The sequence below is a fragment of the Lolium perenne genome, chromosome 4, assembly GCF_019359855.2.
Source record: "Lolium perenne isolate Kyuss_39 chromosome 4, Kyuss_2.0, whole genome shotgun sequence".
NCBI lineage: Eukaryota > Viridiplantae > Streptophyta > Magnoliopsida > Poales > Poaceae > Lolium > Lolium perenne.
This window is the reverse complement of record NC_067247.2, coordinates 171,884,883-171,956,360: the sequence shown is the minus strand read 5'-3', so window position 1 is coordinate 171,956,360 and position 71,478 is coordinate 171,884,883. Positions and strand designations below refer to the sequence as shown.

The 71,478-nt window shown below is 43.9% G+C and overlaps 4 protein-coding genes and 1 long non-coding RNA gene across 16 annotated transcripts; 2 read left to right on the top strand and 3 right to left on the bottom strand.

Moving 5' to 3' along the window:
• Positions 1–21,372: 21,372 nt before the first annotated feature.
• Positions 21,373–23,618, bottom strand: LOC127294686 (aquaporin SIP1-2). The gene is made up of 3 exons (XM_051324555.2): positions 23,211–23,618; positions 22,835–23,107; positions 21,373–21,700 (listed from the first exon to the last, which is right to left on the bottom strand). Exons 1-3 carry the CDS (start codon positions 23,514–23,516, stop codon positions 21,545–21,547), a joined length of 735 nt encoding a protein of 244 aa, XP_051180515.1. The 5' UTR covers positions 23,517–23,618; the 3' UTR covers positions 21,373–21,544.
• An 11,750-nt stretch (positions 23,619–35,368) lies between these two features.
• LOC127347428 (inactive TPR repeat-containing thioredoxin TTL3-like) lies at positions 35,369–36,970 on the bottom strand. Its single transcript, XM_051373618.1, has one exon. The coding sequence runs from the start codon at positions 36,968–36,970 to the stop codon at positions 35,369–35,371; it is 1,602 nt and encodes a 533-aa protein (XP_051229578.1).
• A 161-nt stretch (positions 36,971–37,131) lies between these two features.
• On the top strand, positions 37,132–41,502 carry LOC127294688 (uncharacterized). Of its 4 annotated transcripts, XR_007846912.2 has the most exons (8): positions 37,134–37,621; positions 38,791–39,174; positions 39,695–39,842; positions 40,035–40,155; positions 40,223–40,288; positions 40,396–40,470; positions 41,099–41,234; positions 41,314–41,502. XR_007846912.2 is itself a non-coding variant. In XM_051324557.2 (7 exons), exons 2-6 carry the CDS (start codon positions 39,091–39,093, stop codon positions 40,460–40,462), a joined length of 471 nt encoding a protein of 156 aa, XP_051180517.1. In that variant the 5' UTR covers positions 37,132–37,621; positions 38,791–39,090; the 3' UTR covers positions 40,463–40,470; positions 41,099–41,502. The 4 variants fall into 4 exon arrangements, 2 of the variants coding, with proteins under 2 accessions (XP_051180517.1, XP_051180516.1); XM_051324557.2 differs by having other exon boundaries at positions 37,132–37,621; positions 40,238–40,288; positions 41,099–41,502; XM_051324556.2 differs by having other exon boundaries at positions 41,099–41,502.
• Positions 41,503–45,560: 4,058 nt separating this feature from the next.
• On the top strand, positions 45,561–50,304 carry LOC127294691 (uncharacterized). 9 transcript variants are annotated; one of them, XR_007846920.1, is made up of 8 exons: positions 45,561–45,921; positions 45,996–46,105; positions 46,177–46,657; positions 47,693–47,715; positions 47,795–47,885; positions 48,251–48,935; positions 49,172–49,496; positions 49,938–50,304. It is a non-coding gene; the product is annotated as an uncharacterized lncRNA (long non-coding RNA). The 9 variants fall into 9 exon arrangements; XR_007846922.1 differs by having other exon boundaries at positions 48,246–48,935; XR_007846915.1 differs by having other exon boundaries at positions 47,795–48,935.
• Positions 50,305–51,809: 1,505 nt separating this feature from the next.
• Positions 51,810–53,444, bottom strand: LOC127294690 (uncharacterized). Its single transcript, XM_051324558.2, has one exon. The coding sequence runs from the start codon at positions 53,301–53,303 to the stop codon at positions 52,371–52,373; it is 933 nt and encodes a 310-aa protein (XP_051180518.1). The 5' UTR covers positions 53,304–53,444; the 3' UTR covers positions 51,810–52,370.
• Positions 53,445–71,478: the final 18,034 nt, after the last annotated feature.

The window sequence follows — 71,478 nt, the reverse complement described above, 5'->3', positions numbered from 1 at the left end:
GCTTGTATAACTTTGATCAATGTGAAAGCTTTGGATCGTCGAATTGGTTCATAACTTTGATCACTGTGAAAGCTTTGGATCGTCGAATTATTTCAAAGCTAATACAAGCGAAGTATTTCAGGAATTATTCTTCCTTCCAAGCGAGGAAGGAAGAATACAAGCGAAGTATTCCTTCGTGTACAAGCTAATACTTCACACCCGAGGAAGGAAGAATAATTCTGAAATACTTAACCATGGCTGTTTATTCTTTCCCTTAACCATGGCTGTTTATTCTGGGCCACCCCTGAACGAACCCAGCAAATTTTCAGGTTCCAAGATCGTGCTTGCCAAGTGCGCGAATTTCTCAGTTTTTGCACGACAACATTAACCCTTGTTTACAAGACTTTGTTTCCTCGAAATGAGGTTCCCAAAACTCTTCCTGAATTGCTGGAGATATTCAGAGATGCTCCCCGCATTCATAATTTTGTGCGAGCTCAATTGACTGCTGGAGCAAGGTTCGCCATGATTATGATAAATATTTGTCATCCAAAATTAGACCTGACGAAGATTGTTGCTGATTGCCTGGCCAAGAAATCGCGGTGAAAAAATGATATTGACACAATCAATGAGATGGTGACTCCTGTGGCCGAGTCGATGATAGATGAGCTACTTCGGATGGACTCAGAATTCTTCGTCAAGGGGTCCTATGCTGAACATAAAACAACCAGAGGCTTGTCCATAGATAGTATTTTAGGCTTTGACTGATTTGTACCATATTGCAAAACCTTGTGTTTCTATCTTTTTTGATTTCTTTTTTATTTCTGAAGAAATTTGTTGTATATTGCAAAGTGCTCTATATTGTTGGAGCCCCCGAGCCTTCTGGCTAGAGTTTGTACTGTTTTTTCCATCTCGAAGATTTTTTCTTCTGTTGTAATAAGACATCTTTGTTTTTTCATTGATGGGTTGCAAGCCCTCGAGTATCTTAGTGTCGAAGTTCTATATTTTTGTTGCGAGGTTCTTGGACCAAAGCAATAAGATTTTTGACGTGTACACTATATTTATAATTGTTAGCTTCCGATTTTTATATTTGGCGAGGTATTAGTGTACCAAGGCGAAATATTTCGGTAAGTCTAGTTTGTCTATATTGTACGTATTTTGAGACTTCAAGGCGTTGAGCCCCCGAGCGTGTCGAAGAATAAGATGTATATCTCCACTATCTTTATTATATTGCAGCACCGCGAGCCCGCCTCATTAAAAACCTTTCCGGCCCCACTCGGTGCCCCGAAAAGGAAAAGAGTGCATCTGAAAACTCGCGGGCGTTTCAGTACATTGTATTTTTACAGAAAAGGACTATATATCAGCTCTAGGCGTAGAACCGCCTGAGCTGCGCCACGTTCCAGGGGTTTTTCTCGGGACCCACTGTCTTCTTGTCCTTGATCCTGTATGCGCCTCCGTCGATGACTTCCGTGACAACGTAAGGCCCCAACCATGGTGATTCGAGCTTCTCGGTACTTTTTTGATTTAACCGCAAGACCAAATCCCCAACTTGAAAAGATCTTGGCCTTAACCGTCGACTGTGGTAGTTTTTGAGGTCTTGCTGGTATTTGGTGACTCGTGAAAGTACTTCATCTCGAGCTTCGTCGAGTGCGTCCATATCATCCTCCCGAGCTTTTTGTGATGTTTCTTCGTCATACTCTGTTACTCTTGGAGAATCATGCTCTATTTCAATTGGTAGTACTGCTTCGGCTCCGTGGACGAGAAAAAACGGAGTTTCTTGTGTCGCCGTATTTGGTGTTGTTCGGATGCTCCACAAAACACTTGGCAATTCCTCTGGCCAAGTATGTCGAGCTTTTTCAAGCGGTCCTAGCAGGCGCTTTTTGAGGCCGTTGCAGATGATTCCATTGGCTTTCTCGACTTGTCCGTTAGTTTGCGGGTGCCCAACTGACGCAAAGTGCAATTTAATGCCTACTTCTGCACAGTATTCCTTGAATTCCTTGGATGTGAAGTTTGAACCATTATCTGTGACAATGCTATGAGGCACTCCAAACCGAAAAACCAGGCCTTTCACAAACTTTATTGCCGATACTGCATCTGGTGAATTTATTGGCTTCGCTTCTACCCACTTGGTGAATTTGTCAACAGCGACCAGCAAGTACTCATACCCTCCTGGCGAAGCTTTGTGCAACTTGCCCACCATATCAAGTCCCCATTGGGCAAAGGGCCACGACAATGGTATTGGTGTTAATTCCGCCGCTGGAGAGTGAGGTTTTGCGGCAAATCTTTGACACGCGTCGCAAGTTCTTACTATTTCCTTAGCATCCTCGATTGTTGTCAACCAATAGAATCCTGCCCGAAAAACTTTGGCTGCAATAGCTCGACTACTTGCGTGGTGGCCACATGTTCCTTCGTGTACATCCTTCAGAATTATTCTTCCTTCCTCGGGTGTAACACACCTTTGCATAACGCCTGAAATACTTCGCTTGTATTAGCTTTGGATCGTCGAATTATTTCAAAGCTAATACAAGCTAATACAAGCGAAGTATTCCTTCGTGTACATCCTTCAGAATTACTCTTCCTTCCTCGGGTCTTGCCATCATGCTATCATTGACTACGTCACATTGGTTCATAACTTGTTGAGCCACCAATTGTGAGTCGCCAAAGATTTTTAGTCGAGTTGCACCGCAAGCTTTTGCCATCTTCATCCCGTGTATGAGGGCTTCATATTCTGCTTCATTGTTGGATGCGTTAGGGAACGTCATCCGAAGGACGTATTTCAATTTGTCGCCTTCAGGTGATATAAGTACTACTCCTGTGCCAGCTCCTTCTGCTCTCTTGGACCCATCGAAGTTCATGGTCCAAGTTCTCGACAAATCTGGGGGTCCCGTGTTTTGTAGCTCCATCCACTCTGCAATGAAATCTGGCAGAACTTGCGACTTGATTGCCTTTCTTTTTTCATACGTGATGTCCCGAGGGGAAAGTTCTATTCCCCAAAGGGAGACACGCCCTGTAGCTTATGGATTGTTCAGTATATTTGAAAGAGGTGCTTCGTTGACTACTATTATCGGATGTGCCGAAAAATAGTGGCGCAACTTCCTTGCCGTTGCAATTACTCCATATGCTAGTTTCTGGTACTGCGGGTACCGCTGTTTGGAAGGCGATAAAACTTCACTGATGAAATATACTGGCCTTTGCACTCCATGGAGTTTTCCTTCTTCTTCTCTTTCAACGACTAGCACCGTGCTAACCACTTGGGGCGTGGCTGCAATATACAGTAGGAGAGGTTCCTTTTCCTTCGGCGCCACCAAGATTGGTGGTGTCGAGATTGTGCGCTTCAAATCCTCGAAAGCTCTGTCGGCCTCTTCGTTCCACTGGAATTTCTCTCCTTGCTTTATCAGAGCGTAAAATGGTAACGCTTTTTCTCCCAGCCTGGCGACGAATCTGCTCAAAGCTGCGACTCGCCCAGTTAGCTGCTGTATTTCTATCAACTTTGTTGGCTTCCTCATTGTTACGATAGCCTGTATTTTGTCGGGATTTGCTTCAATCCCTCTTGCTGAAACTAGAAACCCCAGAAGTTCTCCTGCTGGAACGCCAAAAGAACACTTCGTCCGGTTCAGCTTGAGGCAGAATTTGTCGAGGTTGTCAAAGGTTTCCTTGAGATCCTCGATCAGCGTTGCCCCCTTTTTTGACGTTATGACGACATCGTCGATGTATACTTGCACGTTTTTCCCAATCTGTGTCGCCAAACACTTCTGCATCATCCTCTGATATGTTGCTCCCGCGTTTTTCAGACCAAAGGGCAATGTTCTGTAGCAAAACACGCCATAAGGTGTGATGAACGCTGTCTTTACTTCATCTTCTTCTTTCAATCTGATCTGGTTGTAACCAGAATATGCGTCCAGGAAGGAAAGACGTTCACATCCAGCCGTGGAGTAAATAATTTGTTGATCGATCCTCGGGAGGGGAAAGTGATCCTTTGGACAATGTTTATTGAGACACGTAAAGTCGACGCACATGCGCAGGACCTTAGTGTTTTTCTTCGGCACCAACACAGGATTTGCCACCCATGTGGCTTCTGTGTGCAACTCCTTGATAAAACCAGCTTCTCGTAGTCGATCGATTTCTGACAGCATGGCCTTGCGGTTTGGTTCCGAAAAACACCGCAAGGGCTGTTTGATTGGTCTCGCTAGTGGATCCAAGTTTAGGTGGTGCTCGGCAAGTTCCCTGGGTACTCCTGGCATGTCAGCTGGACACCATGCGAAGATTTTCCAGTTCTCACAGAGGAACTCGACGAGCGCGCTTTCCTATGCGAGGTCCATGTCGTTTGCGATGGACGTCGTCTTTTTCGGGTCTATCGGGTGAATCTGCACCTCCTTAGAATTTTTCTCGGTATTGAAAGTTGATTCTTTATTTGGCCTTCCAACGTCTAGCAGCACGTCGTAGTTAGTCATACTCCTTGACGCCAAATACTCAGCTTGCATCCCGAAAGTTTCTGATATCCGATGAAAATCCTTATCGCACTTATCGGCTAAGGCGAAGCTTCCTTTGACTGTGATTGGTCCCTTCGGTCCAGGCATCCTCCACAACAGGTATGTATAGTATGGTACCGCCATAAATCTAGCATATGCTGGTCGTCCCAACAGAGCGTGGTACTGCGATGGAAAATCCACAACTTCAAACTCCAGCTTCTCGATTCTATAATTTTCTCGGGTTCCAAACTGAACGTCGAGATTGATCTTCCCCAATGGATAACTTGGTTTTTCCGGTGTGATACCATGGAACCTCGTGTCTGTTGGCTTCAAGTTTGCTAGGGATATGTTCATTTTCCTCAATGTATCTGCATACATAAGGTTTAAGCTGCTTCCACCATCTATGAACACTCGAGAGACATCAAATCCCGCAATAACTGTTGGTAAGATAAGTGCTGACTGCCCTGGTCGAGGAACTTGCTGCGGATGATCTGCTATGGTGAAGCCAATATCTTGCCCTGACCAATTAAGATACTCGACCGTTGGTGGAGGCATTTTTCTGCCATGAACACCTGTCGTGAGATTACTTTCTGAGCTCTATTGGATGGCATTCCCTTCTGAATCATCGATACCGCTCCATTAGAGTTAGGATCAACGTAAGGTGGTGGTGGAGGTGCTGCCGCTATTCTGAGCTGATGTCGATTATCTTCTGTAATCGCGGGAGGAGGTGGCAAGTGAATCTCACTCCTGGGTTCTCGAGGATTTCTCTGTGCTGCCCGAGCGTTAGCGTGTTCTGCCCACCTTAACATTGCCTGGAAATTGCGACAATCTTTCTGCAGATGTCCTGACTGTCTTTTTCCGTTGCTGTCAAGGAAAAAGTGCATCTGACACGGCCCATTCATCATCTCTTCAGGAGACACGAAAGGCCTCGGGAACCTAGGCCCGCTATTTTGCCTGTTGTTTCGAGAATCGTCTCTATTATCGCCTCGCTGCTCATTGCTTCTTTGATAATCATCTCTGTTGTTTCCTCCTGTGTTTGCCCGAAAACTTGCCGAAATCTGTCCTGGAGCATCATAGTTCGGGTACTGCCGAGGAAATCGTCGCCTCGGTTGATAATTTCGACCACGGTCCTCCTCTGGTGACCTGTGTCGTTTGTTGTGGACAGCATCTTCTCCATCTGCCCATCTGTTTGCTATTTCCATTAACGCGGATACTGTCTTTGGGTTGGTCCTTCCCAAGTCCTCGACAAAATCTCCACGCCTGATTCCTGCGACAAACGCATCTATCGCTCTTTCGTCAGATATATTTTCTGCCGAGTTTTTGATGATGTTCCACCTTTGGATATATTTTCTCATTGGCTCGTCTGGCTTTTGTCGACATGCTCTCAACTCCTCTAACGACGCAGGTTTTTTGCACGTGGACCTGAAGTTCTTGACGAACATGTCCTCGAAGCTTTCCCAACTGTCGATAGATCCTGGAGGGAGTTTCTTTATCCAAGACCGTGCGGCCCCACTTAAATGCACCTGGATGCTTTGCATAGCTGTTGCTCTGGTTCCTCCTGTGAGTTTCACCGTCTCGAGATAATCAACTAGCCAATCTTCTGGATCTTAAAGGCCGTCGAATTTTTTGAAATTATCAGGCAACTTGAATCCCGAAGGTACTCGAGTTTTTCGCACTCTCCTCGTGAAGCACGGCAAACCGCACATATCCTCGTCGTTTAACTCTGGGGACTGTCGATGTTCTCTTCTGCTTTGTCGCGCTCTGTCGACCCTTGCTTGTGCTGCCGTATCTCTTGCTCCACTTGGTCCTTCAGGAGCTGCTGCTGCTGCCGCAGGTCGTGGACTATTTTGCCTTGCTGTTCCTTCGGGAGGTGTTGATACAAACGCCGTCCCCATGGCACCAACTCCTGCTATCGCCATATTGTAAAGTGTTTCCCTTGGATCTCCTGGAGGTGGTTTAGATGCGAGGATAAAAGCATGTGTCACCATATACCCAGCCTCTGGTGTCTTAGGGATGATGTTTCCTCTTGTATCTATCGACATAAAGGACATGTCGAGGTTTTGGACCAGGTGTTCTCTTTCTGCTTCGGGTATGTGTTGTAACCTTGATCTTGCTCTGTTCCGAGCTTCCCTGTGGCTATCACCCGAAGTTCTAGATTGTCGACTCAACTCTGCCCTTCTCCTGCTAGATGCAGAAGCTGCCTCCTTTCTTCTATTTAACTCAGCTGCCTATTTTTCCAATTCTCTTGCAGCTCGTGCGAGCCTATATTGATATGCTTGTAATTCCTCTGGCGTGGCTGTGGTGGCCATTGGTTCTGAGCCGTCCATAGCTCTCGCGGCTCTATCCCATGCTGCTTGCGGGAGTCGAACTCTGTGTCGCGGCTGTGGCCCGACGTATTTATTGCCCAAACCTCGTCGCAGATCGGAGGGATCGACGTATGGATTTCCCAGATCGTCGAAAGCCTCGGATGTTTCCTCTTGGTCATTGCTTGACTCTCCAATGACATAAATCTGATGATATTTTGTATTCAGATCTATGTTGGGTTTGGTGACACCATCGTTGAGATTGGTGAAGACCTTGCCCACTATAGTAGATTTGTCGATGAAGTTGTAACTGTCGACACTGCTTGAGCCATCGCTTATATATGAGTCCGCAGATGACTCAAACGACATGTCGCTGAAGATCTTGGCGAGTTTCTCTCTTGCCCTGATGCTGATGTAACGTGACGACGAAGTTTCTTCTTCTCCTGATTCGGTTGACGATGTATAGCTTGAAAAATCGGAATCGACCGCCGATGATCCCGACGAAATCGGAATTTCGACGCGATACGATCCTTCTTTCTCGACGCGAAAGTGAAACCTTCCGAACATCATCTCCATAGGCTCCGCCAGATACGCATATGCATCCAAACGGGGGGGTGGGTGAGGAACAAAATCGACAGAACCAGCAGCGATCTGTTTACCTCGATCCATTGCGTTGCTTGCGGTTGATGATGTCGAAGATCTTGAACGTGCCATCGAGATCAGATCCTTACGCCTCTAGTTCCCACAGACGGCGCCAATTGACAAGGTATCAACTTGTCAATGCCTATGGATTGAAGGCTAGGGTTTAGTTGGAAGTAGAGGGCAAGTAGATCTCGAAGGTTTCAGCCGAAAAGTACTCGACGATTATGAAAACTAGGGTTTGTAAACAATGATTCGATGATCTCTGCGTCCCTCGACTCCCCCTTATATAGGAGGCGGAGCCGAGGGATTCGTGTTGTACAAGTTACAAAGTCCGGGAAGGTTTCTAACTCATCCCGTAAGATTACAAATAAGACTTTCTATTACAACTCTAGCTTTCCTTAATAATATCTTGGGCTTCCGAATCTTCTTATTCTTCGGGTAATGGGCCTTCAGTAAACCCCGGGTACTATCTTCGGCAGGCCCATTTGGGATGCCTATGTCAGATAGTCTATGGGATTGTTTACTTTCCTGTTTCCATTTGGATGATGCTACCACTATTCTGGTTGGCATAACCATGGGTATAGGTTTGATTGATCCCTGGTCCTTTCCACTTCTTCCAGGTTTCACTTGGTCTCTGACCAAATGATGATCAAAACAGGGTTACCCCACCCTTTGTGTGCTTGTGATCATGCATGTGCAGTTTATGAACAAAACCATCTGGTTTGTTCATGATGATATGTATACCTCACTCCAGCTCCTAGAAATAGGGTTGGTGTAGAGGGTTTGCTTCTGGATGGATTGATGTGCTTGCCCTGCTCCTCCTTGCAAACCTTGATTCCTGATTTGTTTCTGGGTTTTGTGGAATGGTTGAACAGCAGTGGCTGTTCTTCTGTTCTTGTTGTTCTTACTCTGTGAGGCTGCTGTCGATGGAATGAGCTAGGGTTTGCTTCAGGAAACCCTTTATACTTGCCCTCTCCATTACCTTCATGGTCGACAGCCTTGTTGTACTCCTCCCCTGGTCCCTGAGTGTGTGTAAAGCATGCAGCAACCTTGGTGTGATGTTGAGCATGCACACCAGCCTTGTGTGCTGCCTGGTTGTGTGTGTGTGCAAGTCCAGCTTGGTACTTGTGCTGTGGAGAGATCAGCTCGGTAGCTTGATCATATCCACCCTATTCCAATTTTCTTCTAACCTGCCAAGTGGCTTTGCCACTTGGCTTAATGTTTTATTTGTTGTGTGTGTGTGCAGGGATCAAGAAGATGCTCAAGGTGAACTCAAGATCATCTTGATCAAAGAATTCATGAAGATCACAATGTAGTTTAGGTTATTTGAATAACTTGTAATTTTTCCTTTTTCAATTTCTATTTCATCAATTCTTGTAATGTGTTGTAAATTCCTTTATATATTCTGGATATTGTAATGACAATGTAATATGTGTGTGATTATCAATAAAGCTCAAGTTTTCCTTAATGAGCTTAATGTAATTGTTGTATTACTTATATTCTTGCTTAATGATAATTGTTTGTTAAATTATCTCAAGTTTGAATTATTTGATAATCATTTGATGTTTGAATTTGAAATTCAAATTCAAATTTGGTTTGAATTCATTCAAACAGTTAACTTGTAATTCAGTCATGCAACTTAAGATTTCAATGTAATATCACTTCTCTCTTCTCAAAACCCTAATTTAGATAAGTAGGAACAAGTTCATCGCACTCTCGAAACCCTAACCCTGTAAGGTGTCGAGAGAGAAACCTGTCCCCCTTCGATGCAGTTTTGTTTTAAAAGCGCGAAATTTCCCCGGAATTTACAATGCAATGCACATCCCTTTCTAAAATCTACCCCTCGATCGCCTCTAAACCTGGGACATTACAACTCACCAATCATCTTAAATTCATAAAATTTCTCCATGACATAGTTCACTGCCTGCATCCGACACCGCAAACTTGGCCTCGATCGCATCCCACATATCCTTGCCCATAGAGATTGACAAATACGAGTCAACAATGTTCTCGCCGAGAGTTGATAATAGCACCCCTCAAAAGGGTATCAACATCCTAGAAAAGCTTTCTCCTCAATGGGAGTAAGCTCTCCTCCATGCTTAACTTTTGTAGTGTCAAAGCATCTCATGGTTGTAAGCCAGAGAGTCGCTCTCGCACACAACCTCTTCTAATTCATGCCCTCAAACCGAGGTAGCTAATCAAGGAATGATGCCTCTAAGATTTTTGAATTGATGGAAATCACTAATAAACATCCCCCCTTGCCCGGTCCATTTTTTTGGATGGCACAAGCCATAATCACCTGCAAAAGTTATTATCCGGTGGATGGCAGCCAACAAAGCCATCGGCTATTTTTTCACCATGGTAGACACCATGCCGGAACATTCGGACGCCATGGTAGGATGCATGTAAGATCTGTGCTCCGTCCTGTTGTGCTAGAGGAACTCATGCATGCTAACGATGTTTTAACTAGGTCCCTCTTTGTATAATAGTCAAGTGCACAATGTTCACCGGTCAAGTTTGTATCGCTGATTGGTGTGTCCCACAATGAGGAGATGTTTCCTTGCAAATTATTTATATGCACCGCCCACCACACACACATAACCACCACTCACCATTATCTGAATGGTACGAGCATATCTCACGTGATGAACATAATGCCGATCCATGTTGGAGTTGAGTGCGGCGGCGACATCATATGTTATCCTCCATCTTTGAGCTTCTTTGGTGGCCTATTACACTTTGTTTTTCGATCTTGATCGGAGATATTTGGGATTTTCTTCTTAGGACGAGAAAGTGCCCATGTGGATCCATAACAAGGACTAGAACGACATAGATGAGACGTGGAGGCAGTGCGACTGCGGTCAATTCCCACGTCATCTCATAGCTTACAAGGGTGTGGACACCGGCCAGAAGTTCATGGGGTGCCACTAAATCCCCTAACCCAATAAATCTCACTCACCAGAGCTTTCTCTTGTGTTGTTGGCAATGTGGAGGTTTTCCCTACCCAAAGAAATCAAGGTGTCCGACCAGGAATTTCAGCAAAGCCATAAGAAGCAAGGTAAGAAGGTCGAGACAAGGTAAACGTGACTAAGTCTACGTGCTTGGCTGTGGCCAATGTTCTAGTGCCGCTCAAGGAAAATCTAGAGGCCATGGCTAAAATTTGTGATTTTATTTTCTATTTTTGCTGTTCATTTTATACCAAATAATTAAGCTTGTACTTAAGATGTGTGCAATGTGTTTCTTCTCTTGTGTTGTTCGTCTATTTTTTACCAAATAGTCAAGGTGTTAATTTCCTATTGTGTTTTTTGTTTATTTTGTACCAAATAATTAAGCTTGTATAAAGATACATGGCGTGTTAATTTTCTTTTGTGTCGTTTGTTTATTTTGTACCAAACAATTAAGCTTGTATATAGACGTGTGAGGTGTTAGTTTCCTTTTACGCAGAGCTTAATTTCCATGATTGGTAATTAATCAGGGATTTGTATCATCATGTTTTACTGGGAGCATGGGTCTCAAAGACAATAGATCGTCTGACCTTTGAGCAACCGGGGCCCGCAGAGCATGAATTTATCACTGGCACATAAAATAAACATTGTCCCATAACTATATAATTCAGGGAACACACTTGCATCACATCCCGACTACCAATATTGCCACACTCTTCTCTTCCCCTCGGAACCATAGATCTCAGGTACCCCTCTATCACTTACTTTTCTATGGCTTTCCTCTATCTTACTAGTATAGAAATGCCCAAGCGGTCCTCGGGCGGTCCTGATGCTAGATTTTGTCAAGCCGTGTCAGAGTCCTCCACCACTGATGTACATATGTCCATGTTCATTGTCCATCATGTTTTGTTTTGTTTTGCTTCCTTTCTACTTTCATGTTTAAAGCGTGTTTCATTTCGTTTTGTTTCGCTTTATTTCTACTTTCGACTCTACGAGGGCGCGCGACGGCCACCTCCCAAGACCACTTGGCATCCTTTCCCTCCATTGGCTCTGCGAGGGCACGCGACGGCCGCATCCTCATCGTACTCCTTCGGCAGGAATGACTCCAGCTTCACCGCTGGAGGGGCGTCATCATTGTCGTTGTTGTCATCGTTGTCCTACTCGTCGTTGATGGACATGGTGAGGTCGTCGTATTCCTCGTCCGGCTAGAAGTCTCTGGCTTCTGTCATCACGCGACGCGCCTCGTGCTCCCACTCGAAGAAGGCGTGCCAGAAATCGCGCCAGTGATCGGCGCAACCGTAGCGGAGCACCAACGGGAGGCGGTCTTCCTGGCATCTTCGACATGTAGGAGAAGACGGTGGCGTCAGAGAAGGCAACGGCGACAACAACAATTTGGCTTTGGCGGTTGCTTTTGGCACTGGCGCAGGGACGAGGTTGTGAGGGAGAGGCCGACGTAGGGCCGGTTTAAGAATCCATGCGCCATCAATGCCAGTGTTGGTTCCAGCGCCTTCTGTATCAATGGCGGCGCAGGAGCCCAAGCGGCAAGCATTGATGGAGGGTGTTGGCGCATCGCCGGCCAGCCTTCTGCCACACACACTCAAAAGCATGCCGGTCCATGCACAATGCGGGACAGTCATTGCCCACGGAGAAGGCCAGGCGGCGTCGAGCATTAGCATTGATGGCACTGGCTGCTACGCCACCGGTCAGCCTTCTACTAGTGGGAAGAAAGGTGTCAGTTCACAAGCGCTCAGCGGATCAAAACTTATTATGGCGCGTGGCTCGCACGTGCAGGTGGCTTGCCTGTGGCGCACCACATTTGACGCACCACTATTATATGGGTGTGACCCGACCAATACAGCCACACTTAGAAGTGGCGCACCAAATTATGGGAGTGCGCCACGGGTAAGGGTAATAGCAGTTGCGCATTGATACGTCTCCGACGTATCGATAATTTCTTATGTTCCATGCCACATTATTGATGATATCTACATGTTTTATGCATACTTTATGTCGTTTTTATGCGTTTTCCGGAACTAACCTATTGACGAGATGCCGAAGGGCCAGTTCCTGTTTTCTGCTGTTTTTGATTTCAGAAATCCTAGTAAGGAAATATTCTCGGAATTGGACGAAATCAACGCCCAGCATCTTAGAATCCCCGGAAGCATCCAGAACACCCGAGAGCCGCCAGAGGGGGGCCACAGGAGCCCCAGATGACAGGGTGGTGCGGCCAGAGCCTGGGCCGCGCCCCTATTGTGTCATCGCCTCGTCGCCCCTCCGACTCCGCCTCTTCGCCTATAAAAAGGTCCCTGACCTAAAACATCGAGACGGAAAAGCCACGGTACGAGAAACCATCCAGAGCCGCCGCCATCGCGAAGCCAAGATCTGGGGGACAGGAGTCTCTGTTCCGGCACGCCGCCGGGACGGGGAAGTGCCCCCGGAAGGCTTCTCCATCGACACCGCTGCCATCTCCACCGCCATCTGTATCACCGCTGCTGTCTCCCATGAGGAGGGAGTAGTTCTCCATCGAGGCTCGGGGCTGTACCGGTAGCTATGTGGTTAATCTCTCTCCTATGTACTTCAATACAATGATCTCATGAGCTGCCTTACATGATTGAGATTCATATGAGTTTTGTATCACTACTATTCTATGTGCTACTCTAGTGATGTTATTAAAGTACTCTATTCCTCCTGCACGGTGTAATGGTGACAGTGTGTGCATCGTGTAGTACTTGGCGTAGGTTATGATTGTGATCTCTTGTAGATTATGAAGTTAACTATTGCTATGATAGTATTGATGTGATCTATTCCTCCTTTCGTAGCGTGAAGGTGACAGTGTGCATGCTATGTTAGTACTTGGTTTGGTTGTGTTGATCTGTCATGCACTCTAAGGTTATTTAAATGTGAACATCGAATATTGTGGAGCTTGTTAACTCCGGCATTGAGGGTTCGTGTAATCCTACACAGTTAGTGGTGTTCATCATCCAACAAGAGAGTGTAGAGTCTAGCATCTATCTATTTATTCTGTTATGTGATCAATGTTGAGAGTGTCCACTAGTGAAAGTATGATCCCTAGGCCTTGTTCCTAAATACTGCTATCGCTGCTTGTTTACTGTTCTACTGCATCTGTACTGTCCGCAATATTACCACCATCAACCACACGCCAGTCCTGGGCAGCAAAGCACTATTCTGGTGCCGTTACTACTGCTCATACTTATTCATACCACCTGTATTTCACTATCTCTTCGCCGAACTAGTGCACCTATTAGGTGTGTTGGGGACACAAGAGACTTCTTGCTTTGTGGTTGCAGGGTTGCATGAGAGGGATATCTTTGACCTCTTCCTCCCTGAGTTCGATAAACCTTGGGTGATCCACTTAAGGGAAACTTGCTGCTGTTCTACAAACCTCTGCTCTTGGAGGCCCAACACTGTCTACAAGAATAGAAGCTCCCGTAGACATCAAGCACTTTTCTAGCGCTGCTGCCGGGGAGGAAAGGTAAAAGGCACTCATACTCCGGTTCCAGGTAACAGTACTTTTCTGGCGCCATTGTGTTTGTGCTCGAAGCTATTTCCTTTAGATCCTGCAATTGCATCTTTTTGTTTCTTGTTTACACTAGTAAGGCATAATGGACAGCAATGAGCTTCTTATTCTATTTCCTGATTTAAGACATGGATGGTTTGATCCGAAAATTAAAAAACCCATAGAACATATTAGCATGAACACATTGAACACCATTGTTGCTAATGATATGGAAAATTCTAAGCTTGGGGAAGCTGGTTTTGATGAGCATGATCTTTTTAGTCCACCAAGCATGGAGGAGAAAATTTTCTTTGATGATACTTTGCCTCCTATTTATGATGATTATAATGATAGTAGTCTTTTGGTACCACCTGTTATGGAGGATAAATTTGATTATGATTACAATATGCCTCCTATATTTGATAATAGCTACTTTGTTGAATTTGCTCCCACTACAACTACTAAAATTGATTATGCTTATGTGGAGAGTAATAATTTTGTGCATGAGACTCATGATAAGAATGCTTTATGTGATAGTTATATTGTTGAGTTTGCTCATGATGCTACTGAAAGTTATTATGAGAGAGGAAAATATGGTTGTAGAAATTTTCATGTTACTAAAACACCTCTCTATGTGCTGAAAATTTTGAAGCTACACTTGTTTTATCTTTCTATGCTTGTTGCATTATGCTTCTTGAACTTGTTTATTTACAAGATTCCTTTTCATAGGAAGCATGTTAGGCTTAAATGTGTTTTGAATTTTCCTCTTGATGCTCTCTTTTTGCTTCAAATACTATTTCTTGCATGTGCATCATTAAAACTGCTGAGCCCATCTTAATGGCTATAAAGAAAGAACTTCTTGGGAGATAACCCATGTGTTTATTTTGCTACAGTACTTTTGTTTTATATTTGTGTCTTGGAAGTTGTTACTACTGTAGCAACCTCTCCTTATCTTAGTTTTGTTGCATTGTTGTGCCAAGTAAAGTCTTTGATAGTAAGGTTCATACTAGATTTGGATTACTGCGCAGAAACAGATTTCTTGCTGTCACGAATCTGGGCCTAATTCTCTGTAGGTAACTCAGAAAATTATGCCAATTTACGTGAGTGATCCTCAGATATGTACGCAACTTTCATTCAATTTGAGCATTTTCATTTGAGCAAGTCTGGTGCCTCAATAAAATTCGTCTTTACAGACTGTTCTGTTTTGACAGATTCTGCCTTTTATTTCGCATTGCCTCTTTCGCTATGTGGGATGGATTTCTTTGTTCCATTGACTTCCAGTAGCTTTAGGCAATGTCCAGAAGTGTTAAGAATGATTGTGTCACCTCTGAACATGTGAGTTTTTGATTATGCACTAACCCTCTAATGAGTTTGTTTCGAGTTTGGTGTGAAGGAAGTTTTCAAGGGTCAAGAGAGGAGGATGATACAATATGATCAAGAAGAGTGAAAGCTCTAAGCTTGGGGATGCCCCGGTGGTTCATCCCTGCATATTTCAAGAAGACTCAAGCATCTAAGCTTGGGGATGCCCAAGGCATCCCCTTCTTCATCGACAAAATTATCAGGTTCCTTCTCTTGAAACTATATTTTTATTCGGTCACATCTTATGTACTTTACTTGGAGCGTCTGTATGTTTTTGTTTTTGTTTTTGTTTGAATAAATGCTTGTGTGGGAGAGAGACACGCTCCGTTGGTTCATATGAACACATGTGTTCTTAGCTTTTAATTTTCATGGCGAATGTTGAAACTGCTTTGTTAATCGTTATATGGTTGGAAACGGAAAATGCTACATGTAGTAATTGGTATGATGTCTTGAATAATTTGATACTTGGCAATTGTTGTGCTCATGTTTAAGCTCTTGCATCATATACTTTGCACCTATTAATGAAGAAATACATAGAGCTTGCTAAAATTTGGTTTGCATAATTGGCCTCTCTAAGGTCTAGATAATTTCTAGTAAAGAGTTTGAACAACAGGGAAGACGGTGTAGAGTCTTATAATGTTTACAATATGTCTTTTATGTGAGTTTTGCTGCACCGCTTCATCCTTGTGTTTGTTTCAAATAACCTTGCTAGCCTAAGCCTTGTATCGAGAGGGAATACTTCTCATGCATCCAAAATCCTTGAGCCAACTACTATGCCATTTGTGTCCACCATACCTACCTACTACATGGTATTTCTCCGCCATTCCAAAGTAAATTGCTTGAGTGCTACCTTTAAATTTCTATCCTCTACCTTTGCAATATATAGCTCATGGGACAAATAGCCTAAAAACTATTGTGGTATTGAATATCTACTTATGCACTTTATCTCTTATTAAGTTGCTTGTTGTGCGATAACCATGTTCCTGGGGACGCCATCAACTACTCTTTGTTGAATATCATGTGAGTTGCTATGCATGTCCGTCTTGTCTGAAGTAAGGGAGATTTACCGCTAGAATGGTTAGAGCATGCATAATGTTAGAGAAGAACATTGGGCCGCTAACTAAAGCCATGATCCATGGTGGAAGTTTCAGTTTTGGACAAATATCCTCAATCTCATATGAGAAAATTAATAATTGTTGAATGCTTATGCATTAAAGAGGAGTCCATTATCTGTTGTCTATGTTGTCCCGGTATGGATGTCTAAGTTGAGAATAATCAATAGCGAGAAATCCGATGCGAGCTTTCTCCTTAGACCTTTGTACAGGCGGCATAGAGGTACCCCTTTGTGACACTTGGTTAAAACATGTGCATTGCAATGATAATCCAGGTAATCCGAGCTAATTAGGACAAGGTGCGGGCACTATTAGTATACTATGCATGAGGCTTGCAACTTGTAGGATATAATTTACATAACACATATGCTTTATTACTACCGTTGACAAAATTGTTTCTTGTTTTCAAAATCAAAGCTCTAGCACAAATATAGCAATCGATGCTTCCCTCGTTGAAGGGCCATTCTTTTATCTTTATGTTGAGTCAGTTCACCTATTTCTCTCCATCTCAAGAAGCAAACACTTGTGTGAACTGTGCATTGATTCCTACATACTTGCTTATTGCACTTGTTATATTACTTTGCATTGATAACTATCCATGAGATATACATGTTACAAGTTGAAAGCAACTGCTGAAACTTCATCTTCCTTTGTGTTGCTTCAATGCCTCTACTATGAATTATTGCTTTATGAGTTAACTCTTATGCAAGACTTATTGATGCTTGTCTTGAAGTACTATTCATGAAAAGTCTTTGCTATATGATTCAGTTGTTTACTCTTATCATTTACATTGTTTTGATCGCTGCATTCATTACATATGCTTACAATAGTATGATCAAGGTTATGATGGCATGTCACTCCATAAACTATCTTTGTTATCGTTTACCTGCTCGGGACGAGCAGAAACTAAGCTTGGGGATGCTGATACGTCTCCGACGTATCGATAATTTCTTATGTTCCATGCCACATTATTGATGATATCTACATGTTTTATGCATACTTTATGTCGTTTTTATGCGTTTTCCGGAACTAACCTATTGACGAGATGCCGAAGGGCCAGCCTCTCGTCACTGTTTTTGGTTTCAGAAATCCTAGTAAGGAAATATTCTCGGAATTGGACGAAATCAACGCCCAGCATCTTAGAATCCCCGGAAGCATCCAGAACACCCGAGAGCCGCCAAAGGGGGGCCACAGGGGCCCAGATGACAGGGTGGCGCGGCCAGGGCCTGGGCCGTGCCCCCTATCGTGTCATCGCCTCGTCGCCCCTCCGACTCCGCCTCTTCGCCTATAAAAAGGTCCCTGACCTAAAACATCGAGACGGAAAAGCCACGGTACGAGAAACCATCCAGAGCCGCCGCCATCGCGAAGCCAAGATCTGGGGGACAGGAGTCTCTGTTCCGGCACGCCGCCGGGACGGGGAAGTGCCCCCGGAAGGCTTCTCCATCGACACCGCTGCCATCTCCATCGCCATCTTCATCACCGCTGCTGTCTCCCATGAGGAGGGACTAGTTCTCCATCGAGGCTCGGGGCTGTACCGGTAGCTATGTGGTTAATCTCTCTCCTATGTACTTCAATACAATGATCTCATGAGCTGCCTTACATGATTGAGATTCATATGAGTTTTGTATCACTACTATTCTATGTGCTACTCTAGTGATGTTATTAAAGTACTCTATTCCTCCTGCACGGTGTAATGGTGACAGTGTGTGCATCGTGTAGTACTTGGCGTAGGTTATGATTGTGATCTCTTGTAGATTATGAAGTTAACTATTGCTATGATAGTATTGATGTGATCTATTCCTCCTTTCGTAGCGTGAAGGTGACAGTGTGCATGCTATGTTAGTACTTGGTTTGGTTGTGTTGATCTGTCATGCACTCTAAGGTTATTTAAATATGAACATCGAATATTGTGGAGCTTGTTAACTCCGGCATTGAGGGTTCGTGTAATCCTACACAGTTAGTGGTGTTCATCATCCAACAAGAGAGTGTAGAGTCTAGCATCTATCTATTTATTCTGTTATGTGATCAATGTTGAGAGTGTCCACTAGTGAAAGTATGATCCCTAGGCCTTGTTCCTAAATACTGCTATCGCTGCTTGTTTACTGTTCTACTGCATCTGTACTGTCCGCAATATTACCACCATCAACCACACGCTAGTCCTGGGCAGCAAAGCACTATTCTGGTGCCGTTACTACTGCTCATACTTATTCATACCACCTGTATTTCACTATCTCTTCGCCGAACTAGTGCACCTATTAGGTGTGTTGGGGACACAAGAGACTTCTTGCTTTGTGGTTGCAGGGTTGCATGAGAGGGAGATCTTTGACCTCTTCCTCCCTGAGTTCGATAAACCTTGGGTGATCCACTTAAGGGAAACTTGCTGCTGTTCTACAAACCTCTGCTCTTGGAGGCCCAACACTGTCTACAATAATAGAAGCTCCCGTAGACATCACGCATCAAAAAAATTGATGCGATACGGCTAAGCCATCCATCTATAGCGATTTTCCTAGCAGTGAGGAGGCAGGAATCTAGTTGGATAGGAGAACCGTAGTTAGTTGAGAAGTTGTAACATGGTGGAAAATATTTTTGTATTTACACGCATAGGCGTTGGTGTTTCCAACACAGTCTATTTTGCTTTGAAATTCGGATAAAACGAGAAAAGAGAGAGCACGCACTATTTTTCTACTACCTAACACGTCTAGCAGGAATCTTGAGAAATGTATCAACAGTACAAAATACACCCACACCTTTTTTTATTGAAACGGAGGCAAAAGCTTTGCCTCATTCTGTTAATTAAGAATAAGTTTTTGGACAATATAGTCCTTACAAAATGGTATAAAACCGTGAAACAAAGGGATTACTCTCCCGGAAAAATATCCCTAAGGTGTTTTGCGCCCGCGGAAGCCCACAAGTGGGCTTTACTCTTAAAATTTTGTAGGATAACCACATGTGGGGCATGCTTGTTGCGAAAAACCCTCGCATTCCTCTCATTCCAAATTTCCCAAAGGACAAGCAAGGAGATGGAGACCACGGCTTTGCGGCTAGGAACGGAATTAGTGGTCATGTAGTCCCACCAAGTCTTGATAGATAGATCCACCCAAAGGTCTGGTTTTATAATGGGAAGGCCGAACCAATCCCTCACGGAGCACCAAAGCCGGGATGACTAACCGACTCAATCACTTGCTTGCATAGAGGACACAACCCGTAGTTTGGCCACCCCCTCTTTTGAAGCCGGTCTGCGGTCCAGATCCTATTTTGAGTGAGAAGCCATGCGAAGAATTTGACCTTAGGAGGAGCCCAACCCTTCCACACCTACTTGTGCAGGGAGGAGAAAGTGGAGCCCAAAATTGCAATTGATAGGCCGACTTGGCCGAGTATTGGCCATTAGCCGTGAGCTTCCAAGAAATATCATCGACGACCTCCTCATGTGGATGCACTCCTTGAAGTTTTACCCATAAACCCACAAATTGTGATAGATGGTCCGTAGTGAAGCTCTCATCAAGGTTGATCATACTCACCCAAGCATTGTCTTCCAACGCTTTGTTGACATTCCAAGATTTCCTTTTCGAAAAAGCGAATATGAGCGGTGCTATGTCCTTAGGCTTCCCCCCGTCGAGCCAAGGGGCTTCCCAAAAGGGAGTCTTGCGACCGTTACCGACGGCAATGGTTGGCGCGACGTAGAAGATTTCCATGTCCTCCTTGGAACATGGGTTTTTGGAGCCCGCCCAAATTTTAGAGCTATCTTTCCACTCAAGCCAAGGCCAACGAAGATGAGGGGCCATGGAAAATTTATCCAAGTTCATGACACCAAGCCCTTCTTGGGACGACACATTGTTTCCCAATTCACTTTGCATTTGGCGCCGGTAGTTGTATCCTTAGCTGACCAAAGGAAAGCCCTCTCAATTTTGTTGATGAACCTTGTAGTACCCGGTGGTAGGACAAGAGGTGTGAGGTAGTAGGTAGCTTGCGAAGTGATCACGAATCTAACAAGCTCTGTGCGGCCGGCCATGGTGATGTACTTGCCTCCCCAAGTAGGAAGCCTCCCGAAGCATTTTTCTTCAAGATGTTGGAAGTCAACCCTCTTAAGTTGCCAAACCGGTAGCGGTAGGCCAAGGTATTTCAAGGGAAATGAGGTTTTAATAGCCAGGATGCCCTCAAGAATATCGTCAAGGTTGACCCCATTACACCGGATAGGGACGACGAAGCTCTTTAGGAAATTAGTGCAAAGACCGGTGACCTCCCCAGAGCTCTCAAGATTTTCGCCAAGTTGATGATGTCCTCACGGATGGGTGCAACAAAGACCCCCGCGTCATCCGCATAAAGGGAGGTGCGCAAAATGTTTCCACGCCCACGAAGCTTGTGGAGAATGCCATGGCGGGTAGCGCCGTCAAGAATCTTGGCCAAAGGGTCAATGGCAAGCACAAAGAGAAGCGGAGAGAGTGGATCTCCTTGGCGAAGCCCCCGCCCATGCACGATGGGATTTCCGGCGATGCCATTGAGGAGCACCCGGGATGAAGACGTGGTGAGCAACGCGGTAATCCAATTGAGAATTTTGTTCATCTTTGACGTGGTAATCCCGAGCAACGTGGTGAGCAAGCCCACACCTATGCGCGTGTACAAAATCCTCTCTCTATTTGGTATTGTAGTTCCGTTAGTTTTTTCGTTGTGGAACAGTTACTGGAGTTTCCTTGGTGGCCTGATGAAGACATTGATAATTTTGTTCATCTTTGACTATGTCTGGATTTGTTTTCATTTTTTTGAAACTTTTATATGTGAATTTTAATAAAAATTCTAAGCAACAAAATCACTGGTGCTCAGGAGCTAAAGTCACTTTCCACTGGGTAACTCCCTTCCAAGAGGCGTTGGCATTTGGCATGTTAACTTCAGACTATGAACCTGACGAAAGATAGTCTTCGGGGAGTCAAAGCAAACCATGCTCGGAAACGGTGTTACTCCGTTGATAGATATTGCATTTGTATCTGGCTCGTGCCGTCCTGTGGTATATTATTTTTTGAATGGTTGAATAAAACGATAATGGTAAACAAAAAATAGACAGTGAACATGAACGATAGATAGATTACCACTGTAAGTTAAACATTGGTGTACGGTTGAGGTAACTAAGCTCATTCATAAATTATTGTTTTGTTCTTCTGGCAAATTGGCTTCTTCAGAATTAACATTTGTAGCCAGTTGCTGAGTTAAAGTTTTTTGCTTCAGTTCATCATGCTTTCTTTGCCTTGGGCTTAGGGGGCGGTGGCAGGAACACGGCCTTGAAGGTCCACGCAGCAAGAATGGCACCAATAAAGGGGCCTATCCAGTAGACATACAGCTGCTCCCAGGTGTTGTGTCGATCGTTAACATACGCCCAGCCAAAAGCCTGTACATGATATTTCAACGAAATCAGTCATCGCGAAACCATGTAAAGAATCATAGGACACAAGTTTTCCATGCTATCCAAATCGGATTATATTAGATGGGAAATAGTCATATACAGTAGCATGACTACAATTTTAGCACTACTTGGCATGAATAGTCAATTATGTAAGATCTGACATTTTACCAAGTTTTGGATGTGTATAAAGTAACTTTTCCCATAAGAACTAATTGAAAGTAGCTAAAGGCAACACCAAACTTCACAGTTGAGATTTCGAAGCCCAATGTGTGTCGTCACCAGTTACTCCAAGATGATGCCTTCTTTAGGATCGACCAAGTCTTGTCGCCCACTCACCAACTCTTAAGGCCCACAAGAGTGGATGGTACGTTGATTTGAAGAGTTCTGGCGAACATGTTGTTCTTGGGAGGTGACAACGTTGGTCAGGATGTGGCCTTGTTGTTCTGTTTGGGCGAGGCTTATCCATTGGGTTGTGAGTGAAGTGTGTGTAGTGGTTAATCTTGAATTGACGTTATAAACCAAAAGACATCATTCTAACAATTTGGCTACTACTTCTATGAAAATAATACACCTTTCTATGATGACTTCTAAAAAAAAGTCAAAAGGGAACCGAAAGGAAGAAGTAATACTTGCATCAGAAAGCGGCTTGCCTAACAGCCGTAGTACTTACGAGTGCCAAATCAACCGTCAAGTACTTCGAGATTCATGCTAGCTTCTCCCATTAAATTGGGCTTGTTTTATATTAGTGTGGTATATTTCTGATAACAAAACGTAGGATCATGGTTAATTTTTTTTCAAAACCTATGATTCGTGATCATTTGATTGGAATTTAACTGAAATGATCTAAATGTGGTGTGGAATCTATGGGTAATGTCTCTAAAATAACTAGATTTTGTTACTATTTCGTTTTATTGTCGAAGATATATGCCCTATCGATATGAAACAGTCTAAATATACCGAGGCGGCCCAGCGTGAATCATAAAGCATTAAGTGACACTGAACAGTGGATATGACGCCGAGAATTTCCCCATTTGCATCACCAAAGTTCAGTTGTGTCGGGGGTTGCAGTTCAATGGAAATGAAACGAAAAAAGGAGAGTGAGTGAGTGAAGTAGTGTACGTTGGCAGGGTTCATTGAAGGTCCGGTGTATGCGGCACCGGTGAGGATGAGGCAGACGCTGCAGAGGGAGAGCATGGCTGTCTTGACGATGGGGTTGCGGGGTCCCTTGACGACGACCCAGAGGACGGTGTAGGTGATGACGAAGGTGAGCACCCCTTCCGCGACGGCGCCGGTGTGGGGATCCACCTTGAGCGAGGGCACCCCGAGCATGTGCTTGTACTGCTCCGGCATGAGCTCCGAAATGGCCAGCGCTCCGCCCACGGCGCCGGCAGCCTAGCAACGAACACAGATTTGTTATGCCCGCTGGTTGTTGGTCGTCCTACTGATTGGATTTGACCTGCCGAGAAAGAAGGTAGTACTAAAATCGAAGATATACCTGTGCTGGTAGGCGGAGCGCGATGGAGAAAAGGGAGGGGCTGGTGAGACCGGCGGCGTAGAAGGCGGCGACGTCGGTGGGGTTGAAGCAGGCGCCGCCGAGGGCTTCGCAGAGGAGGTTGAAGGCGAAGAGGAGGAGGGCGAGGATGGAGACGGTGACGAAGATGGCATACTGGATCCCCTCGTGCAGGCTGAGGTAGGTGGTGACGGCGGCCGTGGAGGCGCCGATCGTGGAGGCGCAGAAGACCCACAGGAAGGTCACCACGGCGTCCGCCGCCGCCGCGCGCACCGCCGCACCCATCGCCATGGCAGCGTTTTTGATTCCTTCCGTGTGCTGCCAAAGTCTTGGTTGATTTTGGCTCCCACAGAGAGGAGAAAAGAAGCGGAGATTGGACTAGAAGAAACGCCGCCGTCCGTCACTGTCGCGTAACAACCCCGACGAGTGTGCTATCCTTATATAGATCTTGAACGTTGAATTCAAAACGAGATATGGATTGATCCTTTTGGAATCATTTTGTCAGACGTCATGGCAAGTGGCTTCACGCAGGAATGGGCTGATCATCTTTTATCTTGGGGCGATCACAAAATCAAGTGGTCAGTGTAAGTCGACGGAAAATGTTACTCACATATGACGCTATTTTGCAATAGCTATATCGAAGCGATTGAGGCTAATTCACATCAGTACTTAAAACCTTGCAATAGCTATATCGAAGTGATTGAGGCTAATTCACATCAGTACTCAAAACTGAATATATGTGCTTTACTTTCCTTTTTATTCTACTAAGAAGACTAGTCTGATATTTTCATAAATAGGTTGCTCTACTAGTTTTGTCCCTCAATTTAGATAGAACATAGTTTGTTCAATTTATAAAAAAAAAACTGGACCGCATGATTTCCTGATTTATGTAAGGAAAACCTTAACTACGACCAAGCCACCTAGCTAGCATATATCCAGAGCATCCCGCACCATGTAGCCCAAATAAAACCACCCCCAGAGTGTGGGTCTCTTTGCTATCTTTTTTCTTTTGAGGTTTTGTCAATGGAAGAATTGGGTAGAGGAGCTAGAAAGGACCTTTTTCAGGTATCCAGTTTGGCCACTTGTATGTACCAACATCTCGAGAAACTTGTGCCGTGCAATGGACATCCGGTGCACGTAGCCACAATCGATCTAACATTTATATTCGGAAATAGCGCTCTGGTGCCTATTGTGTGTAGGGACATGGTCTAAAACGCATGCAAGAATATTTTTGTTCATCCTCCCACCACCTAGCTCTATCTGTCATCTCATCCCACACCTTTTCATTGGATTCTTAAGTTTTCATATATCTTAACATTTTTTTTTCAAATGTCTGCTTTATATTTTAAGTGCATATTTGTGTTCCAAATGACGAGGACTTAGAAAAAACCAGTTTTTAATATATTCTAACAAGTTTTAAAAATTAAATTCTTAAAGATGATGAAACACTGAAAGGATATGGATGTCGCCTAGAGAGGAGCGAATAAGCGATTTAAAACTTTTATGAGGTGACTTAAAAATACGGAATAAAACTGTCGTCTAATTTGTCAAGCACAAAAACCTATATCAATTGGGGTTTACCTAGGTGCACCAACAACTTATGCTAAGCAAAACAAGCAACTAGAAGATAGCAAGATATATAAATTCAAGCATGAAAACTGTCATAAAGTTAAGTACATAAGTAAAGGTCTCGGGTATAGGAATAACCGAGGGACGCGAAGATGATGATGTATCCCGAAGTTCACTTCCCAAAGGAAGCTAGTCTCCGTTGAAGCGGTGTGGAAGCACAAGCACAATGTCCTTCCAAGCGCCACGATGGCTCACCGTAATCTCCTCACACTCTTTCACAATGCAAGATACCACGATCCACTAGGGGAACCTTGAGGCCTTGTTTGGCAGAGAGGGTTTGAAGAGTTTCGCTATGTCTAATCCCGGCCCGATTTAAATCCACTCGAAGCCATGATCGGCCCATTCAGTACGACGGTTTTGGACGGGATCAACCCAGCGAACCCTCCTGAGACACGACAGGTAGACGTCGAACGAAAACGCTTCTCCCCCACCCCCTCGCGTTTCTGGCCGTTGGCCTGCGAAGTGGATTGGGTGAAGGGGTGATTTTACCAAAAACCGGTGGATTAATACACAGAAAAACTCATTAAATCCCTTGTGCCGAACAGGCCCTGAAGGTGGTCATCAAACACATCCAAACTTGGGGCTATCTCCACAACTTAATTGGAGGCTCTCAATTAATCAACATGAAGGTCTCAATGCCACAAAAGGCCACATGCCGTCTAGGGTTCATGGACCCAAGAGAAACAAGCTTCGGGTACAGGCACCCGAAGTAATCAACTCACGAACTTTCACCTCCACATATCACCGTAGAGAACTCAAATTGATGCACCAAATGCAATGGGAAGAACACACGAGATACTCGAATCCTTAACTCTCGAATTCCACCAAAGCTACAAAAGCTATATATTGGGGAAATAAAAGATGAAGAACAAAGAGGAGAACACATATTATCTCCAAGATCTGGATCAAAAGGATTCCCTCACAAAGACGAGATTTTGATTGGTCAAAATGTGGACCTACATCTCCTATATCTTTTCTCTCAAATAGATGCAAGAATCATTGGAGGAGGAGAGAGATAGAAAGCTCGCAAAATGTAGTGAAGAGCAAAGTGGGGAAAGAAGAGCTAAAGGGGAGAGAAAGAACAAGGCCTTAAATACTACCTCCAAAATGTACCCATTGGGCTGCTAGGCTTGGGCCGGTAATAACACCAAGGGGAAGTGTAGTACCGCCCGCGCAGTGCAGGGGCCAATAGCCACCACAGGCAGCGAGTTAGCCCGGTGCTACTGGCGTAGTGACGATCTTGGTTGTGCGGCCACCAGAGAGCGTCACAAGCATGTGGCATGGTGACCGACAGCGACCCGGCACCGCAACGGTAGTATTGACCCAGGAAAATGTTGATACTTTTTTCTCAAACAAAATATAGGGCAAACAATAAATACCAGAAAAGAAATAACTTGAGTTAGGAAAATCTAATTTAGTTCAAACCAATCTTAAAGAATAAGTGTGGGAGATTTTTCCAGGTATGAAGAGCTAGAACCTCTAAATACAAAGAACATGCGGAAACTCCAAAATTGAAAACGCAACAAATTTTCTGTACGAGATCCATTTTCGATGAATTGAAGCTTGCCATGAGAATGACCACAAGCTCTATAACATCACATGGATAAGATCCAAATAACAAAAATAAATATAATGCCAAGCATGCAAGGGCTTGAGATATCTCCAAACGATATGATCAAGTTACTCACTTGAGAGCCCTCTTATTGTGACCATTTATCCTACAAACCGGTCTCCAAACTAACACCACAAGACCGGTAAGAAAGAAACCTATCAAGAATAAACCTTATCCTTGCGCATTCCACTTGAGCTAGACGGTGAAGATCTTGACCATTTCAATATGGAACACCTTTCTTGATTAAGCTTGCTTGATGATGTCTTGAATTGATCCCTATACTCCAATATGGGAGAGCTTCTTCTTCGACGCATCTTCACATATGATCACCATATGGAAAACAAGCTTCAAGCTTATGATATCTTATATATAGATGTCAACTTGATGAACCTCAAATTATTTCTTACATCTTCATATAAATGATGTCTTCAAGTTAAATGTGAACGATCACAAAATATTCTTCCTCTTCTACAAGACATGCTTCCAATATGATAAAATCTCTCATTGCCATTCTCCGGACCACACTGTAAGGATACATTGCCCCTAAGTGTGTTTTTGGTAATTAATGAAAATCCTATATGTACTAATTTTTCATTATGTTCATATGAAGAAGTTCCATAGGTATGTCTTGAAGTCCATATGTTGGATTCAAGTGTGGATGCCATGAATATAATGTTATACCTTTGGTATTGTCATCAAGATCGTCGATTAGAAGAGAAGAATATGATATGATCAAGGAGAAGAAATGAAGATGAAGTTCTTGTGTGGAACTCAAGTTAGCCATGCTCTAGCTTATGTGTTAAGCAATGAATGACCACGATATTATGATAGAGCTTGAAGAGATACGAGGTTGACCAAGACTAAGAGTGAAGATTGAATACAAGTTGGTTAACACATGAAGCATAAAGACTATGCTTCATGAGCTAACCCACTATATATTTGCCTTTGTGTTGTCTATGTGGGTTAGGTATCTTGCCATGGGCATGCATCAACAGTATGATCTCATATAGCCCATGAGAGGATGTCATCAAGTTTGGATGACATGAAGATTGAGAAGAGCAAGTTCAAGATGAACATATCTAAGATCACCTTGAAATACGGCATCCAACTATAGCTAGTGTGTATCTTCATAGGTGTTTGACTTGTTGGGGATTTGATCATCACATCTATGGGCTTCCCAATTGCATACAACACTCGTGAGAAATAGCGTGATATTATATCCATGGATCTTCTGAATGTGTTGTGGTTGAAGGAAGATAGCAAGATGCTCTTCCAAAAAAGGTATGGATGCTATCTACCAACAATCCACTCCTCCTCAGCCTTCTGACTAGTGCAAAGAATGGGGAGTTTGGTCATCCAGAGCATTTGGAAAGCCTCTACATCGTTCAAGTGTAGATTTAGGTCAAATTAGCTAGGCTCTCTTGATCACGGGCCAACATAGGCATGTACGTGAGACCAGGAAAAGAAGCACGCCTAACAGATCTCTTGTGAAGCAACATGATCCCGACCTGAATGACAACTACTAGTGTGGTTGTGTAATGTCCCAGGTTTAGAGACGATCGAGGGGTAGATTTTAGAAAGGGATGTGCATTGCATGGTAAATTCTGGGGAAATTTCGCGCTTTTAAACAAAAACTGCATCAAAGGGGGACAAGTTTCTCTCTCGACACCTTACAGGGTTAGGGTTTCGAGAGTGCGACAAACTTGCATCTCACTTAACTAGTTTAGGGTTTTGAGAAGAGAGGGGAGAATTTGCATCAAACTTAAGTTGCATGATTGAATTCTAAATTAAGTTGTATGATTGAATTCAAACCAAATTTGAATTTGAATTTCAAATTCAAACATCAAATGGATATCTCATTATTCACACTTGAGCTAATTCAATAAACAATTATAAGTAATCAAGAAAATAAATAGAACAACAATTATAGAAAGCTCATTAAGGAAAATTGAGCTTTATTGATATTCACACAAGATACAATGTCAATTACAATATCCAGAATTGAGATATAAATTTACAACACATTACAAGAATTGGAGAAATAGAAAATTAAAAGAAAAAGAAAAGAAAATTACAAAGTATGAATCTGTTCTAAATAATACAATGTGAATATCAACTAATCCTGAGCTTGATGATCACCATGTCTATTTGATCAACTTTTGATCCCTGCACATAATCACAAAGAAAGCAAGTTATGCCAAGTGGCATAGCCACTTGGCAGGTTAGAAACTAAATGAAAAGGGTGTGGATATGATCAAAGCTGCCGAGCTGATCTTCTCACAGCTCAAGTCCCAAGTCTCTGGTACACACATACACACAGGTAGCACACACAGCATGTGTGCATGCACAACAGCACCACACACACAGTGAGTCACCAAAGTGAACTGGTGGAGCTGTCGATCAGGGAAGCAAGGCAGGCTAGGTATAAAACCTTTTCACCAAGCCAAAACCCTAGCAGCTCCATCGGCAGAGTCTCCAGGGTAAGAACACAAGAATAGCAAGAACAGCTCGAACAGCCACTGCTGTTCAACACATTTCCACCACCACATCACATAACCAAGAGGCATCAAGTTCACCAGGAGGAGCCGGGCAAGTAAATCAACCACAAGAACAACACAGAAGCAATCCTCTACACCAACAAACCATCTAGGAGCTGGAGTGAGGTATAAACATAATCAACCTGAGCAAAACCCTGTTTTGCTCATAAATAAGCATACACTTGCATCACAGAAGCAAAGTGGGTATGAAACCCTGTTTGTATCATCATTTGGCTATCAGTCATATGATGCAAGCAAAACCAGGGTAAAACTATTAGGAATGGATCCAAGGGAACACTGATCAAGCCAACAGAATTAAAAAGGACTTAACCAGAGAAATCCAGCAAGGAACTAATTCCTATTTAGCTACCCAGATTCACCTAGCAACACACAGCTAGCAAAGCCATCAGAATAATGGATAGATATCTGTCCAGTATGATTTCAACATCAAATAACCTGGCAGCCTATGAAGGACTACCAGGATTAGTGCACAGAAGCATCCCTGAGGTAGGAGCAACCATTGCTAAGCAGACAGAGCCTGCTAGGGTCACAACAGCTACCTATCCACATAGGAGGTTCACCAAAGCATCACATCATTATCCAGTAGGATTCAGTATGAGCTAGGGTACCCAACCAGTGGTTGGCATCCCTCTAGCTACATCAAATTCATCCATATGATCATTACTGATAAACAGTTCACATCATTTATCCATCTAGTAAAGCAAGGAATTACAGATAAATGAAACAGTTAAGTAACTAAAGCACCAACATCTTGCCAGTGAACCAATGGCTCACTGCAAGCATCAGATGATGCTTGAGCAAGCATTAACACACACTAGCACAGGTATAAGTGTCACACAGACACCAGGTGAAGCACCAGTAAGGCACAGGCAACAAACAAGTGATGATCATTTGATCATCAGGGCCTGCTAAAGCATGCCAAGGCAGGCTAGAATCAACCACCAGTATCACACATGAATTCTATAAATTAAACAGCCATAGATCATCAACAATTAGATCACAGACTAGCACATAAACCATTTTTATGATTGTATCCAGAAGCATATCATCAAGGAATTGATGTATATGAACAACAATTAAGCAAGGCCAAACCTACTATAAGCCAGGACTCAATAATCATCACATAAATAGCACTGTCTCTTGCTAAACAGCAAGAACCACTCACAGTAATGAACCAGAGGAGCTAGGGCTTGTTACAGCATAAGCAAGCAAGCAACAGCAATGGCTAGTGATGCTCAGATGAACATCTGGCCGGATAATAACATGTATAACCAAGGGTGAGCAGAGACATGAATCAAAGGAAGCACACGCCACAACACGATTCACACAAGCACATAGACTAGAACAAGCATGGCAGTAGCAGTAGCGCAGCAGCATGCCTAGCCCAGCACAACGCAGCAGCTAGCATAGCCCAGGGCTGGCAAAGCACAAGGCCACAGAAGCGTAGCAGCAGCACATCGTCGAAGCAAGCATCTCCACAGGGAGAAGTCGGCCAGTGGCCGAGCTAGACGAAGAAGAGGAGAAGAGAAGAAGGTAGAACAGGTAACAGAGGAGGAAAGAGGAGGAGAAACTTACATGCGAAGCAGATGAGCACGACCGCGGCGGCACGGCGGCATACGTCGGGCGACGGCGGCGCCAGGCCAGGCCAAGCCTGGTCGCCACATCACCGCAACGCCGGCATCTCCACGGCATCACCACGGCGCCAGGGACGCCGATGAACGGCGGACCTTCACGGATCCGTGCAGCCGAGGCGCAGGCGCGTTGGAGGAGAGTCGAGGTGGACACGAGCGTCAGATCGACGCGGACCACCATGTCCGCCGTCGAGAGGCGGTCCAGATCCGCACCAGTTCGTCGCCGATGATGGCCGAAGGCGGCCGGAGCAAGGCGGCGACGGCGGAGGCGATTTTGGTGTCGCGGGAGCCCGAAAGGGGATTAGGGTTACGGGGAGGAGGAAGACGACGCGACTGGGTCGGTTGGACCGAGCCCAGTGGGCTGGTCCAACCTAACCAGCTCGGCCACCTGACAGGTGGGCCCAAGGGGCAAATCAGTCTTTTCCCAATTTCATTAAAAACCAGAAACTTTGAAATTAAATAAAAAACTGATAAGAGCTCTAAAAAAATAATTAAAAATATGAAAATAGATCAGCATAAAAGTCTCTATCATAATAAAATACAAAGGGGAATTTTTGAAGACAATTAAGAATAAGTCTTCATTTGATGATTTAAATAATCATTTAAATCACACATATAATTTTCAATAATAAAAATAAGTCCATTAATGCCTTTGGACTTTAAAAACACCTTGACAACATTTCAAGGTTGTATTTTACTTTAAATCAAGTATCTCCAAATTATTCTTAGTATTAACCTCTTACATGAAATAATAACGACATCGGAAGGGGGGAACAAACCCTAAAACTGGAATCATGCATAACTGCTTCTTTAACCATTGCCCTTATCGGACAATGATGCTATTTTTCAGAGACAGAGGACAAGGGTCAGTCCACACCTTCCAACTGCAAAACTTTGCAGTGTTGTGCAAGTTCATCACTTGCTCATGTCATTTGAGTATTTCTATCAAATTACTTGCAAAGTATTATGGTTATCACTACTGCATAAAAATCAAAACCACTACTTTCATAACTATGAATATGACTATGTGGTGGGCAATGGAACCATGGATTGTGTTGATATGGTGGAGGTTCCATTGCAAGGGTTTATATCCATCTAGGATTAAACAACAAATGTCGCTAGTGATTCTTGTGTCGTAATACCCGTGTTAACCATAAGATCCGGAGTGGGACGGAGTAGTCAAAAGTGTTTCCACCTCTCGTTCATCAACGGATGCGCTTTACCGTAGTACACTTGTAATCCAAGGGGGCAAGCTGGTGAGGCTGGGGAGTCCTAAGTCCCCACGGCATAGTCCGTAGTACACTTGTCGCCCGAAGGAGCAAGCTGGTGAGGCTGGGGAGTCCTAAGTCCCCACGGTATTGCGGTCTATGATGGGTTGCAGCTACCGGCGAAGGAGTTTGGTTCGATCCCGACCATCGTCGTGGTCGGGGTCCACCCTGAAATATATGGGAATAATGGGACCGGCGAGGACCCAGGGTCGGGGCATGCAACAAAGGGTGGGTGTTCGAGGTAGCGGAGGAACATGATTGGCTAGACCTTATACCGGGCCTCACACCGAAGGAAGTGTGGACGGGAAAGCTGCCCGGTTGGCACCAAGGTTAAGATCTCTTATGGGTAAAGCAACACACCTCTGCAGAGTGTAAAGAATCGTGACTGTCACTCCTCGTTCGGGATGAGGAACTGCGAACGCGGCCGGAAAGGAGCTCCATGAAGTTCTAGTAAACCGGTGAAGGCTGACGGACATAGCTCTTTGAAATAAAAGCAATCTCTTGAAGAAATGTTTATCAAAACTTGCATTGGTATTAGACTTTCTGGTCTAGTATCGTAGCTAGTGCATTAAACACCTCTTATCTATAATGAACTTGTTGAGTACGCTCGTACTCATACCACTCTTAAATCCCATGCTTAGATTGTCTGAATCGTCTGGAGGAGGACTACGACAACAATGAAGGAGCCGAGATCATCGGCTACGATGAACCAGACCTCTCAGGAGGTGTTGAAGGCGTAGACTACCTCATTATCTACGGATCCGGGGAGGCTTCCGGAGGAGATCAAGCCTAGAGATACCCAGTAGTAGTAGTAACCGAGCAGCCCGAACTATTAGTATTTAGCTGCTCGAGGAAATAAATGTATAACTTGATGAGACTCTTATATTGTAAGTTAAGTTGGGTTCGCCTCGAACCCAGGAGTATTCCTCTTAGGACCCAAGAGGAGCTCCAAGATGACATGTGTATGATAGTTGTAATAATAAATGAATGAGTTATGGACCTGCTATGTTCTGTTGTACTACTCTGAGGGATGTAATATTTGCGGAATGGTACTTCGTGAATGTTATATCAACGACTGGCATACTACAACATGCAGTGGTATGCAGGGTCACCACAGGTTGCCTGATGTATTAGAGCTATCATGTCGACCTAATGAATCGGATCTACCATCAATATTGTCTAAATCACCACGGCACATGCTAAGTCCAAAGAGAAGGGGAGAGGGAGGAGACTTGTTTAACTCTAGTATGGCGGACGAGGGAGTACGAAGCCGGGACCAGAGAGGGAGGGTAGATCCATGTCTCGGCCACCATATGCCATCGTAGTCTGGAGTTCGAGTTGGAGAAATCATCCGGGAGGGAAGATATGCGTCCCAGCCGCCTGTCGCCGCCATGGGTGTGATACGTTGCAAATGTATCTATAATTTTTGATGCTCATGCTTGTTTTACACCAATTCCTCTATGTTTTATGTGCACTTTGCATTATTTTATACCAGTGCCAGTTTTTGTTTATTATGTCTGTTTATTGCAGAAAATGTCCAAAATTGAAAGTGCTCGGAAAATTCTGAAAAATCATAGAAATTCTAATATACCAGAAGACTCCGGGAGCCAGAAGGGGAGACGGAGATGTGCCACGGGGCAGCCATACAAGGCCCGGGCGCGGGCCCAGGCCTGGCCGCGCCTGGGGGTTGTATGGGCACCCCTAGTGCACGAGTGGCATGATCTTAGATCTAGGCTCTATAATTGTTGCTTAGATTGTATCTACAAATTGCATGCACATGTCTTTGTCCGGAACTCGAGGGCCCAAAGTGATCTCGAATTGGGATAACCGGAAGGGATGGCTTTGATATGAGGATCACATGTTTTCACCAAGTGTTAATTCTTTGCACCGGTGCTCTATTAAAAGGAGCAGCTTAATTACCAGTAGTTTCCCTTGAGGCCCCGCTGCAAACGGGTTGGTAGGACAAAAGATGTTATGCAAGTTTCTCATTGCGAGCACGTATGACTATATATGGAAAACATGCATACGATATTAATAGACTGAATATTTTGTCTTAATGCTAAATTCAATTATGTTAGTTGCCTAGTTGTAATTTGTTCACCCAACACTTGTTATTTAGAGAGTTACCACTACTACAGATAGCCGGGAACCCCGGTCCTTTATTTCATCATCATTGTTTTTCAATCAACTGCGCACTGGAATATTTTCCAGTGCCATCGCCTCTGTGTTACTGCTACTGCTGTGTTACTATTTCTCTCATATTACTGCTGCATCACATTTCTCTGTCAACACGCCATCAAAGTAGTACCAACTATTTTCTGGCGCCGCATCATATTACCACTGCTTTCACATCACCCTGTTGCTAGTGCTTTTCCAGGTGCAGCTGAATTGACAACTCCGCTGTCAAGGCTTATAAGTATTCTTTGACTCCCCTTGTGTCGAATCAATAAATTTGGGTTTTACTTCCCTCGAAGACTGTTGCGATCCCCTATACTTGTGGGTCATCAGGGTGCTGAAAGAGAAAATATGGAATTTTTGTGAGGGTTCGAAGTAGAGAGGTGAACCACAGAAAAAAAAGGTAAAGGTATACGCATGGCATGAAACTTGGCGGGCATTATTTTCCGACCCTTGGCGGCCGCAGATACCGCACGCTTGCTAATACCGCTTTTGCATAGCCGCGCCACGGCTCAACAGAAACTGATGATTCAGCTGTTGTTGTTGGACCTCCTTGAGTGATGCTTTGCGCATCGTTATGTGCGAGAGAGATCTTACACCACCAATCAATGTGTTTAGAGGTCATACAGCCATGCAAGGGTACCAAACGGGTCGAGAACCAACATGTGGTTGGATGGTTAGGAGGGCAGTGACACCACAGCTCACCAGAGTTCAAACACCACGTTTAACACTTTGGTGTCTTATGCCATATACTTTCAGTGGGAGGCGACTTTCGCGTCGACACGATGCGCGGGTGGTGACTTTGTCAATCTCAAGACCGTTAGATCATCAGTTTCATCGACTCGGTCTCTCAAAGGTGCTTATAGGGGTAGGGACGGTAGGGTGTACGTGCGTGCGTTCATAAAAGTGAGTGTATGCGCGTGTGGTGACTTTGTCAATCTCAAGACCTACCGCTAGATCATCAGTTTCATCGACTCGGTCTCTCAAAAGTGCTCATAGAGGTAGGGACGTAGGGTGTACGTGCATAAGAGCGAGTGTATGTGCGTATTTATGACAGTTTGTATTATGTTTGAAAAAAAAACTGGGTCCGTGAGCTCGGGCCTCAACGTGTTTGTTCTTTGGCTCTCGACTCTCCTTTGCTGTCCATTGTCACGTTAAATCAAGAAATAAACAAACGCACGTCAAAAAAAAAACGGATACCACGTGACTAAAATTAAATAATTAGCGTGTTAATTTGTACATTTTAATCCTATAAGATATGATCAGCGAATCAGGCGGCCGCACGTCGCTGTGTTACGCCGCCGAGCTGTGTTCGCGCGTGGGCGAGCGCTGCAGCGACATCTTCGTCGCCGGGCGTCTCCCGCAGCAGCGCCTCGTAGTCCTGCACCGACGCCTCCCACCATCCCAGGCGATCGTTGCACGCCGCCCTGCGCAGGCGAGCCTTGCCGTAGGAGGGGCGCGCGCCGAGAGCGGCGTCACAGTCGCGGAGCGCGGCCGCCCACTCCCCGAGCTTACACCGGCACGCCGCACGGTTGCACAGCAGCGTCGCGTTCCCGGGGTGCTCGCGCAGCCCTTCCTCGTACGCCGCGCACGCCTCGCGGAGCTTGCCGGCCTTGAACAGCGCGTTACCCCTGCTCCGCGCCGATGCCACCGCCTGCGCCTGCCGCGCCGCGCCGGCGGCCTCCCTGCTTCCCGGGCTCACCCGCACCGCCTCGTCGGATGCCGCCATCGCCGCCTCCAGCCTTCCCATGGCCGTGTCAACGAGAGCGCGCGTGGACAGCAGGTAGCCACAGCTGCCGGCGCCGAATATCTCCACGTGACGGTCCGTCTCCTCCTCCATGCACACGCCGTTCTTGCCGAGGACGGCGTCCGCTTCCTCTGGCCTTTGCAGGGACAGGAAGGCCTCGGCCTGATAGCAAACCAGCTTGGGAGACGCGTCTGCGCCGGCAGAAACGGCGGCCTGGACGTCCCTGAGGAGGCTCTTCCAGCTGCCGCGCCGCCGCGACTCGTCGCACTTGGCGACGAGCGCCTGCACGGCGTGCGCCCGCGACATGTCCTCCGGGCTCGCGTCGTGTGCCGCCAGCCTGTACTGCTTCGCGGCGCGGTCGCCGTGGCCCGTCCGGAGGTAGAGGGTGCCGAGCCGGTGGTGCGCGCGGCCGAAGGAGGGGTCCACCCTGAGTGCCTCCCGGCAGTCGGCGATGGCGTCCAGGATGCGGCCCTGCGCCATCAGCGCCGCCGCCTTGTTGCTCCAGTACGCCGGCTTGCTGGGGTCGACGGCGATGGCCCTCTCGTAGTAGTCCACGGCGTCCACGTAGTTGCCGGCCATGTACTCGTCGTTGCCCTTCTTCTTGAGCTCCTCCGGGTCCTCGCGCACCGACAGCGCGCGGCACAGCACCGCCTCTCTCTGCTTCGGCTTCGGTTTGGGCCTCGCCTTCGGACTGTCCTTGTTTTTGGAGGTGGTTTGCAGCTTGATCTCGTCCGCGGTCATGGGCAGGAAGTCAAGCACGTCATTGCGATTGGGTGTGGCGGCTCCCGGCGCCCGGAGGTTGCCCAGGCTGCCGTAGAGCATGACGTTCCCCGACGACGCGCGCACCAGCGCCGGAGATGATGCACCGCCATTGTTGTTGCTGGGGTGATTGCTCTGCCGGTGCTGGCGATGTTGATGGTGGAGATGATTGCTCTGCTGCTGCCGGTGGTTGTTACAGAGAGGATGAGAGCCGGCGGCTGCCTTGGGCTTTGGGGGCACGGCGTCGACGGTGGTGATGGCCGGGGCGGAAGAGGAGCGGAGAGAGTTGCTGCCCCGACGACGGAAGAGGTGGCCAAGGCCGCAGCCGGAGCTCTTGCCGCCTGCGTCGTCGTCGTCCAGCCCCATACGGGATGCGACACGCCGCCGGCGGGAGCTAGCTAGCTAATACATGCTGCATGCCGGTGCCATTGTCTACCATCCATAATTGTTTCTGGCGAGAGGCAAGGAGCAAAACGCGGAGGTTGCACATTTGTTTCCACCTCTCCCTATTTTTAGACTCGACGAGCGTGTCTCAAACCTCTTCATTCTTCTACACTACTTAAAAAGAACGAACCTATTCCTTATTCTGCCCGCTACCAATACGTAAGATTTTGGTCGTCTCAATACGTCACACCCTTCGACGATCCCACCAGTTTAGAGGACCAAACAAGAAAAAAAAGGAAGAAGGGCCGGACGGAACCCCTGGCCACATGAGCGCAATAGCGCAAGATCCATCCGTCGTCTGTCCAAGGCGAGGAGGAGCAGGACAATGCCTCGGCGCGGGAGGATACGAAAGCCATGAGGCGGGCGTTGCTGAACCTCATCCACCGCTACCACCTCGAGGAAATTGATCTAGCAGCTCCCCGCCGCCGACCCCGTTGGTTCTCCCACGAGCCCCGCCACCAAAATCCCTCCGCCCACCGTCCATGGCGGAGGAGGAGAAGGACGGTGCCTGGGTGCACAAGATCCCTCCGACCCGCCGCCAAGATCCCTCCGAGTCCACGTCGACCTGATCCGGTACTCACATCACCCAGATTTGTCCCGATTTACCATGCCTGCTTGTAGGTTTTTGTTTGATGTTTACTGTGTCACTTTTGCATCAAGGAATTACGGCCGCACAAGTGTCAGGTTTCCTGTCATATTTCAAATATATGTTCCCAATGACTTTATCAGCAGTACCGGTGTGGCATGCTATAGGCGAAGTATTAGGACTTCAGAAAAATCTTTGTAATTGATCTGATTTTCTCAACGGTCCAGAAATTTGATCTTGATTATGTATATTTTTTGACACCAGAATTTGGCCTTCAGAATATTGCAGCTAGCAACAAACAGTAATATATTGAGCTGTGTTTGCAGCCAATTTTGCCTGCCACAGCCTGCAAGTGTGCAAAGTATCCTTGCGATGCCTTCATTCTATACGTAATTCACAGAACGGCTGGACTTAGGAGCGGCACGCCTATCAAGTTAGTTTATATGTATCTTTTAACCAAAAAAATCAACCAAGCAAAATATATGAATGTTTCGCCTTTTTATCTTTCTTAAGAATAAAATCCCAACTGCAAGTTGGTCTATAATGTTCTGTGATTGCTTTTTCAAATATGATTTTGTATACAACAAAGATATGTCGGCATACTTTTCTTGATAATTTCTATCAGATATGTAGCTATCTTGCTAGCTTTTCTCAAATCAAATTTGCTTTGTGATAATATTAGAGAATGGCATTTGGTGTATATTGTTGCAAGTTGCAACAAGTGTTGAAACTATTAGATCAACTTATACATATTCGGAAGACTTTTCCCACTTGCTAAATAAATACCCATCTGAATTGCATGTTAAATGTTCATGGTAATGCCCAAGTATTGATGTCTAGGATGCTTTAGTTGTTCTTATTTCACATGTAATAGGGCGAGGTAGTTCAAATTAATGCATGTATAACAGGTCAAAGAGACTGGTCTGTTTGTATGCTTGTAAAACAGTGACAGAACTTGCATAATATGGCCATTCACCATATTTCATTGTAGCATGAGCTGATCAGCGATAACGAGTGCTGCAAGTAAATGATTGACCAGTCTTGCTTAGTTAAGTAGAGTTGTTTCTCTTTCTAGCCATCTCAGGCACCATATTTCAGTTATTAAGATGCAATTCGAAACTGAAGATAAGTGGCTCATCATTCTGTTGATTCGCAGATCAAGGCGGGGCTGTGGGTGACCCTGCAGGTGCCAGAGATGCGGAGAATAAGGAGCTGGCCTACACGGTACTAAGTGATGGTGGTACGTCCATTGCACGCATTTGGTTCGTCCGATATTCCGCGATCAGTCCCACGCGCCTCCACGGCCGGCCCTGATCGCGGCCTCGACCTCCATGGGGTCTCCACCGAGTGCCGCCCCGACATGCTGCTCTGGACAATAATGCTCACACTCCCGTCGGCCAGGCATGCCGTCCCAGGGCTGGTCATCACCGTTTCCTGACTCTGTTTCTCCAGGTCTATGGTCACCATCGTTGGAGGTCTATGGTTGTCCAGTCCATGCTACAGCAGTATAGCTCCATCCATCCTAGGGTGCTCCAGCAAGGTCGGGTTTCCATTGCGCGATTTTGTGAGATGTTCAAGCTTTTATAGATATTTTTGTTGATCTGTGAGATGCAGGATTTTTTACAAATTTTGTTGCATATTTTTAGTATGGTTGTGCACTACGCTAATTATAAATGGTGATGCACTCTACACCCAAACGTGTTGAATAGTTGTTGGTATCTGATAATGGATGGAATCAAAGTTCATTTATTTGTTTCAAATTGATCGCTCTATTTTGGCCTTCTTCTGATGATGCCTTCAATTGTTCGTTCCCTACACACAATTAGTCCATTGTCCAGGCCATGCATCCTTTTCTTATATTGTACAAATGGAAAATATGCAAGAAAATTATTCCATATAGTTTAGTGCATTTATGGATTTTGATTTAATATTTGCCGTTTATAAAGTTGGGTTCATTCACTATTTATGAAATAATACCGAACTTAACACTTGCAATACCTAACCCTCCAACCTGTGTTATGCTGTAGTTATTCTGTTTAATCTTTATATTTTATACACAGGGTACACAAGGCCACTTGTTGGATTCTTTGTGTCAAAGACACTTGGTTACTACAGTGCTGGGAGTCTGGGACAAAAGTGGAGCATGGCATCAATCTTGTCGAGCCGGTCTCAGCAGGGCCTCCTCTCTTGCTGCTTCCTTCCAGCAACGTGTGTGATGCCCCATATCTTTCTCAGTATTTTTCTATGATCGCTTTTTGAAATATGATTTTGTATACTGCAAGGTTATGTCGGCATACTTTTTGAAATATGATTTTGTATGCCGCAAGGATAGTTGTTTTGCAACTTCTTCTTTCAGTCCATTTGATTCGTGCAGTGAAAATAAATGCCAATGGTTGTCAGGTTATTGTGGTACGGTATTTGGAAGAGCAAACTGCAGTGATGAACTACTTACTTTTGATATGGTAGAGAGGACTGGAGTTGAGAAAACCTCTGTAGTCTGTATTCTCATCCTAGATTTCAGGTCAGTATTGCCTAATTGAATAGTTCTTTTTGGTTGGAACAGGGATTTATTTTGACAATCATTGTAGTCTCTCCTGCTCCAGGGCTACGGAGCAGAATACAACAAGGAGAGTTATGCTACTAAACTATACTCGGTTCGTTGTTCCTTTGGTTAAAATGCCAAGTTCAGTAATTTATTGCCAAATTACCTGGAAATTTTACCCCAACTGACATGGTGCTAATATTGCTATCTATGTTGCAGTTATTCTGCTGGCTGTACATCCATCTATTGGGGGATGCTACTTAGCTTCACACTTTTGTGCACCTGACATGCTTGGTAAAATGCCCGAACCGTTGGGACTAAGTCAAACTTTGAATAAACCATTGATTTATTTTTGTGTTCTCAATTCTAAAAATGTATCACTTTAGGCACTCAGTATTATTACCTGGAAAAAATCCACTCAGATATGTCCTAATTGCATATCTGAATATGGCCAACATTCTTGTGAATAGTAAAATTTTCTGCATCAGTAGCAACTCTCTTATCCAGGGCAATGATGCTTTTAAAGTGATTCATTTGCAAAATTAAACCATCCCACTGACCTTGTATATGTCAATGATGTATCTGGCTTGCATAATTTCTGCTAGCTCTGTATTCACTAGATGCCATTTGGCAAAAAGAAATATCATGTCTTGCCTGTATCCGTACATTGTAGCAAACATTTGCGCATGTAAGAAGTCTTAGTTTTACTAACAAGACTGCTGCACACTAAGTACTACTACTATGGATCAATGTAAAATTTTCAACTCTATATTAGTTGTAGTAGTACAAACTGTCCAAGCTTTTACGGTTATTTATGTAATTATGCTGTTTTAAACTTGCACTGCGAAATTTTATGCCTATGTTTATAAATACCCTTAGGAGATTTGATTGTAGAATAAAATTTAGTTGTTTTTTTTTGCAGAACTAATTGGATGGAATGAGCTGTCTCGCAATACCATTTTTATCACAAATGATGGAAGTTCATTGCATCAAAGTCTTCAATTTGACTAAGTGTTGATTTGGACTTGAAAGTTGATGGCCATGCTCACTTACGTCCTGTAAGTTGTAATATGCATTGTGTCTGATTTGTTGTTCACTTTTTTTCCCTATTATAACTGAAACCCAGGTCGCTGCCAGACATGTCGTGAAGAAATTCCACCATTGGACATCAGCTCACTGATTGAGGTTTACAGTTATGCCAGTGCATGATTTTATAATTCCACCATTTTTCCTTCTTAGTAGCCACTGATTGAGGTTTACAGTTATGCCAGTGCATGATTTTATAATTTCAATGTTGTTTTAATGTTGGGAAATGTAGAATACTTTGCGCGGATCTATGTAGATTGGATAGTCCTTCAGATCGGTGTTACATAATTAGTTTGTATTTCATAGGTGATGGTCATCCATGAAGATCTAAGTGCTTTACTTAAGAAATACACTCAGTTCATCTTTGTAGTTTGTACTTTGTGTATAGCATCTGGCTATAAGCTGGCATTTGCACAATCTAGCAAAGAAGATACTCTACAAGAAATATACACTTATATTATGTTTACCTATAGGGTAGGCAAAAAAATTGAGGATCCATAGCAACGCTCGGGCAAAAAAACATGTTCGCGAAATTTAATGAAGAGATCCCACAATAATTTTATATGGAGAGTTACACCGAAGTAAAGTGGGTTGACGATGAAACATAGTGATCAATCAGCGACGTACTGGTGAAGTCTGAGCCAAGGGGTGGTTGAAATGGGAAGAATAAAGGAACATGTTGATACTTTGTTTAAATTTATTGGATGTGAAAAAACATACATGAGAGAGGAAAGAAGACTATACTTTCTCACAAGATGGGAGGTATACAAACATAGGAATAAATAGAGGACAACTGCAAAAAGTATCACTTGAATTTGCAACAACATTGTCGAGACAGTTCACACATTTGTTAAAATAGCTTAACTTTAGCATTATATACTTTTATTTGTTTTACAATTTAATTATGCATTATGTTTCAAGAAATCATCCATTATGCTTCTATTTTGTTGTTATGGTGTACGTTGGTTATGAAAGGGGGAGGTTGCTAGAAGACGACAAATGTGTTTCCCTCTGCATGACCGGGAATTGCACGCGTATTGTGTGGCAATGCATAAATATATTTGCAAAATGGGGAGAAAATAGATGCACCACCGACTTGCGGACGGAGTTTTTTTTTGTATCCCAGCCATTATTGAAGATTTGCTAAGCCCCTTCTGTATGTTTAGCATAGAAGACTACGATCCAGGGTTGTCTCCGGATATTTATGAATATCAAAGTGTTGTTTGGACTAAAATCAGAAAATAAGTATTCCTTCAGTTATACCTGTGTTTGCATCATCCACGTTTTGTGAGATAATAATATATATAAAAAGGTTGTTGTGTTGTGGGAGTGGTGTTTTGGAACATGGGAGCATATGCTCCCTATATTTTAAAATTCATTTTACATATATTTTAAATTTAAAAAAAATTGAAACAAAAAATTCGCACGTACATATTCATGTGCTACGCGCTCACAAAGTCGTTTCATAAAAAATGAACTTATCATGTGACATGTGTAAAAAAGACAAAATTCAGTGCTTAAAACAATGTTTTTCACAGGATAAGTTTTCTCTTTTTTACATAGGTCATAAAAAATATTATTTTTTCGTGAAACTTGACGCACACATATATATTATGGAGATGTACATGTAGAATTTTTTTTCAAAATTTTTTCACATTTTGAAATATGTTTTGTTGGTAGAGGGAGCATGTGCACCCGGGGGCCGAATTGAATTTCCGGTTGTGTTCAAAGTTATAACGGCACATAACACAGGTGTGGAGCTTACCGCGGAAGAGTAAAGAAAACCTAGAACTTGAAACCATGCCGATGCAAAACAATAATGTCTTGTTATTACGTTCGGTATTATCATGCAATAGTACATTATGATATCCCTGATTTGTTTTAAATTTTTATAGTGAGTTATGAATTATATATATGCATTGGGAAATAAAATTTGAAGACCCGTAGCAACGCACGGGCATTTGTACTAGTCATCAGAAACAAATGAGCACACAAACAAACAAACAAAAATTCAAAACGACGACTCCAATCCTTTATTCTTGTATTCTCCTGTGCATTTAGCCCAGCCATTTGCAAACAAAGCATATCTATGTACTGTATTTTACATGATAAGATGAATTTTTGTTCTCTTTTATAAGGTGTCATTTGCAATGCCATTTTGAACTTTTTAAACAGAACGCTCGAAGTAAGCCCGGTTTTAAATTAACGAAGCCTATCAACCGGCTAGGAGAATTGCAACACGCACCTTCTGAGTTATTGGCTACATGGTAGCCGCGCATCAAACAACACATGACTACAAAAAGGAAACGAAACAAGCAAATGCCATTGCTTGAATCCATCGAGAGGTCCACGTCTTCTGTTGCTCGAGGGTGGCATCGATAAGCTCCAAATCAACAAACTTCACTCCCACCTCAGCTGATGCCACCGGGATCCCAAAGCACGGACAAGAGCTACACATAATGCAAAAGTCTAAAGATAGGGTCTTCAGAGGAAGCCTCCAAGGAGGAGAACCGCAGCGGAGAACATTGTCGTCGTCGTGGCACGAACAAGGTCGTGCATGGCTTTCGCCCGGGCACCAAAACACCATCCCTAGGTCTCAAACGTGTCACCGACCATCGGCATAGAGAACAAACCACCGGCGTCACCCATGGCACGACCCGAGGAAGACAACCCCCATAGGTTCTCCGACGGCCTCCCAAACAAGGGAAAACTCCATATCTAAGTAGAAATGACGGCATCAATGGTGGAAGGGGGTGACGAAAGAGATCACATGGAGACTCTACAACCACTACAGAGCCAACTGCCACGCTGAGACATCATGAAAACGATGGGAGCAATGCGCCCGGTATATATAACCACCGAGCTCGACAGACTCCGTCACCATTCACCAAGCACACAAGAATAGCGTGGATGCCTAAAAGATCTACATCTTCATGGGGAAGGTATCGTAGTGAAGGATCAGCCACAAGACATATTCGAGGAACTTGCCCCAAGGGATGTCCCCTGGAGCTGCGTTTCGTCCCCGGCGGGTGCCTCGGGGACCAATGGTGGAGTGCCTACTCGCATGAGCACTACGACGAACCTACGTGGAGAAGCCCTTTCCAGGGAGGCCCTGACACTGCTCCTCGGTCAGCGCCGGGTAGGACGTACCGACGCCATCGTGCCTATAGGCCCAAACCCACCCCGGCGAGCCATCCTAACGCGCGGGAAGAGGAGGACCGTCGTCGCTGGGACCGCGCGTGCTTTGCCCGGTGGCTCCCGTCGGCTGCAGAGGCAGGGGAGAGGAGGTTTCGAGGGACTAGAGCTGGGGAGGATGGGGCGCCCCGGTTGCCCACCATTCCAAAAAAAAATCAGGAAAGGAAGTTACGTGGGACTATGTTGGGGTGATCATATCAGCCAGAAAATTGCTAGAGACAATCCCTTGTATTGTTTAGAACTTATGTCAGATTTGTACAATTCTCTTTCGATAAGGTGCACATAACTACTTAGCCCATCCAAGGTTCTATGTAAACTTCCTAGCAAGGCAATGTAAACCATACTCTACTGTATAATGCCACACATTAGCTGAAATGTCAAACGTAATCTTTCAGTGTGGTTGATATCAATATGCGTGGGCTTGGTAGTACTAGCAAATTCAGTAACAATAAATAAAGATCAACAGCACTGCATAATCCCAAGCCAAGAACAAGAAGCATCGTCATAGCCTTCATATTACCATGACCAGGCAGGTTACAGGAGTATATGACGCGAAAAGAAGCTTAATCCGGTGAAAACACGAAAATCTGAACCGGGCAAAGCTACTAACAAAAGATACAGAGTGCTCTGGATCAATATATTGGCTCATAGGGCGGGCATTGGAGGTGGAACGAGGAATATATTACTATACTAAACCTTAACAGCTTTGATTTTTCTCAGATTTTTGAAATTTGTTTTGAGCTCACATCATTTTGACACGTCTGTTCTTTGGTAATTAATTCACGCTGTGTATCTTCTGTGTACCATCTGGGGCTTCTCAGCAATTTGGTGGTCCACTGAAGTATGGATGGAGATTGAGTGGTGCGATGGCTTGGTGTTTCCTGGTGTGGCTGTAGCTATGATGGTTGGGCGATGATGGGTTTTGGTTTGCGTTCTGACTCCTCTTTACTATACGGTCAAAGCGGTGCTGGGTTGTTTGGACGCGTGTCCACTTCCTTCGAATTTGTCTCCCCACTCCGAATCTTCTCATCCTCTCTCCTGATTTTTTCTCCACCTCCGCCGGTCTCCCCTGCATCAACTCCTCCTTGGCCGAGTGAGTTCCCTGACTCGGTTTGCCCGTGTTGCTTATCCATTGTTGGAGCTGTGGCTGATTCCTGCTACGTGCTATACCGGCCACTCGCCCCTACGTTGCCTTGCTGATGCCCCGGCGGGGAGGACGAGCTCAACAGATGGCATGCCCTGTGCTCCGGCGAAGTTGGCTCCACGTCTCATGCCGCCCGCCTTCTCCGTCGCACAAGGAGAACAACATGAGACAATCGTCTCAATGGCCGTGCTGGCGCTTTGTTTCTCTCCAGGTGATATAGATCTTCAGACATCGAGGATGAAGACGCGGGGAGGTTTGACCGGCGCGGGCGCCCGTGAGGCTTGCTGGCGGCACCGGATGCGGCGAGGACCGAACCATATGTACGGTGGCCTGACCGCTCTCTTTTTTCTCTCTCTCTATATCCTCACCTCCTCCTCCTTGCTCTCTCATCCAGCGGCACAGGCGGCGAGGACGGAGACGGCAGCCTCGACAACGTCCCCAACAGCGACACCAGTTACTGCGGCGTGATGCAGGAGCAGGAGCCCCAGTCAGCGCAATCGCTGCGTACGTACGTTTGACTCCCCTCTGCTTTCTCCCATCCGTCTCTCTCTCATCTTCTATTTATCTCTCAGCAGGCGGTGGCTCGGCGAAGATACAGACTTGCAGAGGCGGGCTAATACCGGAGCTCAACATCCGCCGGCAGGTCCTCGAACCTAAGCAAGTGGCGGCCGCGTGGCCGCCGGCGCGTTTCCGACTCCACGGCAAGCGGCAACGTCGGCGGCTAAAGCGGGAAGTGCGCGTCCGTGATGGACAGATAAGCCTCCGGCTGTAGCACTCTGCATTTTTTTTTCTCTTTCTTCCTTTGACACCCCCGTTTCTATCATTTGCAGGACCAGTGGCGGAAGAAAACGAGCCAATCACAAAGAATCCTTCTCCCCAGCTTTTCTCACCTCCTACACAGCATCTTATCTCTTTAATTTGCCGTTCGAGTGCTCGATCTGTTTTCCATTTTTTCCTCTCCTCTTAATACCTTCCGTAATCTGATTATTGCATCGTTTCAGGCGGTTCATGAGTTTGATGTACTAGATGGAGGTACATTCAGTTCAGAATCTGCAGGTAAGAAACCATTGACTATAAGTTGGCATCAATTTAATTTTCCCATGTGGGTGATCAGATAAGCCTGCATAAATAGTGTTTTGACTGCTGCATTTTGAGTACAATGCGTACAGAAAATTCATCTATATAGGAGGATGTCACATAAATGATGAAATTTTACAGCTCCCAGTAGATAGAACTGCCATATTGTTTCACTTTCGGTCATCTAATCATTTTTGTTTGTTTAGCAAGTGTATCTTATTATTAGTTGGTTGGTTTCTTAGGGAAATTAGTTCTCAGGAGGTGCATCTTATTACTATATCTGGGTAACTTTTTACCGCCATGAGTGTCGCAGTTCTTTTAGTACCGAAGAGAAGCTACAAATAGTCATTGAACATCTACTACCTAGGATATTAGAACACCACTGAATAAACTTGAGCGCCAACAAACTTTTAAATGCAATGCGCACCTTACTCGATTTTATCTACGACTCGAGTGATAGTTGCTAGCTAGACTCCCTTGCATAGTAGGTAAATTATCCGACCTCTTCACCTTTTAATTTTTTCTCTTCATTGCTGCAAGGATTCAGAATTACATTCAGCAGGGGTCGTCTTACTTTCGTTGTTGCCTAATCTCCAGTTGTAACAAAGGTCGTGGTCTTGTTGTCTTTCAAGAAATTGCTTTGCTTGGTCCTTCTGAGTCTGGGTAGCCTTTTGGTCTTTTGTTGTTTAAGAAGTCTAAGTCCAGACTTTATTCACTCTGTTTGTATCCGGTACTCTATGTACTTCGTTTGGCCATGAACATGTCCTGACTTTCCTCTCTAATATATCACATGGAGTCTTATTCATTATTATGTGTTTTCATCTCAGATTTCATATGTAGGACAATTTTTATTTTTGATAACTGTCCTTTCCTCATCCTTCCATAATTTTGAATGCCGGTTGTCTGGCAGAAACGTGAGAATATATGGAACAGCTATGCATCTGTTCTTTTGTAAGATTCTTACAACATTCTGTAGTACCTTGGTTTGTTATGTTTTCCTTTTGATGATTTCAGACCTGAAGAATGTTGGTGTACATGTAAGTATGTATCTGGCTACTTCCATTTTGGCATTTGGATCTGGGTAGCCTGATGTTCAGCTCGCCGTCATCAATGAAGGTTGACGCAGAATGTATAAGCATCAAGGTTTCCCTACTTCAAGCCACATAATGACAATGGATGTCATTCCTTGCAAATTTGAGTTCTCAAGGTATAGTTCACCGTCAATGCTCCTGCGCTTGCTCAATTTGTTGAGGTCTGAGCGATTTTCTTAAATATAGCTTACATTTGTTTCAGCTTTCATACCCTATACAACTCAATTTTCTGTACTATCTAACATAATGTTGCTGATTTATGTAAAGTTAACATCCTCTGCTATTTCTTACTACGCAATTTATATCACTCAATTTGAGAGTACATCTGGTTCATGTCTCGAAAAATAAGAATTTAAACAAATAAGACGATAGTGCAAGCGAACAATGTTTTCTGAAATTTCCTTTCCCCGTAAAATTGTTATGTTTCCTTGGCGAAAGCTGCTATCCCATTAGTTATTCCTTTTAAAAATGTGAAGGACAGAAGGTATAAACATCAAGGTTTCCCCATTTCAAGCCACAGAATGACAGTGGATGTCATTCCTTGCAAATTTGAGTTCTGAAGGTGTAGCTCACCGTCAATGCTCGATGAAAGATATTGTGATTTACATTTCACATGGTACATTTCATAGCTTTATTTTTATTTTCCTCGACCATTTTTTATTATGTCTAGATTCATGGGAAGAACATGGCCAAGAGGGTTGGTGGATTTTATGCTTGCTATATACTCACTTGTATGATATGTTGAGATCAAGGATTCAATTCAGATCAAGGCTTTTATGCAAATCTTCATGTCTAGATTCTCTGCCGGCTGATATCTGTAACAAGATTAGTTCTGAACTGTGTGTTTGTTGGCGCTGGTTCCCTGGAGTTCTGTTGTTGAAACCACCTTGATCTGCTAATTCTTTTTTCCTTCATTACTGCTGTATAGGCTCTTCTACTGCTCCCGCCTCCATGTTCTTTGTATCTTTAACCGTTTTCTACCTTAATATAAGTGAAAACAGGGCTGCTTTCTACTCTACCTTTTCCGTGTGAACCTTGAGTCGGGCTCCCCTCTTTTCGTGCTTATGGATTAGCTAGCAGCATTTACTTTCGAGTACCGAGTACGCCTGCGAGAAGACTTACTAAGGCTTGCGCCAAGGTCCACTACTATGTCCACTATCGATAAGGTTAGGAGTCCCGAACCTAGACTCCTTTATGTTTTATGCTACCTAGCCAAAGAATATAGAATGAATACTTGACAATGGTTTCTCTTAAGATATACCCTAACCCTAGCAAGAATAGGCGCGGCTGCACCAATTCTCTGTCATCTTGGTTCCACTAAGATGTATTTAACTGTATGAGTGGCGCAATGCTAATTTTTAGGTGTTTGGATGATGGTGGTAACATATTTTGTTTATTGCAGGGTGCTTTAGATTTTTGGAATTCCGATATGCTGAAATAAACATGATATTTCTTGTTTGAGAAGATAATATGTACGATATTTCGGCGAGGCCCATTAACCCAAGTGCTTGCTTATTTGCTGCCCATCTACACCATGGATGCATATAAGAGCAATTGTGACGGTTTAGTGAAATACAATCCGTGGATGAGACTCCTACAACCTGAATAAAGGTATTTTGGATAATTGTTTCGACCTCTACAAGCATGTACTATGTGCCTCACATGGTATAACTATGAAGAAGTGCTTGATGAATCTGTACATGACGGCACATACGGGCTGCTTCCAGGTTTTAGTACATTCAATTCCTCTTTTAAGATTGAGAAGTTGAGATATGAGAATCCACTAGGTTTTTCAGCTTAGATGATTGACTATGGATAATCCTTCCATAACTTCCGGTGTGTCCTGGTTTTCATCAAACCAACTAATTAACTAAGCATATATTATTTGTTTTTCACTGAAAGTAAATATTAAGAAACATATTCTGTACTGTTCATGGTATTTCCATTCATTAGTAGTTAGGTTCATGTCAGATCTCAGTCAAGTATTTCCTGCTTAATGTATTTTTTCTTACATTTGTTTGTTTTGTTAGAAGCTACAACATCATAGTAAAAAAATGAAAATCAGTATGAGGTTGATACGTTCTTTATTATAGCAAGACCTAACCAGGTTATTTTGCATGTGCAGCTGTCAGGAGTATTTTTCTTAACATGTGTCTTACTCAATGCAGGTGGTCATCACTGATAACCAATATCACATTGGTGCTTTGGTTCGGATTAGGAGTCTTCATGATGTTCTGCCATTGTTTGCCTAGATAGTTGGTGTGCCATGAAAGTACCTATTTTATTTTTTCCCGCTATTGTCTTCTAACTGACAGATATGTTACGTTGGTAGACGATACATCCAAGGTATGTTTCCTAAATGGAGTCAAAATTTGAAATTTATCTCCTGATCTTGAGATATGAAGCAATTATTTGTCTCAGGAAAAGAGAGGGTCTAATTCAACTGTGATGACTTTTGCAATTTGAACAGTGTATTACTATTTCTCATTGTAAGCCGAATTATTTTATTACTATCTGAAAAATGTCCTCGCACAATTCAACATGAAATGTAGGAGGCTAAATTTTGTAACACATTTATAATAGCGATAATCTTGGATTTGAAGTGACTTGTGGTAACTGGTGAAATATTACTAAAGTTACTCGACAAACTCCATCACTAGCATTATCCAGAAGAGAGAAAAATGGATCCACCACACAATCACATTTCATGTCATACTGCTGTTTGTTGCATTCATACAACAGCTTATGCTCCTTTCGTTCCTGTTGTTAGTGCTGTTGCTAATCTTTGTAACTGAGGACTTACTCAAAACCATCATAATCCTGTTAAAGGATATGTTTTCTTTGCTTGCTTTAGTATCCCTTATTCTTAAATATATGTAGCTTCTTTACTGAATAAGGTAGTTTACAAGCTCTGGCGGGGGTCGCCCCACCAAGTAGGCAAGCCTCATGCTTCCAGGCATGCTCCCGCAGGAACTTTTTGCTCTTTAAAAAGCCCCCTATATTTTTTATTCCGGTATTTGTATGTCCTCTTTTATGGCAAATCACATAAAGAAAACTTCGCCGCTTATTCTCTTTGATATGAGATCTGTAGGTTTATCTCTTACAGCAGGCTGTCATACAACAACTTCCCGATTCACATAAGCTTTGATTTTACTACATTTTCCTTTTCTAAATTATATGTACTGACTTTGAACACAACAAGCAATATTTATGTTAGACCTGGAGCATGCATTCATTTCACACACATATACATAGCTTCAGGACCCTACATACAACCATTACAGACCAGCAACTTTACATCCCAGCAGCACTGGCAGCTAACTAACAACAACAGTGCACTAGCATGCGTGCTTCGCAACCGAAGGACCATAAATAACCTGAGAACTGCCAGCAGCACTAGCTTCACTGCATGGCCTTGATCATTTTTTGCCATAGTACATAGCAACAGCGACATCAGCTGCAAACATATGCTGGACAAGATGCAGAGCAAAAAACTTCTTCAGCTTGCTGAGCTCCATCGTCAGCGCAAAAGTGTCTGTTTGTTTGTTGCCTGGCGATACGAGAACGTGTTCTGGCATCCTAACTCAGGTCTCGGCCCAAATGGATAAAAGATGGCTTTGTGAAAGCCACATAATCATTTTTAGACCGGTATTAGAAGGTTGAACAGCAAGAGGCTGTGTAAGCCGCGTTTTTATTTTATTTTCTGGAGTTAACACATGGGTTAAAGTACTCCATATGTATGTGTGACCTTGTATACTGAAACATTTTGGCGGAAACCTCAGTTTACAAAGAATTAAGTTTCTTTTATGTTTACAATAACTTGAACTGCAGGGAAAAAATACCCACCAATTGACCTAAGGAGTGGGTAAGTGAATTATCCATGCATAATTTCACGGATGATTGCTTTGCGCCATGTGTTTCTTTGATGGTTCAACGATAATTTTATTTTTCTATGACACATAGGTCACTAAGCTATTTTTTACGCAATTGTTCAAAGCATGATACATATTACACGAGTGCTACTTCTGGGCTGTGAAACGTTTCAAGTCAAGTATATGGTTTGTTGACCTTCCAACTTGAATCAAAAGCACCATTTCCAGCATTAGGAGTCTACATGACAACATGATATTGTGAACCTGGCATAACAATATCATGTTGTCATGGGGTAAGCAATGTCAGCTTTGGATGTTGTGCAAAAAGACAGGAAAAGATATGCACCTTTGGTCGCGGGTTTTATTTGTACAAGGCTTTAATATACTTTATAGATAGATAATGCCTGCTCAGTGCTTTGCACCGGCAGGTAGATTAGGTTGCATATCTCATGAAGTGTCTTCGCTATTCTCTCTAATTTTAAAAGGTGTTTGTATCCTCATTTTCTAGCTTATGAAGGAATTGCATAAAATTGATTAGGGTTTATGTAAGTGAGTCGGTACACTCGCCATCCTTATTAAATAAACTAGCCCTTATAAGAAAATAGAAATATATGACTACGAAACAATTCTACAACGCCATTCATGAGCATCAAGCAACGCGCGGCGTGCCGCCGCGCCTCACCTTGCTAGTTGGAATTAAACCTGGAGAAACTGGATCAACATGTCCTTCTACAAGGTTACTCGGATTGCAGGCGGCCACGCGAGCTGGTATACGAATTCTGTCTGCAGATCGACGTGCATGTTCTCTGAATGTATACAGCACGAGAACTCAGCGGCGTCCTTGTCGAGAACAAGATCACGGGCGCCATGGCCGAATGGCCCCGGCCCCATCCTCCAGTAGGCATACCGGCCGTCGCTCCCCGCGAAGGCGAAGTCGTACACGTCAAAAGCGCTCCAGTAGTCGTCGCCGCAGATCGCCGTTCCAGACGCCGGGGAGGTCCAGCGGCCGCCGTCTTGCGACGAGAACACGCAGGCTCTGGCGACGCCAGAGCAGTAGAGCGCGCGCACCAGCCTGAAGTTGGAGAGGCTGATGCACCCGCCGGCGTCGTCGGCGTCGCCGTCGAGGAGGAAGGCGCCGAAGCTCTCGCAGCCGTGGGACCACGCGGAAGGAGGGATCACCCGGTAGGTTCGCGTGAGGGGCTCGCAGACGACGAGGCTGGGGCGCGGGCACGCCGCCGCCTCGTCGGACGCGGTGGGGCCGTTGACGAAGAGGAGGAGGCCGCCCCGGCTGTCCGCGAGCTCCCAGTACCTGCGCTGGTTGGTGCGCGGGAGGAAATCGAGGGAGAAGCGCCGCGCGTCGAGGGAGGTGGAGGGGGAGGGGACGAACACGGGGTTGCGGCCAGGCGGACGCGGATGCGCGACGCGCTCGTCGACGCGGTAGTGGCCCGCGACCAGGCTCGCCGCGTGGAGGGAGCGGAACCGGCGGAGGAAGCCGCTGTCCGCGATGACGCGCCGCCAGCGCTTGCACGTGCCCGCGGCACGGACGAGATGGAGAAGCGATGCGAGTCGAAAGAACACTAGCTCCAGCACCTCGTCGGGGACTCCATGCGCGGCCGACTCCCTCTCCGTCCTGGGATCCTTGCGGCGGCGGCGGCGGCCCATCGCCACAGTCACAGGGAAACTTGAGAAATGGTGAAATTGGATGGCCCTAGCCTGTTCAGTTTGGGAGGATTTAGAATCGGGATTAAGGTTGTAGCCTTTTTTGTAGGAGACTAAAAATCTCTCGGGGGCAACTCCCCAAGTTTCTCCACAGTAATTACGGAGGGGATCAGGGATTTCAATGCAACTTGATAGTGATTTACATTATTTTGGTGTTTGTAGTATCAACGATGAAGCATTCTTGCAAAGTATGGAGGAAACAAATCTTATGCGACCCGGGTCGCAGAGGCCAGCTCCGTGGACCACCTTGGACAAGCGACACCTGGAAATACGAATCTCAAAGTAATGAGTATAGACCAAACACAAATTAGCAGATACCAATTCACTGTCGATCGGAGTAGCACCTGAAGAAAGAAATCCAAATCCTTCCGGCAGCTAAGCGGACGGGGCAAGCACACGGGGCGGTGCGGCGAGCTGGGCCGTCGAGGAATTGGCCGATCTGTCGGCGGTGCCGTGAGCTAGGGCCTCGAGGAGGACCGTGGGCGGAGCATGGGTTGTTGCGCTGCCGGGACGCTCGGCCATGGACATCCGGGGAGAGCCGCCGGGGATAGATGAGGCTAGCTGTCGTGGCTCCGACCAACGCGGTCTTCTACCGCAGGGGAGAGCAGCGGGGGCGGCTCACCGGTGGTCGCGGTGGCCGGCGACCCAGCACGCAGGATAATCGTCGGGGAGAGTAGTTGATTTGGGGATTTGCTCACTGTGGTTGCTTTGAGATTCGTATTGGCAGGTGTCGCTCGTCCAAGGTGGTCCACGGACCTAGCTTGTGCGACCCGGGTCGCATAAGATTTTTCTCCAAGTATGGACGCAGGATACACCATCGGAAGAGTATGATATAGTAGTACATGTCGAGGGCGAGGTGGAGGAGGCTGAAGATGTGGTTACGGAGGCCGGAGGGAGGGGCTAGACCTAGAAGATGAAGAGTTCTTGGATAAAGCTCCAAAGGGGTTGAAAGAACAACCAACTACATTGTCAATGAATACAAGTTGTTGGGGGGATGTGCAATGCTTGGAAGAAGATTGGGCTTGATGCAACCATTGGCATTGAGCAACCGGGCAATCCATATTGGAACCGCATGATCAACTACTACAATGCACACACAAAGAGTGGCAATACCCAAACTCTTGACTCTATTCGTAGCCAATAGAAAACTATTTCTACCGATTGTCAACAGTTATCGGCGTGCTTTGCACATGTCAACCGGTTGAACCCGAGTGGTACAAATTATAATGAGCAGGTAACATCCCTTCTTGTTTGCTATACATGATCAACTAGTTTGCTCTATGGCACCAATTTGTTTGTTATATATGTCTAACTTGTTTGCTCTATATGTGTATCTAGATAGACACGCGCGCTTCGCCGCGCCTCCTACCTAGCGTGGTGCACGACGCAGTTGCTGTTCTTTGAACCTTTGATCGGGGTTTAATGCAGTAATAATAATTTCTGGTATAACTTAGTTTTTTCCAAGCATCCTTTAGAGGAGCAGTTAACCAAGAACGGTTGGCGGCTTAGCTTGTTTTTCAAGAAGAATTTGCTTGAGTAGGCGTTAACAGATGGTGGCCTCGGCCTGGGACACGGTACCTAAGACTACTCATAGTGGGAGTAACTTCACTAGTAACTAAGTATACAACTCACCAAATTTTCTTATGTGGCAGTGAGTTAATGAGGAGAGAGGAGGATAGAGTAAAAACATAGCTAGTTGGAGGAGAGAGCAAGTACAATAAGTCCTAGTCAACTGGCTATAAAGATTAAAATAGTATATTATTGCTTAGTTGGAGGAGAGAGAACATGAGAGAGAAGGAGAGTGGGCTCTTAGAGCAAGAACAATAGTGTAGCTGGCAGCCGACTATAACAATTTGCCACATCATCTAGAGTCAACTGATACGTCCCAAACGTATCTATAATTTTTGGTGATCCATGCTTGTTTTGTTACAATTCTTATATGTTTTATGTGCACTTTTCCACACTTTTTAGCATTTTCTGGGACTAACCTATTAACGTTGTGCCGCAGTGCCAGTTCCTGTTATCTGCTCTTTTTGTGTTTCAGAAAAGTTGTACATGAAAGTTTCTCAGAATTGGACGAAATAAAAGCCCAGAGTCTTATTTTTCCGGGATGAAGACGGAGCCTGAAGGACATGCGCAGGAGAGCTGCCACGTGGCAGTACACAGGGCAGGCACGGCCCCACCCTTGGCCACGCCTGGCCCTTGTACTGGCGCCTCGTTTGCTCCGTCCTTCCGCCTATTTATTCCTTGTATCGGGAAAACCCCAGAGACGAGAGCCTCCATCCACGAAAAGTTCCGACGCCACCGTCAACCGAAACCCTAGTTCGGGAGGGTTCTGCAGTCCATCCTGGCACCCTGCTGGAGAGGGAAATCACCGCCGGAGGCCTCTACATCGCCATGTCTTCATCCGAGGTGATGCGTGAGTAGTCCTCCACGGGACCATGGGTCCATAGCAGTAGCTAGATGGTTGTCCTCTCCTTGTTGTGCATCATGTATAGATCTTGTGAGCTGCCTAACATGATCAAGATCATCTATTTGTAATTGCTACATGTTGGTTTGATGTGGATCCGATTTATAGAGAGATTGCTTTGGTTGAGATTATGTATTATGTTATTATGATCTTGCATGCTCTCCGTTTCTAGTAGATGCTCTGCCCAAGTAGATGCTAGCGACTCCAAGAGAGAGTATTTATGCTCGATAGTGGGTTCATGCTTCTATTTAACCATGGGAAGTGACCTTGTTCTCTACGGTTGTAGATGTGTTGTTGCTACTAGGGAGACAGCGGTGTTCTATTCAAGGGTAGTTTCATCGTTTACTTTACACACATTGCTTAAAGCGATAGTCCGTTGCTTGCAACTTAATACTGGAGGGTGTCGCGGATGAAATCCTAAAGGTGGATTATTAGTCATAGATGCAGTTGGATTACGGTCTATGTATATTGTTGTAATGCCCGCATACTTTCATAGCATGTATTCTGCACCAACCATTAGCGCAAATCTCTGTTTATCAATTGCCTATCTGTAATTTGTTTACTTAGCATATTTATTTTATTGGGGAGGCGCCTCTAGTGAACTGTGGACGCTGGTCCTTTTTCTTTTAATTGCAATCTTCTACAGCATTTTCCTGTTCTGTTCTTTGCAAACAATTCTTGTTCCACACGGTTGGAGATGGTTGATACGTCTCAAACGTATCTATAATTTCTTATGTTCCATGCTACTTTATTGATGATACTCACATGTTTTATACAGATTATATGTCATTATTATGCATTTATCGGCACTAACCTATTGACGAGATGCCGAAGAGCCAGTTGCTATTTTCTGCTGTTTTTGGTTTCAGAAATCCTACAAAGGAAATATTCTCGGAATTGGACGAAATCAACGCCCAGGATTTTATTTTTCCACGAAGCTTCCAGAAGACCGAAAGGATAACGAAGTGGGGCGACGAGGCGCCGACACAACAGGGCGGCGCGGCCCAGGCCTTGGCCGCGCGGCCCTAGCGTGTGGGGCCCTCGCGTCGCCCCTATACCTACCCTTCCGCCTACTTAAAGCCTTCGTCGCGAAACCCCCAGTACAGAGAGCCACGATACGGAAAACCTTACTGAGACGCCGCCGCCGCCAATCCCATCTCGGGGGATTCAGGAGATCGCCTCCGGCACCCTGCCGGAGAGGGGAATCATCTCCCGGAGGGCTCTTCATCGCCATGATCGCCTCCGGATCGATGTGTGAGTAGTCCACCCCTGGACTATGGGTCCATAGCAGTAGCTAGATGGTTGTCTTCTCCTCATTGTGCTATCATGTTAGATCTTGTGAGCTGCCTATCATGATCAAGATCATCTATTTGTAATGCTACATGTTGTGTTTGTTGGGATCCGATGAATATTGAATACTATGTCAAGTTGATTATCAATCTATCATATATGTTATTTATGTTCTTGCATGCTCTCCGTTGCTAGTAGAGGCTCTGGCCAAGTTGATACTTGTGACTCCAAGAGGGAGTATTTATGCTCGATAGTGGGTTCATGCCTCCATTAAATCTGGGACAAAGTGATGAAAGTTCTAAGGTTGTGGATGTGTTGTTGCCACTAGGGATAAAACATCGATGCTTTGTCTAAGGATATTTGTGTTGATTACATTACGCACCATACTTAATGCAATTGTCTGTTGCTTGCAACTTAATACCGGAAGGGGTTCGGATGATAACCTGAAAGTGGACTATTTAGGCATAGATGCATGCTGGATAGCGGTCTATGTACTTTGTCGTAATGCCCTGATTAAATCTCATAGTACTCATCATGATATATGTATGTGCATTGTTATGCCTTCTTTATTTGTCAATTGCCCAACTGTAATTTGTTCACCCAACATGCTATTTATCTTATGGGAGAGACACCACTAGTGAACTGTGGACCCCGGTCCATTCTTTACATCTGAAATACAATCTACTGCAATTGTTCTTTACTGTTCTTCGCAAACAATCATCATCTTCCACACTATACAATTAATCCTTTGTTTACAGCAAGCCGGTGAGATTGACAACCTCACTGTTACGTTGGGGCAAAGTACTTTGATTGTGTTGTGCAGGTTCCACGTTGGCGCCGGAATCCCTGGTGTTGCGCCGCACTACACTCCGCCGCCATCAACCTTCAACGTGCTTCTTGGCTCCTACTGGTTCGATAAACCGTGGTTTCTTTCTGAGGGAAAACTTGCTACTGTACGCATCACACCTTCCTCTTGGGGTTCCCAACGGACGTGTGTTAACTGCACGCATCAATGGTGTGACCGGTAGTACCGGCCAGGTTGGGCCGGTACTACTGGTCATGGTCGGCGCGGGGCGCAGGGAAGGAGGCGACGTGGGGAGATGGGAGAGGGTGAGCCGCGGGCCGGGAGGGGGAAACCGGAGGCTCCGGCCAAGGTACCGGCCCGGGTACCGACGAAGCCCCCAACCCCCTGGACAATTACTGAGAGCCAAGCCGCACTAGCGGTACCGCGAGCGGTACCTCGCCTGGAGGCTCCGGCCAGGGCAGGGCGGAGGTTCCAGCCGTGGCCGGTGGAAGCTCCGGCTGCTGGGCCCTCCTCTCCATTTCTTTTTTTCTTCTTTTAAATTCAAACTTGAAATGCAAATAACTTGAGCTTGGAAAATCCAAATGAGACGAAACCAATTTTGCTGAAAATATGGAAACTAGAGGGGGTTGATTTTCTATTAATTTTAGAGGTGCAAAACCTCAATACGAGAAATCGAGAAAATCACCAAACTCGAAAATGCAACAAGTGATCTAGGCGAAATTCATTTTCGATGAACTAGAGATTGGCATGGAAATAACCACAAGATCTCAAACACCACATGGATACGATCCAAGTAATAACCAAGAAAGATGATGCAACGATGCAAAGGTTTGACCGTACTCTAAGCGATACGACCGAGTTACTCACCCGAGAGCCCCTTGATAGAACGACCATTATCCTATAAACCGGTCTCCCAACTAAACCACGAGACCGGTAAAAAAGAAACCCTATCAAGAGCAAATCTTAACATTGCGCCTTCCACTTTAGCTCGATGATGATGATCTTGACCGCAACAAGAATGGAACGCCGTTCTTGATTGTGCTTGCTTGATGTCTTGCGGATTGCTCCCCCATAATCCACTATAGGAGAGCTTCTTCTTCGGTGCATCTTCACATATCCATGATCACATATGAATGGCAAGCTTCAAGCATGTGAGCTCTTCGAGTTGACTCATCTTGAACTTGCACCTCATTTCTTCGTATTGCAACCTTGACGCCAACTAATCGTTCAAGCATTGCCTATGGACAATTCCTATACATATAACTCAATGCAACCATTAGTCCATAGGGATTGTCATTAATTACCAAAACCACACATGGGGGCTCTTTGCACTTTCAACGGTGTGGGTCTTGATTGGCTGCGCTTAGCTGGAATTCTAGGACGATTGGTCGTGCGGGGCTGGCCTTAAAACTAGGAGCTGCATGCAACAAACTGGGGAGAGAGTATTAAACGTACCTAGCTAATTAATAGGGGTATGACCGGAAAATATTAAACCGCATGACTACTCCTTAATCGACGCGCTGGAATTTTTAGGCCCTATGCCATGGGAAGGAGGGAGTACAATAGTAAGCTATAAAAGTGTAGTACTTTTATAATACATAACCCACCTTTTAATCTCACATAGTGCCTAGGAGCACGTGCTAGAGCTGCCTATTAGGTAAGAGCCCACTTCCCTTCTCTCTCCTAATCTCTCTCCTCCAACTAAGCAAATTTATAATATTTTATCTCTTATAGCTAGCTGACTGTACCTTATTGTATTTGTTCTTATGCAAGAGCCAGTTCTAGCACGTGCTCCTAGGCACTTTGTGAGAGTGAAAGGTGAGTCATACATTGATAAAGTACTATATTTTTATAGCTCATTGTTGTATATGTTGGCTCTAAGTTAGCTATAGATGACATGGCACTTGGCTTATAGCCAGTGATGTCTACGCACGCTTCTATTCCTGTAGACAGTGTTGGGCCTCCAAGAGCAGAGGTTTGTAGAACAGCAACAAGTTTCCCGTAAGTGAATCACCCAAGGTTTATCGAACTCAGGGAGGTAGAGGTGAAAGATATCCTTCTCAAGCAACCCTGCAATTAAGATACAAGAAGTCTCTTGTGTCCCTAACACACCTAATATACTTGTCAGATGTATAGGTGCACTAGTTCGGCGAAGAGATAGTGAAATACAAGTAATATGGATGATTGTAAGTAGTAATTGCAATCTGAAATAAAAATGGCAGCAAGCAAACATGTAGCAGAACTTGTTGGAAACGGTGTTTCAATGCTTAGAAACAAGGCCTAGGGATCATACTTTCGCTAGTGGACACTCTCAACAATGATCACATAATAAATAAATAACTTCTCTCCACTTGTGCTACTCTGAATTACTCTCCTATTGGAATCACTAATCATCACGTAGCGGCTACAAAAGCTCCACTCAAAGTTCATCAAGTACTTGACAAACACCACTCATAGGGATATCCTCATCAAATCATAATCCAAGATAATACCATTGCAATTTAGACCGAGTACTAATATAGCATACACACTGTCAACAATAGCTATGAAAGGGGGAATAGATCGTATCAATACTATCATAGTAATAGTTAACTTCATAATCCACAAGAGATTACAATCATAGCCTACGCCAAGTACTACATGATGCACACACTGTCATCTTTACATCATGGAGGAGGAATAGACTACTTTAATAACATCACTAGAGTGGCACATAAATTAATAGTGATACAAAGCTCATGATCACATAAAGATCACACCATGGGAGAGAGAGAGATGAACCACATAGCTACCGGTAGAGCCCTTAGCCTCGGGGGAGAACTACTCCCTCCTCATCATGGGAGTCAGCAACGGCGATGAAGATGGCGGTGGTGTCGATGGAGATGACTCCGGGGACAATTCCCCGTTCCGGCGGCGTGCCGAAACAGAGACTTCTGTCCCCCGAAACTAGTCTTCGCGATGGCGGCGGCTACGGAACTCTTCATGGAATATCGTCGATTGTTTTAGGGTTTTCGCGACGGGGAGAATATATAGGCGGAAGGGCGGCCTCGGAGGAGCCAGGGGGTGGCCTCCCCACCTGGTGGCGCGACCAGGGCTGGCCCCGCGCCCCCCTATGGTGTGGGCCCCCTGCTGGCCGCCTCCGACTCTCCTTCGATGTTCTGGAACCCTCCGTGGAAAATAGGGCCGTGGGCTTTTGTTTCGTCCAATTCCGAGAATATTTCCTGTGTAGGATTTCTGAAACCAAAAACAGCAGTGACAGAACCGGCGCTTCGGCATCTTTTTAATAGGTTAGTACCGGAAAATGCATCAAAATGATGTAAAGTGTATATAAAACATGTGAGTATTGTCATAAAACTAGCATGGAACATAAGAAATTATAGATACGTTTGAGACGTATCAAGCATCCCCAAGCTTAGTTCCTACTCGCCCTTGAGTAGGTAAACGATAACAAGGATAATTTTTGAAGTGACATGCTACTATCATAATCTTGATCAATACTATTGTAAAGCATATGAGATGAATAAAGTGATTCAAAGCAATGGTCTATAGTTTGTTAACAAATAGATAATGACTAAACAACTGAATCATTTAGCAAAGACTTTTCATGAATAGTACTTTCAAGACAAGCATCAATAAGTCTTGCATAAGAGTTAACTCATAAAGCAATAGATTCTTAATAGAAGGTTTTGAAGCAACACAAAGGAAGATTTAAGTTTCAGCAGTTGCTTTCAACTTTCAACATGTATATCTCATGGATAATTGTCAATACAAAGTAATATGATGAGTGCAAATAAGCAAGTATGTAAAATCAATGCACACAGTTGACACAAGTGTTTGCTTCTAAGATGGAAAGAAGTAGGTAAACTGACTCAACATAAAGTAAAAGAAAGGCCCTTCGCAGAGGGAAGCAGGGATTACTCATGTGCTAGAGCTTTTTATTTTGAAAACATGGAAACAATTGTGTCAACGGTAGTAATAATTCATATGTGTTATGCATAAAACCTCCTATAAGTTGCAAGCCTCATGCATCAAATACCAATAGTGCCCGCACCTTGTCCTAGTTAGCTTGGACTTCCATGGATTATCATTGCATTACATATGTTTCAACCAAGTGTCACAAAGGGGTACCTCTATGCCACCTGTACAAAGGTCCAAGGAGATAGATCGCATTTGATTTCTCAATTTTGATAGATCTCAACTTGAGGACATCCATACCGGGACAACATAGAAAACAGATAATGGACTCCTCTTTAATGCTTTAAGCATTCAACAACAGATAATATTCTCATAAGAGATTGAGGATTAATGTCCAAGCTGAAACTTCCACCATGATACATGGCTTTAGTTGGCAGCCCAATGTTCTTCTCTAACAATATGCATACTCAAACCATTTAACTCATGGCAAATCTCCCTTACTTCAGATAAGACGAACATGCATAGCAACTCACATGATATTCAACAAAGGTGTAACAGGTTGATGGCGTCCCCAGAAACATGGTTACCACTCAACAAGCAACTTATAAGAAATAAGATACATAAGCGACATATTCTTTACCACAATAGTTTTTAGGCTACTTTCCCATGAGCTATATATTGCAAAGACAATGAATGAAATTTTTAAAGGTAGAACGCAAGCAATTTATTTTGGAATGGCAGAAAAATACCACATAGTAGGTAGATATGGTGGACACAAATGGCATAAGTTTTGGCTCAAGATTTTGGATGCACGAGAAGCATTCCCTCTCAGTACAAGGCTTTGGCTAGCAAGGTTGTTTGAAGCAAACACAAGTATGAACCGGTACAGCAAAACTTACATAAGAACATATTGCAAGCATTATAAGACTCTACACTGTCTTCCTTGTTGTTCAAACACTTTTACCAGAAAATATCTGGACTTTAGAGAGACCAATCATGCAAACCAAATTTCAACAAGCTCTACGGTAGTTCTCCACTAATAGGTTTAAACTACATGATGCAAGAGCTTAAACATGATATACTTGAGAGCTCAAAACAATTGCCAAGTATCAAATTATTCAAGACAATATACCAATTACCACATGAAGCATTTTCTGTTTCCAACCAAATAGCAATAAATGAAGCGACTTTCAACTTCGCCATGAACATTAAAAGTAAAACTAAGAACACTAGTGTTCATATGAAAAAGCGGAGCGTGTCTCTCTCCCACACAAGGATTGCTATGATCCGATTTTATTCAAACATAAACAAAAATAAAAACACACAGACGCTCCAAGTAAAGCACATAAGATGTGACGGAATAAAAATATAGTTTCACTAGAAGTGACCTGATAAGTTGTTGATGAAGAAGGGGATGCCTTGGGCATCCCCAAGCATAGATGCTTGAGTCTTCTTGAAATATGCAGGGATGAACCACGGGGGCATCCCCAAGCTTAGACTTTTCACTCTTCTTGATCATATTATATCATCCTCCTCTCTTGATCCTTGAAAACTTCCTTCACACCAGACTCAAAACAATCTCATTAGAGGGTTAGTGCATAATAAAAAATTCACATGTTCAGCAAGGACACAATCATTCCCAACACTTCTGAACATTACCCAAGGTTACTGAAATTTAATGGAGCAAAGAAATCCACTCAAACACAGTAAAAGAGGCAATGTGAAATAAAAGGCAGAATCTGTCAAAACAGAACAGTCCGTAAAGATGAATTTTTTCGAGGCACTTAACATGCTCAGATGAAGAAGCTCAAATTGAATGAAAGTTGCGTACATATCTGAGGATCACGCATGAACTTTTGCAGAATTTTAGAGTCTCCTACAGAGAGATCTACTCAAATTCGTGACAGCTAAAAATCTGTTTCTGCGCAGAAATCCAAATCTAGTATCAACTTTACTATCAAAGACTTTACTTGGCACAAAAACGAAATAAACATGATAAGGAGAGGTTGCTACAGTAGTAACAACTTCCAAGACACAACAAAACAGTAGAAAAAATAAAAACATGGGTTATCTCCCAAGAAGTGCTTTCTTTATAGCCATTAAGATGGGCTCAGTAGTTTTAATGATGCACTCACAAAAAATAAGAGTTGAAGCAAAAGAGAGCATCAAAAGTGAATAAGAAACACTTTTAAGTCTAACCCACTTCCTATGAAAAGGAATCTTGTAAATAAACAAGTCATGTAAGCATAATGCAATAAGCATAGAAAGGCAACACAAGCGCAACTTCAAGATTCTCAACATAAAGAGGGGAAACTTAATATTATTAAGATGAATATAACCATGTTTCCCTCTCTCATAATAACTTTCAGTAGCATCATGAACAAACTCAACAATATAAATGTCAACACCCGGATTTTTAAGTCCAGATGCCTATCATGCCATACATCGCAATCCCAGGAAGATTGTTTTTGCGAGACATAATAGTTAAGTAGCATAGAGTCATCATTTATTACAACACATACATGTCTTACAACAATAGATCACATGATCCAATATTACACAAATAGATTCTTCAACAACACAATACGTAGCGGAAGCGAAGTAGTAGTGGACTATCTATTCCACAGGCAACACTTGACGTTAGAAGATGCTCCTAGTTATCGTAGACTTCCTGTTGTCCGTCGTCTTGATACTGTGGCTCCTCCTCATAGTCTGGCATTTGAATAGCCAGGGACACAGCCGTGAGTACTTTAAAGTACTCGCAAACTAATCCTAATGTAATACTTAACAATTGTTATAAGGGATGCTAAGCTCTAGGTGTATTTTCATAAAGCCAAGTTTAGTTCATAAACATTTAGTAAAGACTCCTCATTTTAGCTAACTAACTCAAGTGGGAACATTAATGTCATTCCCATAATTCAATTGTGATTTAAGTCAAGTCACCTTTTAATTCATCATTCCTTTTTAAGACAAAAGTTCTGACAACGGAACAATATGGCCTTTGCAATCGTCCGTAACCGTGGACACGGCTATTCGAATAGGTTTAACACTCTGCAGAGGTTGTACTCTTGTACCACAACTTTTGATTACATCCGTCGAGGATAACCCCGAATCATCGTAACTCAGTACGCGGATCATCAACCTTAACCTTTCACTTATATACCCTAGTATAGGAACCTCTCCCCATGAGCTTGGCCTCCCGGTGAAAACCAACTGTCAACCCGGGAACTGCACATGGCTTGGGTCGTACATTCACCTCATATTCACATCACTTCATCTTTAACGGAGGCAGCCTCGGCATAACCCCTATGATGCTTGTTTAGAGGGAACCCATACTAAGACACACAAATTTCTAGTTAAGCCCTACCCATAATCAGGTATTGTGGGGGTACTTGTATAATTGGAAAGGTATCGCATTCAAACCCAATCATCAGTTTTCATCAAAATTCACCAAGGCATTCATGTCACCTTCACCTTCAAAAACATTTCAAAGTCATTTCACATGTTCCCATCTAGAGTAGTCAATTTTATTTAGTTAGCACTAGCCACTAGTCATGAGGGGTGCTATTCTAGCTTTGATTTGCTCTAGTCTTAACCTTGAACTCTTGTTCTATTTCTAGACCCAAGTGAATCATAAATCAAAAGTAAGCTTTGAAATACAATACGCAAAGTATTTGCAAGGTAAAAACATGGGATAGGTTTATTGAGCATAAAGTAAAGAGTGATGGTGCATTGCTCTTGTAGAGCTTGGCACTTAGGACTTTGCAAGAGTGTTAGCTTGCCTTGAGCAGGGTAGTGGTCAAAGTTTTCCTCCTCCTCTTGAGAGTAGGCTTCCTCCTCTTGATACTCCTCGTTACTAGCGTCTATATACGAATACGATATACACAATCACCAAACCAAACTTATATGCTAGACTAACACACCAAAGATTCACGCAAACCTATTCTAGCATCACATCATTCATAGCATGGTGATTTACTTGGTTTTCCTATTTAAGAGAAATAATTTCCTCTCATTAAATCCTATTAAGATTTAATCTCCTCAAATAATAATAAGGTATGAAATATAGGTTGACCAAGGTCAACATTTCATATCTATCATGTGGGAGTATAATTTAAATGAGGTGCTACACCTCATGCATTTTAAGAATAACATAGTAATGATTTAAAATCACTAAGTAATAGAATAAGAGGTTCATTAGCCTAAGGTCATTACCTCTTATTGAATCACTTAGGATCAAGATTTAAATGAGAGAGAAGCTCTCATACCATTTAAAGAATTTGAAATTTAAGATTTAATTGCACTAGAAATGGCTCCATAGCCATTATTTTGATCTAGTCCATGATCATACAAACAACTTGGTTATCTTTTTGCATAATCAATTAGAGGACATCATTCTTGATTTATGAGAGTTGGAATCAACTCAAAATCAATTATGGTTGAATTTTAAATAAAGTTTCAATTTGTAAAAGTCCCTGCCTTGTCATTTTTATCATTTGAAAAATACTATGACATTGGAGGTGAGACCAATGGCATTGTTTAGATCATTTCATGGGCTTTCCAGAGATATAAAGTTTGCTAAATTTGGTGCAGTAGATTTGAAGCTATTCAAATTTGAATTTGACAATAGTATTTGATTTTGAGCTAAACGAATTAATCGAGATTTGAAATGTTGGGCCACGCGGGAAAAGCCTACGGGCCCAAAACGATTTAAACAGACAAACCCAGCCCAGCAACGCATCCAGTGCGAGTGGGCCGTCTGACGAGGTGGGGTCCACCCGTCAGTGTGTCTTAACCCAGCGAAACGGTACGCGCGCGGAGGATCGTTGGATTAGAACTCAGATCGACGACGCACAGGCATCGTCGTCTCCGACGAGAGGCTGTGGCTCTGCCGGCGAGCCTAGGGGGTCGGAGGGCCTACTGGCGTTCCCGCGGTCGACGGCGAGGTGCGCGGCGACATTGGCGAGGGTGCTGAAGCGTCTGGTACAGGTAGCAGCGCCTGGGGAGGCTCCAATCAACGGCTGCAACCTCCGGGTACTGGCGGCTTCGAGCTTGCAATTCCGGCGACTCTGGCGACGATTGGACTGGCTAATGGATCGAGGAGAAGCAGTGAAGGGAGGAGAGTGAGATGGTGTGCAGAGTTGAGTTGAGGGAGTGCCCTATTTATAGGGTTGAGTTGGGTGCCGCGGGTGCTGTGAGAGGGCGTCCATGGCGCGGCCGTTCTGAGGCGTGAAGGGGCAAGGCAAGGATAGCAATCAATGGGCGGCGGCATGGAGATGCTTAACCATCTTTCGGCGCTGCAAAAGCTGGACGGAATCGATCAGAAGCATGTATCGAGTGCTACGGTACTGCGGCGCTTTTCCGACGAGGACGATGCCGACATGGCCTCTACGCGCGATGGAGTATGTCTAGCAGCTAGAGGAGAGGGAGGGGGTGCTCGACGCAGTGGTAGGGATGCAGGGGAGGTACCGAGTCAACGGGGCGAACGATGCTCTGGCGCGTCCAGTACGCGGTGAGCGCGCGTACTGGCATGCACTGGCATGGTGCTGGGCGTGCGTCGCCTGGCTAATGCCTACCTCGCTCCGTGTGGCGTGATGATCAGAGATGCTCCAGGACATAGTGAGAGGGAGAGGGGAGGCTCAGAATGATCAAGTGCTGGAGGGCCGGCATGGTGCACGGCATGGATAGTTTAGGGCTTCTCCACGCTTTAATCAGCCACGGCAAGTACATGTAGAGATGCAGGAGGTGTAGAGGAGTGATGATCATGTCTGATCATGCAAGGTTTAGGCCAAAATCCGTTGTGTAATAGCATGTGTTGCATTTGCAAAATGCTGCTTGCAAGGTGTTCGGTAGAATGGCCGCATGAAAATTTTATTCAAATTTTGAAATTCTTTTTGGTGCATCTCATTCATATAAATAAAGAAGTAGAATGGTGGTGGTGGTGGTAAATTTGGTGATGGTTTGCAAGATTTCAAATTTGATGTCATCTTCTCTTTGTTTCAATGTCTCATCTTGTCATCTATTTTCTGGTCAACCTAGTCAGAGTCAACCTTGGTGGTCAACATCAAAATGGTTCATCTTGACAAGGTCTTGTATGAGGTGGGAAGTGTTGACCAATTTTGGTTTAAGAATAACCCAAACCAGGGGTGCAAAGGGGGTAAGATAATATAAACTGACAATTTGACCATTATCACATGTATGTAGAATTTGAATTTTTCTTTGATTTGAAAAGTGTTTCTTTGATGCAAAAGTGTTTCTTATTGATATATAAGTGTTTTACAAACAATGGCACAAGCAAATGAGGCCTTGTTTGATGATTTGCAAACTTGGCTAAATGTGTATGAGAGGGAGAATGGGATTCTTTTCCATTTCTTTGATTTCTCTCAATTTAGGGTTTGATGATCTTGGTTTAGGGTTTAAGCATATTTGAACCACAAACAAACACTCATCATGGCAAATGCATACAAGAAAGCATGATCAACTATGCATAGCACTATATGTGAAGAAAAGTTTTTGTTAACTCCAAAATTTGAGTAATTGAATTTCTTGTCTTTATTGAATTTGAAAACTTGGGATGTTACAATAACTATCACAAGAAACATTCTTATCATGAGCTACATGCATAAAATTATTACTCTCCACATAAGTATAGTCATTACTATTAATTGTAGTGGGAGCAAATTCAATAAAATAGCTATCATTATTATTCTCATCACCATAGTCATCATATATAGGAGGCATATTGTAATCATAATTAATCTTCTCCTCAATAGTAGGTGGACCGAAAATATGATAGTCATCATTGTAATCATCATATATAGGAGGTAAAGTATCACCAAAGTAAATTTCTCCTCCATGCTTGGGGGACTAAAAATATTATGCTCATCAAAACCAGCTTCCCCAAGCTTAGAACTTTCTATATCATTATGGAAAGAAACATGGATAGTACTAATACTATGGCAATTATTAACATCATCATTTTCAGAATTAGTGTCCCAGAGATCTTCAATATCAAAAGTAGTGTGCTCTTTCAAATCATGATCACTAATATAGGTAAAGGGCATAGGAAGATCATTGTACTCAGATTCATTATCATAATAATCATTAGGAGCAACATACTTACGATTACCTATCGTTATCTCGTACACGTGGGGACATGCCGTTACCTCTTTCTTTTTATTCCCCCTCTTCTTCCTCTTCTTCGTTCCCTTCTTCTTCTTCTTTTCCTTCTCCTCGTTCCCTTCTTTAGGAGGAAGAGGCTTGAAGGGAGGCTTCTCCACATAACCTGATTCATTTCCAGAAACAATAGAAGAAACTTGGGAGGATTCCTCCTTTTCATTAATAAGTTCGAAACACACAGCGGTCTTATCATATTTTGGCAAAGTGTCATCTTCTAAAATATTTTGTATGTAAGTATTTGTGTGGCAATTATCAATGCAATAAGAAAGACACCCATGCAGGACACTATTAATATCAAGAGCACTCATATCCACCAAAGAAGTTTTTCTCAATAACTCTTCACACCCCAAAAATAAAGTAAGTTCATCATGCTGATTAGGAGTGATTTCATCATCACAATACAAATTTGCAGCACTCATAAGGTTCGAATTATCATTGGAGGAGCATTGAAAATTAAAATGACCCACTCTATGGCAAAGTTCACAAATAAAAGGATAGAGGGCACAAACTTTTTCACCAAGATCATTTAGAGCCCTAGACCACTTTCTAGTTTTTTCATTCCTGTGATGGATACAATATTCTTCTTCAATTTTATTCTTTTCACAAGGTCTATGAACTCCACAAAAACTAACATGCTTATAGGAAATAGCATTTTCAGAAGTTTGAGCATGTTTATTGCAATCATTAACAACAATTTCATTTTCCATGCAAGTGTCTTTAAAAGGTTCATGATACATGTACCAATTTTCTTTAGGAACATTAATATGAGAAGCAAAGGATCTATAGCAATCGACCATAATTTTAGGATCAAGACCATATTTAGCACTAAGCTCTTGAAAATCAGCAGTTTGAGCGAAAGACTTAATGCAATCATACTCGTAGCTTATACCTGATTCTTTACCTTTGTCGTTATCTCAATCTTCAGTATTGCTTTGAATTCTTTCAAGAAGATCCCATCTAGCTTCAACCTCCTTGCGTGTGAAAGATCCCTCCAAACAGGCATCTAGATAGTCCTTGTGGTGTCCTGAAAGCCTTACATAAAAATTATTAATAATAACATTACGGGGGAGCTCATGAATGGGACATTTGAGCATTAGTGACTTCAATCTCCCCCATGCTTGGGAAATACTCTCTCCATCACGAGGATAAAAGTTATAAATGTAATTCCTATCAATATGCACTTCATGAGGAGGATAAAATTTAGAATAAAAGAGAGGTACAATTTCCTCCCAACCAATAGATCGACCATTCTTCAGCATCTTAATACCATTCCGCAGCTCTGCCCTTCAGAGATATAGAGAATAGCTTCCTCTTAACTTGGTCCTTTGAAATACCTGCACTCTCGAACAACTCGCATAATTCATGTATAAAGAGTAAATGATCACTAGGATGGACAGTCCCATCTCCAAAATAGCAATTGTTCATAGCAAGTTCAACAATTTTCATAGGTATCTTGAAGGGAATACTTTCAGTAGGTGGATTTGGAATATCACAAGCATCATTCGAATCACCACATATTGGAGACAAAGCATTATCAAGGCATAATATTTCTTCCAAAGCTGAGGAGCAAAAAGGATTATTTTTATATAAACTAGCTTCCCCAAGCTTAGACTTTTCCATAGCATTAGCAGTAATTGCGTTCATACTAATAACATTGCTACTAGCATGCAAATAAGGTTCAATAGGTTTTTTAATTTTCGCATCAAACAATCCATGTCTTAACTCAGGAAAAAGATTAAAAAGCTCACTAATTTTTTTGTTGTTTTCCATTATGCCTAACTAGTGAAAATTAAAAACAAGAAACAAAAAGATGCAATTGCAGAATCTAAAGGAAATAGCTTCGAGCACTCACACACCGGCAACAGTGCTAGGAAATAACTTAGTAGTTCGAGGATGTGAATACCTTTTACCTTACCTCTCCGGCAACGGCGCCAGAAATAGCTTGATGTCTACGCACCCTTCTATTTCTGTAGACAGTGTTGGGCCTCCAAGAGCAGAGATTTGTAGAACAACAGCAAGTTTCCCTTAAGTGAATCACCCAAGGTTTATCGAACTCAGGGAGGTAGAGGTCAAAGATATCCCTCTCAAGCAACCCTGCAATTAAGATACAAGAAGTCTCTTGTGTCCCCAACACACCTAATACACTTGTCAGATGTATAGGTGCACTAGTTCGGCGAAGAGATAGTGAAATACAAGTAATATGGATGATTGTAAGTAGTAATTGCAATCTGAAATAAAAATGGCAGCAAGCAAACATGTAGCAGAACTTGTTGGAAACGGTGTTTTAATGCTTAGAAACAAGGCCTAGGGATCATACTTTCACTAGTGGACACTCTCAACAATTATCACATAATAAATAAATAACTTCTCTTCATATGTGCTACTCTGAATTACTCTCCTATTGGAATCACTAATCATCACGTAGCAGCTACAAAAGCTCCACTCAAAGTTCATCAAGT

Excerpts from the sequence above, each read along its gene's own strand:
- LOC127347428 (XM_051373618.1), bottom strand. The coding sequence starts at position 36,970 with ATGGGGCTGGACGACGACGACGCAGGCGGCAAGAGCTCCGGCTGCGGC.
- LOC127294688 (XM_051324556.2), top strand. The coding sequence starts at position 39,091 with ATGGTCACCATCGTTGGAGGTCTATGGTTGTCCAGTCCATGCTACAGC. Across the intron at positions 39,843-40,034 it reads TGCTGCTTCCTTCCAGCAAC|GTTATTGTGGTACGGTATTT; the intron begins GTGTGTGATGCC and ends AATGGTTGTCAG. Across the intron at positions 40,289-40,395 it reads ATGCTACTAAACTATACTCG|TTATTCTGCTGGCTGTACAT; the intron begins GTTCGTTGTTCC and ends TCTATGTTGCAG.
- LOC127294690 (XM_051324558.2), bottom strand. The coding sequence starts at position 53,303 with ATGGGCCGCCGCCGCCGCCGCAAGGATCCCAGGACGGAGAGGGAGTCG.
- LOC127294686 (XM_051324555.2), bottom strand. The coding sequence starts at position 23,516 with ATGGCGATGGGTGCGGCGGTGCGCGCGGCGGCGGCGGACGCCGTGGTG. Across the intron at positions 23,108-23,210 it reads CGCTCCGCCTACCAGCACAG|GCTGCCGGCGCCGTGGGCGG; the intron begins GTATATCTTCGA and ends GTTCGTTGCTAG. Across the intron at positions 21,701-22,834 it reads CTTCAATGAACCCTGCCAAC|GCTTTTGGCTGGGCGTATGT; the intron begins GTACACTACTTC and ends TATCATGTACAG.